The sequence below is a fragment of the Lygodium microphyllum genome, chromosome 1 (genome assembly GCF_053477565.2).
Source record: "Lygodium microphyllum isolate KBCC chromosome 1, Lygodium_microphyllum_v1.1.10, whole genome shotgun sequence".
NCBI classification, from domain to species: domain Eukaryota; kingdom Viridiplantae; phylum Streptophyta; class Polypodiopsida; order Schizaeales; family Lygodiaceae; genus Lygodium; species Lygodium microphyllum.
In genome coordinates, this window is record NC_141135.1 from 21,127,035 (window position 1) to 21,199,123 (window position 72,089).

A 72,089-nucleotide genomic window follows, 5' to 3' on the forward strand; every position below is an offset into this window, starting at 1 on the left:
CATGGGATCAAAAGATAGTTAACTTGCAACTATATACTCGCAGCAAAATGGTGTAGTAGAAAGGAAAAATAGGGTACTGATGGAATCGGTAAGAGCTATGCTAAATGAGAAGAGTTTGCCAAATGGTTATTGGGCTAAAGCTGTAGTGACTGTTGTCTATATGCTAAGTACACCCCCTATAGCAGGGATTCATGATGTAACTCCATATGAGAGGTTGTATGGTCATAAATCTGATATTTCACAGTTGAAGGTATTTGACAACATTGCATATGTGCATGTTCCTGATGAAAAGAGGAAGAAATTGGATCCTAAATCTTTCAAGAGTATGTTCCTTGGTTATGCACAAGACGAAAAGCTTACAAGTGTTATGTACCATCTACACATGAGACATTGATTAGCAGATATATTTTTTTTATGAGATGGCATCATGGTATGGTAATCCTATTGGAGTGGCTACTGATGGATCAACCAACACTAGTAATACTAAAAATATGCCAACAATGAGTACATCTATGATTGATCTTACAAGTGATGGGTCACCTACAGTAAGTCCTTGGTCAGAATGCTTGTGGAGTCGTACTCCTACGTCCACTAACATAGATATGTCAATGAGGGGGAGATTGGATAAAAGAAAAGAAAAGAAACTTAAGGATGTGATAGGTCCCCTTACAGCAGGTTATAGGCCATCTAACAACGACAATTTGGATAGTGAGTTGGATATTCCGTCTGTTATTACGCCTAGAGCAAGGCAGAGTCATTATGTACTGCCTCATGAGAGGCAAGCTCAGAGTGAGCCACAGTTGCGGAGATCTGAGAGAGTCGGAAAACCAATTGACAAGTTTGTATATAGTGGTTATTTAGCCTGCCATTATGCATATATGGCTAGTGTGACAGGTTACAAAGAACCTACAAAGTTTGATGATGCAGTTACAGATGATAATTGGTGTGCTACCATGGATGAGTATGCAGCCCTGGCTAAAAATGACACATAAGAATTGGTTGACTTGCCTGAATGCAAAGTCCCCATTGGGTGCAAATGGTTGTGTGCAAGTCAGATGGTTCGTTAGAATGCTATAAGGCCAAGTTGGTTGCAAAAGGGTATGCGTAGCAGTATGACCTTGACTATGAGGAGACTTTTAGTACCATGGCTAAAATGGCAACAATCAAAACTGTCATTGCTAGAAATTATGGCAAATGGACATCAAGAATGCTTTCTTGAATGGTGATTTGATTGAGGAAAAATATATGGAGCAACCTGAAGGCTATGTTCACCCGGACTTTCCTACACATGTGTGTAAGCTGAAAAAGGCATTATATGGGCTGAAATTGGCATCTAGAGTATGGAATGCTCAGATTAGCACTTATTTACAGTAACATGGATTTAGATTTGTTGATGTAGATCACAGCCTGTTCATGAAGAAGACAGATCATGGATATGTGTTTCTAGTGGTTTATATAGATGACCTTATCATCACTGAAGATGATGAAGAGGGCATTGCTGAAATTAAATCATGTTTACAGGCTAAATTCAGAATCAAAGACCTTGGTGAGCTGAAGTATTTTCTTTAGATTGAGGTAGTCTCTACGCCTCAAGGTATATGGGTGCTACAGAAGTAGTATGCTCTTGACATGTTACATAAGTATGGTATGGTTGAATGCAAGCCTATGGAGACATCTCTTGATCAGAATGTCAAGCTGCAGATTGATATTGGAAATGACATAGAGAATGCGACCATGTATCGACAGATGGTATGCAGCTTGATATAGTTGACTATTACCTTGACTATTACCCATCCTGACTTATGTTATTTAGTGGGGCTGATTAGTCAATTCATGTAGAAGCCTCACCAACCACATTTAGATGCAATCAAGAGGATCATGAGATATGTAAAGGGTACTATAGATTATGGGCTGTTTTATGCATATAGAAAATCCCTTGACTTGACAGGGTTTACTGATGCTGATTGGGCTAGTTGTGCCTATGACAGGAGGTCAACCAGTGGTTATGCATTTGGATTGGGCAGTAGTATGATCAATTGGCAGAGTAAGAAACAACTTATTGTTGTATTGTTAAGTATAGAAGTTGAGTATAGAGGAGCTGCCTTAGTGGCTTGCGAAGCAGTCTGGTTGATGAAACTACTGAAAGACTTGGGAATACAACTAGAAAGCATAGTGAGATTGTATTGTGATAACCTCAGCAATGTTGTGTTGGCTAGCAATCCTGTCAACCATGCCAGGTCCAAACATATTGAGGTTCACTACCATTTTATCAGAGAAATGGTTCTTAAAAGGAAGATTGACTTGATTCATGTGAAGAGTGAAGACCAGGTAGCATATATATTTACCAAGTCTCTTGGTAAAGAAAATTTCATATACTTTAGATAGCCACATAGAGCATATCAAATGGTTTGAGCTTGAGGGGGAGTGTTAGAATATCAAAGTCCCACTAATCTTCACTCAGTCTATCTTTATGTGTGTAACCACAACATTAGCCGGATACAGTTGTACGTGTGTGTGGCATTCAATAAGTTGGTGTAGTCAATGACTTAACCACAGTTAGTCTTGGTTATTGTGTGTAAGTCTCTTTTAGTGAGTATGATGGGAGAATAACAGATGAAATAGAACAATGAGTTGAGGCTCAACTTTTGCTCCACTCTGTCTCTCTCCCTCTCTTTCAATAAGTTCAAGGCTAAGTCTAGGGGTGTTTTTTGTAGTATCTTTAGGCCCAAATCATTAATTAAATTAGATAAAAGAGATGAAGAAAATTCACTACTACTATATTTCCCTATTTTGGAGAGAAAAGACACTTCAAAGATCACTCCTAGAACCCTTCTTCAAGTCCTTTTTTCATAAGATTTAATGAATTCCCCTTCTATCCTATCTTGGGATCTTCCTTGTAAGCATAAGAAGAATACATCTCTCCTTTCCAACCACTCCGAATTTTTTTTCCGAGCATGTTGTCCATGATTGGATTTCACAAAAAAAAGTCTCACTTTTCTCATTCTTACCCTTTGTATGCTCATTATATGTGGATAATTTTCCCTTGTCTCATGAGCAATGGACATTATCTTGAGCACTCACTTAGTCTTGACACTTTTGGTTCTAACTATTTACAACCTTTACAAAGTACATGGTCACCAACTTGGTAGGTATATCATATGTAAACTCTATTTAACACTTAGCCAGTCTTTTATGTATAACAAACTATCACTCATACTCCTGTATAGTCTTGAAGACATTATGAACTTTCATTTTTCCTACTTAACATTAGTCAATCATGACACATAAATGAAATCATAGTATTTCTATATCATTTTTAATTTTTTATTGAATTAAAAAGTTGTGTGACAGCATTCAAAAATGAAGTCTGGAATGGCATGTTGTGCTTTGCATCTATACACTACTTTGAAGTCAAATTCTTGGACCAAAAGGATCCATCTAGTCAATCTTCTTGGTACATTTTATTGCTTGATGAAGTAGACCAAAGCAGAGTGATCCACATGAAAAAAAAGGAATGCTAGAATTTCTTAACTAAATAGATCATTCCAAGGCATTCTCTTTCAATGACACAATAAGTTTTCCAAGTAGATGAGAGCCATCTACTGGCATAAAAATTGGGTCAGAACCATGCATTGGTATCTTATTACATGATTACACTACCTATTACAGTATCTGAGGCATCCACAAAGACATGGAATAGTTTTGTCCAATTTGATGGGATCATAATTGATGCCTTTGAAAGTAATAGCCAGAGGCGTTGGGATGTTAGGTCTGTTGCATCATTGAAGGCGAAGGCTACTTTAGATATGTAAGCCAGTTGATTCAAAGGGATAGGTATATGGACTAGGAGGTATAGATGTCTTCATACTAGTGGACTTGTCCAAGAAACCATAGTACATCAGATGGGAAATTGGGGATTTAGGCCTATATAATGGCAGCCACCATGTGGGGGTCTACCACAATGCCATCTCCAAAAATAACATGGCCCAATAGGAAACACCTTTTACAGTAAAAACACATTTCATGGGGTTAAGATTAAGAATTACTTCATGGCATTTAGTGAAACAAAGTCAAATATAATACAAGTGTAGAAGAAGTGTGTCAAAGACACTAAAGTCATCTAGAAATACCCTCACGAAGTCTATTAGGTAGGACCGAATTTTTTTTTTGCATGACTCATTGAAAGGAAGTGGGAGCTTCTTCAAACCAAACCACATTACTCTACATACAAATAGTGCAACATGACTTCTTCATAATAATGAAAAATAACATTGCCACAACTGAACTGAATAAAGATAAATATGGAGAAAATATAGAAGAGGAGAAATCAATATAATATTTGATCAAGTCTATACAGTAGGAACAATGAAGTATCACAACGTGCATTCCAATATGGAGCTCGAATCTCCCGACCACCCCCAAGCTCATATCATATACATGATAAGGATTCCCAATCTCACTCTCACTCATAATATCATTCACAATCTCATTTAGAATCACAATCAATCACAATCACAATCTTGAACTTTTGGAAGAAGAAGAAGAAGAAGGATTTCCTTGATCAGATATATTCTACATGAATCCGTGAATTGCTTGAGAGCCATAGTATCTAGCATACATGTCTTCTTGAATAATATATTCCTCAAGAAAAGCTTGTTCCAATTTGTGACATATCAAATTAGATGTATATATAATAATCTTAATGGTACTTTCAATCTCAATTTTTATAATCAAACTCAATAATCATAGGAGAAATAATCACACGTAACTCAAAAAGAAACGAAGTAAGGGCAGGAACTCCCTATATCTATGTAGTCTCAACTATCTTGATGAAGTCTCCAACTTGTTTCTATCATAACTTGGTACTAAAAACTCATAATATGGATGTATAGGCACTAAAATAGACCAGAATAGGTGATAGTCACAAGGCTATGTAGACAAAATTGCAAAATTAGAACTTTTTGTAAGAGAAAATGATGAATTTAGATAAAGTATTGTAAATAAAATATTTTTTATTTTTAATGAATCATGCATACTATTTTAGGATTTTTATGCATTTTATTATATAAATATAATATTATCTATTAAAAATATCATTTATAGCTACTATAGCTATGTTTAATCTTTGAAGACTATGGAGTTGAACAAATCTATGTGCTAACAAGTTTATGGATAAGTATTTTGATTGTTATCGTATTTATTTATGATATTATAATCAATTAAATAATATAGTATACATAATTTTTCACATAAAAAGATATAAAGTTAATAAGTTTAATAGTTTTACAAAGAAGATCATCACATGTGATCCCTCTGCAAAAGCTTTATTCTCAAATCTTAGCTACCTAACATGCATTAGGAAAGACAAATGGCATCCAATCCATTTTCAAAAACCTTGTTTCTAAACCTTGTTTATGATCTTCAAATGAAATTCAGACTCATTAAGCTAAAATATCAAAGAAAAAGAAGTAAAAAACTTTTCTTTTACATTGCCTCCATGTTTGTTGTCATATCTTGGATGTGGTTATATATCTTGATCATCACTTACATGGATATTCATATTTAAATCCATATATATCTTCATCCTATGATATAGAGTACATTTACGATATTATATTATTGATAATGATTGAATACTTATTTTGAGAGACATTAAGATGATTGAGCCTCTTTGGAAGGATCCAGATCATATAAGTGTATTGCAAAAGATACAACTCTAGATGAGAATGAGGATGAGAATCTAAATGAGAAAAAAAAAATAGCCATGATTATTTCTAACTAGATATACTTACATATAATCTCCCAATAAGAGTGAAATTAATTCAAAGTGAATATGGTTGGACTCAACTCTATTATGAAAAATATTCTTCAAGAAATAAAAATGATTAACCTAAAGATTTTGACAATCACTTTATAAAGACTAAATGTAAATAACCATGAAGAGGATGTATAGCTATCCAAAAGACTCTTTGTGAAACTTTATGAAGATGATGCAGGCTGCTGACTTTGGACCAAGAGAGTTGATTGTAGATTTTTATTTATTGCCAATGTTTCTGCGGTTTCTTATGCTCTTGTAGGTTTTGAATCTAGTACAAAAATGTGTTGTAGATCCCTCATCACTACTAATTCCTTTGACATCCATGCTTCCACCTAATGGTAGGTGACTCTCTCCTATTCTATCCATGAGATTTTTATAGGATTTTCTACTAGTCCTTTTGGCTTACATAACTCTTTGATTTCCACCACATTTACTAAAGGCAAGGGATTTTGATCTTAATTCTGCCAGTTTTCGGCATCATATTTTTGGGCTTCCAGACTATCAAATCTCCAATCTTCTTTTTTCATGCAAAAGAAGCATTGTTTATTTGAGGGATAATAATACACTCCTCTACCTTCTTGATTGCTGAACTTTGTTTGCAGGGCTGCAGAGTGGACTTCTCCATTGAGAATTTGTCCTGATTGAGGAATGGAGTACCCTCAAGAGATAGTGTGTACTGCCATTGCTTGTGCTTGGGCTACTGTGAAAGCACATACTAGATGTCTTGTGGCAGACCTTGAGAGCATGTGTGCATGTAGACCTATGCATGTGAGAAAGATCGACATGCTTTCCATGTGTAATCATGTCTAAGTCCAGGTTGTGGTCGCCAGGTGCAATTGGTTTATATAAACTCTACGAGACAATAGAATCCTAGCATACTTAGACGTGACATAGTGATATGCTAACATTGCATGTATATTGGTCATAGCATATCGAAAAAGAGCTTATTCAAATAGGTAATCATGGGTCACTTCTTGATAGAAAAGGAAATAGTCATATATTTAATAGCTTAGTTGATATAGTTCATACAAAGCATCATGGTCTCTCTAGGAGACAACAATGAGAAATGTTAAGACTCAGACAACAATGAGACACACAAGAGGCATCCAAATACTTAAAATTTATCTCTTCTTGCAGAAGAGAGCTCTCAACATCAGATAGCTTCAGAGTAGTGGTTGAAGCACATAAGGCAGTGTGGAATATATCCCAAGACTCATTAAGAGCTCCAAGAAAGAACAAAAGAGTGGCATCCTCTTTGAAATCAATGCCCTACAAAACCAAGTTCTTAAGAATAGCATGAAATTGGCTCAGATGAGCTAATATGGTCACATTCTCTTTCATGCAAAGATCCATAAGCTATTTCAGCCAATACATTTAACTTACATGATTTTTCTTGTCATAGAGGTTCTTGATCGTATCCCAAAGTTGCCAAGCACTTTGTGCTTCCTCAACCACATTTTAATGCACATGTTTACTGAGAGACAAGATGAGGGTGGAGTTGCATAACTCATCAAGCTCCATCCATTCGTCATTTGTAATAGTTTCAGGCTGCTCTCCACTCTACCTTAGTGGCTTTATCTATGATTTTTGCACCAATACCTACCAAACTTGGCTCTTTCAATAGGCATAATTTGTACCATCAATCTTAGTGATGTGGAACGTAGCACTGTCACTGGAAGATGATGCCATACTGCAAGCTAAAACAATACAGATAATTCAAAATTTCTTCTTGTAAACGGCAAAAAATGACATAAAAACCACCAAAACCAAGGCAAAATGGCAAGAAACGAGTATTTAATGATGGTTCCCAGTAAGTACCATCAAAAGTACATTAAATCAAGATGATTCATAATGAAAAATACATCACAATTTGGAGATATATGCTTGCTGTAATAATTTGCAATAGTGTACAATGAGAGCTATAAATAGACAAAAAACAATATTCCAAGTCAACCACTAACTGTCAATGCAACACCAGCATCAAGCAGGCATCAACAACCATGTAATAGTCAAACTGACATGAGCCAACACCCAAGCATGTCAGAAAAAGTCCATCAGTAAAGTGAGTATACCTCCCAATCAACGCAAAAAAATGTACATACCACTGCCAAGACCTGACACAAGTCGGTGTCTACTTAGTGAATACAAGGTTAAATTAGCCCAAGTACATCTACATGGACCAAAACATATCAACCATACATCATCTACAAGGAGATCTCAATCTCAAGTATCCAAAAGCTCAATACGCATAACCTACATTGCTCAATGTCTGATAAGCGTACAAAGACACTCCCACTAGCAGATAAGCCATAAGTGTCAAGAAAATAAGCTCAAACAAAGCATCTAAGAGCACTAGCGAGAGAATATCCAAGATCATACATCAATAAGACATCTAGAGCATATGAGCAGTCAAGTATCCAATGATAGCATCCAATGTCAATCTCTGACGCTAAAGCAAGACCAAAATAACCTCTAGAATATCCAAAGTCAAGCCCGAACGAAGCTCCGGTAGCCTTCATGTCCAAACAATGTAATTAGCATGTGTAGATAATATAAGCATCAAGCATGTACCAATGGGTCATACATAGAGCATAGGTATAACCTTTGTCACAAAGCATGCTAGTGTAGACCAATGTCAAGTAAATGCCAACCAATATGGAGCTCAAATAAGGCTCAAAATACATTGACAAACCATCCAAAGCATATGCTAACCTTCATTTGAATCCCAATAGTCATATGAAACACTTGAGACGCACCCGCGTGACCAATAGGCAAAGCATAAAGTGACTAAATAAGATTTAGTCTTGGAGTGTATAGTAGTGATTTATTATGTAAAATTGAGTATTTTAGGCCACTAAATCAGCTACAAATGATGACCAATTAATAGGCATACATTCTCCTAACATTTGGGGACCATTTAGGACCAATCGAGAATCAAATGTCAATGCTAACCAAGCTATATCATCAAATGTCAGTGGAACACTATTTATAACAGCATGTAGACTATTATGATAGTTCACAAATAGTGCTAAATCAGACCCAAATCAATAATAATGCTCAATGCTTCAACGTCAAGCTCTAACTATTCTTTTAGGCATCAAATGAGACCTATCCAAGCGCCCAATGGCTGGAGTAGCTATAGAAGATCAATGTCAAGCTGAGGAAGATACTCGTACAAGTCATGTGATTGCACAAAATGATCTAGGCCCTATGGAAGGGCTGGGCAAGGTCAAGGCAATGTTGGGGGGTAGTCAAGGATCCCCAAGAGCTCCCTCTTGAAGGGCAAAGTCACTGATAGAGTCTAGGCATCACAAGAAGTAAGAGCACATGGCTGCCCTACTTCACAAAATCTATGAAATGAAGTGAAATAACAAAAGAGAGCTCCAATACCTTTGGAATAATGCCCTAAGGATTCCCAAATGGGCCGGGTAGGTTTCGAGAAGCCGGGGAGTGATCGGAGCTCAAAGGAGTCGGATATGGCTGCCAAGAGTGAGAACCAATGGTGTAGGGATTCGAATGAATACTAAAGGAGTCATGAACCAAGATCGAATTCTCAATCAACCATGCTCTGATACCAGTTGAAAGGTGAGAAGGATCTAAGCTTGCACGAGAAAGCCATGGTGGGATAGCAAGTGCAAGAGAGAGAGACACTCACAATGTGGGAACTCCAACAGTAACAATGTGTCACTAGCCTTCCCTTTATTCATATGTCACTAAAAGAATAAAGAATAAAGTGACAGTGATGGGTGCCCACCACCTGCAGTGTGCAAGCACGGATATTGCCAATGTAGTAATACACGGGCGGCTAGGTGCACTACAACAGAAACGAGGCATAGACGCGCATGTTAGACGCGCAAAGTCGGGCGAGTCTATCATAGCGTCTATAAGTGTGTGTAAACGTGCGTGTAAATAGACGCAAATTTTGCGTCTATATATCCACGCAAATAGACGCTAATATAGACGCGCCAGTAGACGCACAATTATTTAACCACCTAAAATTGCAATTCATATAATTAAAAAATCAAAATTAATAATTATTTAACCACTTGAAATTGATTCTTGAGCATCCACGTGTGCGCATGATAAAAACCATAGAATTAAGAATACACATTGAATCATTGAATTAAAAAAATAGAGTTAATAATTACTTTTTCATTGCTCTCTAATGAATGGCAGTTCCTCCAATTGACAAGCCTGATATAAGTAATTAGCAGCAAGCGACAGAAACCTTACAATTAGTAGCAAGCATTGCAATATGTATCTCGTAATTTCTCTACGTACTTGAAGATGATAAAAGATACTTCCTTTTTATTATAGAAAATTCAATTTAGCTTTAAACTTGACTATTGATTCTTGAGTATGCACGTGTGCGCATGATAAAAACCATAGAATTAGGAATACACATTGAATCAATAAGCAAATTAAGTATGTTACAGTGAATGATCCATATTCTCATCTTCAATGAGATCAGCCCTTGCTAAACTATCTACTTCTAGGTCTACGTTACCAAGAGGTAACGAAACAAATAAGTCTATCCCACTATCAGATGTGTTGCTATATTGCTCAATAACTTCATCAATATCATCGACAATCACATTATTGTCTTCTTCTGCATTTCCTTGAACATCCTCGCGAGGTTCATCTTGTACTATATCACGCATATCATCCATTATGGTGTCATCATGCACATCATCATTAATTGTTGGATTGTCATCTGCTATCTCCATGTCGGTAATATTACCATATATTGATTTTGAACGATTAGATATGGGGATGACATACCACCATCGGTTATTGTTTACCATTGGATGATACACAACCTGTATTTGAAAAACAAAAGCAAAATTAAACTTAAGTACTTATTATATTGTGTATATGTATCACATGTATACATATAAAAAAATTAGCCTTTGCATATATACCTGCTCGCATTGTTGAGGTAGTACTAATGTGTCATTCTTGTTTTGGTGAAATTTTGTAGAGTCAATGATTGCAAAACCACTTGGATGACGTCTGATTGTGCAATGCTTACTATTTGTTACCACTTCTTTAAACCACTTCACATCCAGTACATATATAAAGAATCGTCTGAAGTCAAGCTTCAAAATATCTTGGATCAAGCCACAATAACCTTCCATGGTACCTTTGGCATCCTCGAAGTGAGCAAGGACACCACAATCTTGGGTATTTCTCTTTTCATCTATACGTTGAGTTCGAACATGTTTACCCTCACACCAAAGTGCATTGAATAATGTGCACTAGTAGTAAAAAATAAAAGATCAAACATGTCAATTATTTATATAAAATAAAACTTATAGAAACAAATTAATTGATAGTATGTCTCACCTTTGATAAGCAACCTCGTGCGTATTCCCACTCTTCTTGAGATATATTAATTTCCTCCTCTTTTTCCATTCTCTCCATTTCCTCATGTAACCAATCTATATCAATATGACGTGGGAGCGCATTTAGATGATCTGGAAATAAGACATTACGTCCATATCTAGTGCGAAATTCTTATCTTTCGCTTTTTCTTCTTGCCCTTGCTTCATTATATAGTGTCACCCATTTGCTCATTACATCACTATTGAGCACACAAAAACTATTTAACTTACGAAGTTCTTCTTTTGTTAGTACTTTACTCATTCCTTTTCCTTGAGGTACTATAGAGGTCATCCTCAAGTCTTCATCATCTTTCCATAGTCGTGGTTGAGAGGGATCCACTTCAGCAAGATATTCAGAGATATAAACAAGGGATGATTGCACTAACCAACCCTCACCCATGCTTCCCTCAAGCCGTGCTTTTTGCCTCACAAAATTTTTCAAGGTTTTCATGAAGCACTCAAGAAAAAACATCCACCTTACATGAACTACCCCACAAAGTGCGATCTCGTCAATCAAATGTACGAGTAAATGTAATTGAGTAGTTAAAATGGATCGAGGAAAAATTTCCTCCACCAAACAAACCACCTCAACAGATAATACTCGAGCATCTTGCAATGTGTTTGGATCAATTTCCTTCGAGCTCACGTATCTGTCAAGATGTATGATGTGCATGTTTATTTTTGTGTAGAAATTCAAAGATATATAATGAAAAAATACAATGTATACACACCTCACAAGCTCTCCCATCTTGTAAATGATATCACGTACATCTTTGGATACACAATGGGATATGCTAGTAGGAAGTACGAACTGAATGTAAACAATATTCATAGATCAAATGATTAGTTGAGGAAAAAGTCATCACACCCCAAAGTTTACACATAGTTACTCCACTAATTACTATATTCATGGTTAGAGATACCCTTACTTGAATCATTTTGTGCCAATCGTGGGACTTCAAACCAGATAGTTGCTCCACACCTCTTTTCTTTTTCTTTATGAAGGCTCCCTTGAGACATCTCATACATCCTGTGGGTGTTTGAAAGCTATATATTTATTCCTTCACTATTTTTTCCTCGTTCTTTGACAACATCCAAGGTGCATGGGGTAGCTCAATCTTTCCTTTGGGTCCAATGTGTGGCTAGGCTCGTCTCATGCGACCAATGTTACATAAATCCTCCCTTACATTAACTGAATCACGAGCCCCTATCAAGTGATCCCATAATGTAGATACAACATTTTTGAATATGTGCATGGGGTCCAACAGGTGATTGATCTTGAGTTTAGTCAAGTACGGAAGACGAAAAAATATAGAGAACCTAACAAACAAACAATATATTATGTAAACAATTCATCATGCTAAATACTTTAAAGTCAATCAAGAGAAATGCACTTCTTACCGACTCATGCTGAGTGGAGGGTGGCTGTCGGCATTAATCCATCTCTCCTTCCAATCTCGAATGGTTAGAGATTGTGAAGTCATTCCATTAGTAGGGAGAACATATTTGGGATGGTCAATAGGAAGAAATCGATGATGATTGTCGTAGATAACCTTCTTTAAACGTGCCGGCCTAGAGGAAACTAGAGAGGGATCGCAAATAGGACATGCATGATATCTTGACGTGGTTAAACCTGAAAAAACAAGTGAATTAATAAAATGCAATTGATTCAAGTCTTGAATTTCAAATATAGAGTTATATACATGTATCTGAACACTCTCCGTATCCTGGAAAGTCGTGCATGGTCCACAACAACATGGCCTTCAATGTGAAATCTCTAGAGGATGCAGATGCACTTGTATCTTGCACCTCGATACCTTCCCATAACATTTCTAACTCTTCAATCAAAGGCTCTAAGTAAATCTCCATGTTTTTTACCTTGTGCTTTCCAGGAATCAGAAGGGACAACATTACATGTCCCTTTTTAATTGCCATGGATGGAGGAATATATAGTTCACCAATATCACTGGCCATACACTGTATGATGTGCTTTTGATGCCAAATGGATTGATTCCATCTATACCTAAACCAAATCTCAAATTTCTTGGCTCTTCTTTGAAAACGGGCCACAAATTATCTATATGTTGCCATGCCGGTGTGTCTGCAGGGATCCTCCATTTTCCATCACTTGAACGATGACTAGCATGCCATGACATGAGCTTTCCAATAGACTTACACTTGAACATAAGTTTTATGCGTGGAACAATCGGAAAATGTCGCAAAACCTTACGAGGCACATCCATTGACTTCATCTCCACTTGGTATCTTGATTCGCCACAAACAGGACACTCTTGTGCGAACTCATGAATTCCACGAAATAAGACACAATCATTGACACATGCATGGATCTTGACATAATCGAGGCCTCCCAGAGATGTCAAGTAATGTCTTGCTTGCTCTCTCTTAGTTGGCAATTTGTTTCCTTTTGGAAGCATTTGTGATAATAACCTACATATATTTTTAAAAGTGAGTTAAAAAACCACCAACATATATTTCTGTCTGATTTCAAAATAGAACAATTAATATTATGATTCATAAGCCAAACTGAATTGATACCTACTTCAATAACGCATCCAAATTGACATTACATCCATAAATTGTTTGCAAGTTAATTATCTCGAGGGACGCACAAAGAACGGAGTACGTACAACCTTCATACAACGGATTAGATGATGCTACATATAGTGGATCATCTGGCTTCGTAGAGTGACCTTCTCCCTGAACCAGTTGCGAAAATAGATGGTGTACCATGTTGTCCAAAATCTCATCCTCTATGGCTTGATGGGGAATTTCATGAGGGCTACTATAAGGTCGTCACTCTCTACTCTTCTTGAAGACTCTACCTCCTCGTGTCGATGTTTTGTAGCCTCTCGACGCCCGAGAGGGAGCATATGAGGATGTGGCACCGCATCCTGCTCAACCCCACAAAAGGGAGTTTCATGTACGTTGATATATAATTCCCGTAACATAGACTAGCAATCTTAGTGGTAAAAAAAAACAATGAATACCGGTGATTTTTCTCGGTCCCATTCTCCATACAAGCTGAGGTGTGACATTGCAATTCGATGTGCTCGAAAAATACACCCTCGACAACGATCACACATGCATTTAATTTTTCGTCGTAGCCATGCATCTCAATTATGAAGACGCAATGTTTCATCCTCACTTGAGGATGTGCTCATTGACTCATCAGCTTGCACCGCACTAGGTGATGATGACGTCGACATGATTAAACCTAATTCATGACAACATCAAAATATTTGTCATTCTTATGTTTACATAAGATCTGGACTTTTAAATACACAAAAATCATCATAAATACATTAAAACTTATGATAAGAATTCACTATCAAAACTTATTTTAAAAATAAAAAATTATGATAAAGCCTAAATGCGCGCCTATATCCACGTTTACCTACCCGTCTATATTGGCATCTATTTTCGCGTCTATGTTCGCATCTATACTCGCGTCTACCTGAACAATAGACGTGCATATACACACAAACAGACGCACATGTCAAAATTCAAAGCATACTTAAATCATTTCTTTTCAAATTGCGCCTTTCCTTTCCTGCATTTTTTGCGGTTCTGAAGATTGAGTTTAGCCGACATGCAGTCTCTTCATGTCTCATCTAGTCTCTTCATGCCTCACCTCCTCATGACTCACCTCTTCTTTCATTTCAAACACACAAGAAGGGAAAAAGGAAAGCCAAGGAGAGGAAGAAAGAGAGAACAAGAGAGAGGAGAACAAGAAGAAGCAGCAAGCAAGCAAGCAAGCAAGCAAGCATCAAGGGAGGGTAACTTACCAAGGAGAGGAAGAAGGAGAAGGAAGAAGCGCCACCACCCGCCACACCAAACACCCAAGGTGAGTCTCTCTCTCTCTCTCTCTCTCTCTCTCTCTCTCTCTCTCTCTTTTTTCTCTTCCTCTCTCTGCTCTGTCTGTGTATCTATAATTTGTGATTCCATTATGTATTGCATTTTGTAAATCATCAATGGCGGTCGTCGGGCTAAAATCAGCCGACCGAGCGCGTCTGATAGCGCGTCTACATTTCAGTGTAGGTGCAGATATAGACACGAAAAATGTTTCCTCTCATAGCGTCTGAGGGCGCATCTTAGAGCGCGTGTGCTAGCGTGTGTGCTCTGCAGTGTACACGTGATGATACACGCGCTGGGTTGACCTGCAGTCTACATGCGATTATACACGCGCATTGACCTGGAATGTGCGTCTGACAACGCGTCTTTGCTGCATTTTAGATGCGAAGATAGACGCGTTGGACAGAAGGTTCACTTTGGAGCGCGTCTGAGGGCACGTCTAACCTGCAATTTAGATGCGGGGATACACGCGCCAGGTCTCCCAGTTCTGATAGTAAACAATATATTTTTGCAATAATGAATGTGACCAATCTCATGCTTGTGTTTATCAGTTTTCTTGTTTATGAGACGGGCTAAAGCAGTCTCCTCGCCTCTGGTTCCAGCGGTTCAACTCTTTTATGCTCCAACACGGGTACACTTGTCTCCTTTCAGAGCTTAATATTTACATCTATCACACTAACAATTCCTTTTTAATTGTCACGCTTTATGTGGATGACATACCAGTTATAGGTTCTAGCTTGTCAATTATTGATCATGCAAAATAAGAACTTGCATCTGCCTTTGCAATCACTAATCTTGGACCCCTCACATACTTCTTAGGTCTTCATGTTATACGTGATCGCAAGGCTGGCACTTTGTATTTGCATCAGTCTGTATTTGCATCAGTCTAAGTATGTGGACTCCCTAAAAAGATTTTGGTTTTCAAGACATCAAGCCTTCATCTACTCCTTTGCCCATCACATGTAAATTAACTGTCAATGACTGTCCAACCACTTCTCGTGATAAAGGTTTCATGTCTCAATTTCCTTATCGCCCTCTTATAGGTAAATTTCATTATTTAGTGTCTGGCACATGCATTGATCTTTGTCAGAGTATCAATTATTTATCTCGTTTCATGCATAATCCTTGTCTATCTCATTGGAAAGAACTTAAGCGTAATGTTCGCTATCTACAATACACCCGTAATTATGGCATAATGTACTCCCGATCTCAATCGGTGGATCCTCTCACCGCTCTTCTTGGGTGGTCGAATTCCGATTGGGGAGGGGGGGGGAAGTTGATACTCGATGGCCTACTGCTGGGTTTACCTTTGTTTTGCTAGGAGCTGTTACATGGCAATCACGAAAGCAAACTACTGTGACACTCTCATTGGCTGAAGCAGAATATGTAGCGGTAGCTCTTGCCACTAAAGAAGGATTGTGGATTCAAATGCTCCTTGAAGAATTGAAGCTGATCCCAAGACCCCAACTCAAGATTATGTGTGATAATCAATCATGCATATATTTAGCAAGCAACCCAAAGCATTCGGAGAAGACAAAACATGTCGACCTTAAATATCATTTCATCCGAGAAATTATTGAAGATAAGAAGCTAGTGTTGGAATTTTCTCCAACATCAATCATGTGGGCTGACTTCTTAACAAAGCCATTGAATTCAGAAAAATTTGAAGAATGTTGCAAACATCTTGGCTTAGTTCGCATCGTCAATGATGCTCGTGTTAAAGGGCCATGACGAAATCAAGACTAACACAAGCAATTGATGCGATTCAATTAATCGTGTGTATCATGATTAAATTAGTTATTTAAGTGAAACGTCAAGCGGCAACCAAACATGCACCGTATCATTATATACAAATATACAGTTTGACAATAAAAAAGTTAGTTCGTGCCTCTATGTGTATTCTCGTGAGAGAGAGCCTGGGTATGATTTACTACAGCTAGCTACCTCCAGCACAGTAAAAGTAAGAAGGAAGTTCCTTTCTATATACATTTGCATGTCTGCCCAACCTAAAGGAAAAAGAGGGGTCAATCACAGCTCTTAGGTGAGAAGAGGAGGGACGTCCTCCACGACATGCTCCTCAGCCTCCAAGAACTTTCCCACAACTTGCAACAGCGCACCATCCTCGCCCCCATCTTGCTCGGCTTGCTCACGCCGGCCAAGGCGGCGGCGGCCACCACGTTTCTCTCGACCAGGAAATATGATCTGATCATCCTTGCACCCCCGCACCAGCTCGTCGAAGGTATCCTCATCCACGCGCAAGGCATTTTACCAGCAGCTGCTTGGGTATGCCACGATAGACCGACTTCCTTCCAGACGGGGTGTCGGAGGTGATGATGTTGATCCACTCCAACCCCTCATCGCCAGCCACCTTGATGGCCGGCTGGAACTGTGGGATGGCCACCACCGATCCTTCTTGCACCTCCTCATTGAAAGCTGTCTCGCCATCACCTGTCGATACCTTTGACAAAATAACACTAACACAAGCAATTGATATTAGTTAATTATTATTTTGTAAAATATAAATTGGAAAACTGTTTGACGAAACGTCAATTGACAACTCAAAGGGCGCTGACCCACCATGTACAAATATGCTTTCAGTAATGCAATTGATTGATTCGTTGCCTCTGTGTGAGTAATCTTGAGCGAGAGAGCCTGTGTTGTGATTCCTACATGGTATCAATACCCAGGTTGTGAAATACACACAAGCATCGCGTGGTCGTTTGCTTTCGTGACTGATCACCATGGTGCAAGTAACGTCATCAACGCGAACTTACAAGATCGACAAGCTCAACAACAAAAATTACCACCCTTGGCACATGACAATGGAGATGATTCTTCAAAAACAGGACCTCCTTGATATTGTCGATGGCAGTGCCCCCTGTCCAGATCGGACTGATCCACAATTAGTCAATGATGCTAAATTGTGGAATGATCGCAATTTGACTATGCGCCTCGAACTTCTTCTCCACATGGACGATGCCCAAAAACAGTCTGTACGCACGCAAACTACAGCAAACTCCATTTGGACACAATTGTGTGAAACCTACGAACCAAAATTTGTTGGTAGTTAGGTACACAATCTTAAAACATTAATCAATATTTCTATGCAAGAAGATCAACCAATCGAAAAGTTTTTACAATCTTAGAGATTAAAAATGGATGATGTCCTCCTTTCGGGATTAGATCTTCCACTTCGTGTCCAAGCCATCCTTCTTCTTGCAGCTCTCCCACCATCGTGGCAATCTTTTACCTCTACCCAATCAAATCAAGTTAATCTGTTAGTTCCCACTTTAATTCCATTATTTTTACAAGAACATTCTATGCGACAAGCAAATCAACACTCACACTCCTCATCCTCTACATTAGCTATGTACGTTCAATCCAAAGGCAAATACCATAGAAATATTTGCCATATTTCAAAAATAAATAGTTATCCTCTGCGAAGAAATTTTTTATCTCACCACTCAAAACCCAATTTCAGTGTTACTACACCCTACTGCCGCATTTGCAATAGGGCTGGACATATGTCTAAAGACTGTTGGCGTCGTTCTAAGGGCCGCACAAATAGGCCTAAAGCACAAGCCAATTATGCTTCAATATCTAACTCCTCTAGTCATGAATCGGAGGATCAAAACTCAACAAGCCCATCGCAGTCTGACTACTCGGACGATGATGATGCTTTGTTAGCCTTTATGGCCTATAATGATGTTCAAATCATCACACCTCACACATGGATCCTTGACACCGGGGCTACAAATCATCTAACAACTAATAAAGAATATTTAAATGAATATAGGGAATTGAATACACCCATAAACATTTGTTTCGGCAATAATGATAACTGCAAAGAACCTTATTTTAGTTAGTAAAATTACCAATGCCGACATCTACTTAGAGTTCAATCACACACATTGTCTGATTAATCATATTCTTCCAAATGGAACACTTTACACTATTCCTTGTCCTAAATTTGGACGCCTTTATCTTTTAGGTAGAAGTCACCCCTGCCATGAATCCTATAGTGCCACAGACATTGATCCCACTAATTATACTACCCTTTTGTGGCACTACCGACTTCGGCATTTAAATCTTGCTACTATGAAACATATACATAACCATAACAGAACAAGCTTTCAAGATCTTACTTTCGTTCATGAAACACAACGGAACAAGCTTCAAGATCATGTTGTATGTGCCTGTTTTGTTGGTTACGGAGAACCCTTTGGTATCAAAGGATATCGCATGTATGATACTCGAAAAAGAAGGTTCTTCTATGCACGTACTCTGGTCTTTGATGAGGACTCTCTTCTCAGTACCTCTGCAAACAAACAGGAAAATCCATCAAATGTCTCATGCCGAGATGCGATAATAGACACAACCTACCGTCCTCACCTCATTGAGTCGTCTGACTCAGGTCATACCTCGCAGGTGGCATCTCCTTCCCGATCAGCAATCACGTGGCCCATCCACATTCCCGGTGCTGCCAGAATGGCCTTACCTAATGCCATCCCAGTAGCAGCACCTCTAGTCCCGCAAACTCTTCCCCTTCCGCCGCCCCAATCGGCGGTTCCGAATACACTCAATCCAGTCCCAACGACCCTCAAACGAGCTGTCGGCTTTGGGTGCTCCACACGCAGCCGTCGGCGTACAAGCCTGACGCGCCTTGACTATGGCGACGAGCGTCCATCCCGTCCTCTCCGACCTCCCTTTAAACTCTCGGGTTTAACTGGCCGGAGCTAACGACGTGGCACCCCGCATGCCACGACAATTAGCTTACCCATTCCTCACTTGCCACGTAACTCCACATTACCCTCCACTTATCAACATGATCTGTTTGATCCATCCTCTCCCATGGATCACGCGTGTCAGCCTCCTTCAGGCTCAACTGAGCCCACGCGTTCTCTACCTACCAACCACGTGTCTGATGTCGCTGGTTCTTCACCTTCAAAAGTACCATCGTCTCCAACAACTTCTTTCCCTTCTTCTGCATCAAAACCACCTCTACAAGCCTCCCCAACCCTGCGCACTCGCTCTCTCCCAGATCTTTACTCTGATGTCCGCCATCTAAGCACTCTTTGTGCCTCCTTCGATCCTGACCAAGAAGATTCCTGCTTCATGTCTGATGACCCACTTGATTCTCTTCTTGGCGACGCCACTTCTGACGTCCCACTAGAGGCCGACCCTATTGATGTTGACATTGCCCTCCGTGGTCCTGAGGCCAACCACTGGCAATCTGCCATGGATTCAGAAATCTAGTCTCTTCATCAGAATGGGACCTGGATGTTGGTTCCGTGTCCTGTTGACCAAAAACCCATATCGTGCAAATGGATTCTTCGCCGTAAACTCAATCCCGATGGATCCATTCTTTTTTACTTGTTGCATTATATGTGGATGACATTCCTGTTATAGGTTCTAGTCAGTCAGTCATTAATTCTGCCAAACAAGAGCTTGCCTCCTCCTTTGCAATTACTGATCTTGGACCCCTCACATATTTTTTGGGTCTTCACGTCCTTCGTGATCGCACAGCTGGCACCCTGTATCTCCATTAGTCTAAATATGTTGCTGCCCTATTGAAAGATTTTGGCTTTCAGGACATTAAACCAATGACAACACCTTTGCGCACTTCTTGCAAACTTTCCGCCAATGACTGTCCATCTTCTTCACGAGATAAGGGCTTCATGTCACAATTTCCTTATCGCCCTCTTATAGGAAAATTTCGCTACTTAGTGTCTGGTACACGCATTGATCTGTGTCACAGCATTAATTAGCTATCTCGTTTTATGCATAATCCAGGCATGTCTCATTGGAAAGCACTCAAACGTAATGTTCGTTATCTTCAACACACCCGTAATTATGGTTTAATGTATTCTTGCTCTCAATTGACGAATCCACTTACCGCTCTTCTTGGGTGTTCGGATTCCGATTTGGGGGGGGGGGAGAACTTGATACTCAACGGTCTACTGCTGGGTTACTTTTGTTTTGGTAGGAGGTGCCGTAACATGGCAATCATGGAAGCAAATAGCTGTTACCCTATCGTCGGCAGAAGCAGAATATGTAGCGATTGCCCTCGCAACCAAAGAAGGATTGAGGATTCAAATGCTACTTGAGGAATTAAAGCTAATTCCCAAACCGCAACTCAAGATCATGTGTGACAATCAGTCGTGCATATATTTGGCAAGCAACCCAAAGTATTCAGAGAAGACAAAGCATGTCGACCTTAAGTATCATTTCATTCGAGAAATGATTGAAGACAAGAAGCTAGTGTTGGAATATACTCCAACATCAACTATGTGGGCTGACTTCCTAACAAATCCGCTGAATGCGGAAAAATTTGAAGAATGCTGTAAACATCTTGGTCTAGTTCGAATTGTCAATGGTGCTCGTGTTAAAGGGCCGTGACGAAATAACACTAACATAAGCAATTGACATTAGTTAACTATTATTTTGTAAAATATAAATTGGAAAACGGTTTGATGAAACGTCAACCGACAACTCAAAGGGCGCTGACCCACCATGTACAAATATGCTTTCAGTAATGCAATTGATTGATTCGTTGCCTCTGTGTGAGTAACCTTGAGCGAGAGAGCCTGTGTTGTGATTCCTACAACCTCAATCCTACCATTACCCCTAGTTATGTAGATAATTTGGTGCGCATTGCAGAAAAAGCCTGGAACAAATATGGCATTCTGCAGGAAACAATCATCACAACAAACAATTGATTAGTACAATCGGCATTAATCACAGAAGGAGCGATTTCATGAACCAAGATTTACTGATTACAAAAGTGAACATTTCCTAATTGCAAACCGCATTAATCACAACAATCAAAATTTGATAATTACAACCCAAATCAAGAGTTTATCATCTCAACAATTAACAATTTGGTTGATCATTACAACACAAAACCATGCTAATGTTTGTCATCATGAACTGAACCAAGCTTACCGACTTCAGACAAGTCTTTGCGACGCTGAATCCCACTGCACTCAATGCTGGTAATTTGTGTCGACACACAAGCCGGGCCACACCTCCATCTCTCACATAGATGTCAGGCTCTTGTGCTTGTGTGTCGTACTTAATCTCTTCGAAGTAATGGAAGCTAGTTCGGCCACCAGACACTTGTATGGCACCGTTCTCATTGTCATTGTCCCCATTGCGACGGGGAGACTCACAACGCAGACTTCCTCAGCGTCGTCACGTGGACGCCAAACCTCTTCATCGAAAGTGATCTTGCGTTCTACCCTGATAATTGCAGCATCACTCTGGCGCTCTAGGATTGAGCGCACTGTGCCCTCGTCAACACCCCAAGCACTAGCCAGGGTTTCTTGTCTGAAGCCATGGAGAATGGACCCGAATCTCCCCTGTCTGGCACCAGCAAGGCCAAATTGCTGCAAACAGAGAGTCAAGAGAATAAATACAAGAGAATGAATAACAGAGGAAATCGAAAACGTATACCATGCAAAAATTAGACCGAGAATTGCTTATCATGTACTTGGCAGTGCTGACCAGAGAGAGAGAGATTCAGTATTACCTGTACTGTCTGTCCTGGTCTTGTTCCAAAGGCCGTATCCGCAGCACACAGCACCCGATGACGCCTTTTGCCATCGTTGTACCACCAATAGACGGTACCTTCGGGCAAGGGAATCACATCATCCTTATTGACTCGGCGGATGAGCATGCGGCGACGGTACTCAGGATTAAGGTGGCCGTGGTAGTGGAAGGTATGCAGCATATGTTCATATATAGTGGCTGTGTAATTCTCTGATTTGTCATAGAATATCATGCATGCATATATAGTAGCTGTGTAATGGTCTGATTTGTTATAGAATATCATGCATGCGATGATTTTTCTGATTGTGCAGGCGAGGGATGGGTGGAGCGAACTGCCATCGCCCTTACCTGGCTTATCTGGGTCATCGGATGGCGCGCACACTGTTTCTTTTTCCTTTCAGGTTTCACCTCGTTGAGAGGCTTGTAATTTCTTCGAGAGAGATTGTTTTTCTAATATAAGAACCTATTTGGGCAGTAGTTTACAGTGTTCCATTGGGTTGTCTCCCTTTCGAAGGACTTACACTCTCCAATTATTTGCACAGTTACACCCAATCTACTTTTGAAGCGAATATATATTTTTTAATGCCTTTGGGATGTGGTGCTTAGGGTTTGAACTCACACACCCCCATAACTCAATCCACATCCAAACCGCTACGTCACAACCCCATTGGCACTTTGAAGTCCAAGTGTATATTTATGTTCCCACGTCTATCAAGTGAACCATGTAAACCTTCACATCTTAGGTGATAGGGGCATCATCGTGAGGAAGGGCTCCTGGAGGATTTTGAATCATGGATGCATATGCTAACATTTTCCTTTGTAATGGGAGTGCAAAGGTTTCATTGATGGACATCATTGTATACAACATGCCTTTCCCTACACATTGTGGAGGAGCATTGTTGTAAGAAGCCTAGCAATAGCATTGTGTGTCTTGAGGATTGTGAAGATAAGTAGATGTTCAAAGAAGATGACACAAGATAGAGCTTAATTGTAGTTCAAATAAAATCTTATTCCATTGTTTAAGGAGCATAAGTTTGAAAAGAAGTTTGATGGTTTGTGTATCAACATTCATGTCCATGAACTCTACAAGCAAGCATGTAGAATCAATGAATACTCAATAGCTAGGGGTTGTTATGATCACTATAAAGCCACCAAAACACTCTAAGCTCATTGTTTGGTCTAGCACTATATTGCATGCAGATACAGTTAGTGGACCATATCATTTCAAGTGGTTATAGTTTTTCTTTCTCATGTTTTTTTATGATGATGATATTAGTACTACCTCAGATATTTTACCAGGTATGCCAAATCCTCATTCATTATTAACGATGAAATGTCTTGTGCATGGTCACAAAAAGATTGTTTTACATGATGATGGAAGCACACATTATTTTATTTTTAAAAAGCTGGTAAAAGATTTAAATTTACATACTATTCCAACTCATTATCGTATAAAAGTTGCATTCTTAAGTACGAGATACAATGGTACACAAGAAGTTCATGATTTAGAAAATTAAAATTGGCGATTATGTTGAGCACATAAATTTCTTGGTTGTGCCTTTGTAAGCTAGTGACATTATTTTAGGAATGCCTTAGCGTCACAAATATAATCTAGATATAGATTATTCCACACATTCAATGAAAATTCATTCTAACGAAAAAAAATCACATTACATGGAACACACATCTTTGATAATTTTCCATTGCTTAGTCACACACAAGCTAAACGTGCATTGAGAAAAGGTAGCAAATCATATTTAGTATGGGTGAATGAAATTGAAGCTAAGGAAAATCAGATGCATCCTAGGCACACACAAATTTTTTACAATTTAAAGATTGTTTTGCTACTGATTTACCCCCTGGTTTACCACCTACATGTCTTGAAGATCATAAAATAGATTTAATTCCAAGTTCTCAACCACCATGTAAAGCACCTTATAGACACAATCAAATTGAATAGAAAGAAATCCAAGCCCAAGTTGAAGAATTGTTAACTTAAGGACTCATTAGGCCCAATAATTTCCCTTTTGGTGCACTTGTCCTATTAGTAAAGAAGAAAAATAATACCCATAGGATGTGCATTGACTATCTTGCCCTAAACAAGATCAATGTTAAGAATATATATGCAATCCCTAGGGTAGACAACCTCATGGATAAACTACAAGGAGCCACTATTTTTAGCAAGATAGATATCAAATCTGGATATTATCAAGTATGATTGGATACACCTGATATTTTAAAAACGGCATTTTGAACTCCGTTTGGTCATTATAAATTTCTTGTTATGCATTTTGGTTTGACTAATGCTCCAGCCGCATTCAATCGTATGATGAATTGAATATTTTTGAAGTTTCATCATTGTGTAATTGTTTTCTTTGATGACATATTAGTTTTTAGTAAAAATGAAAATGGGCATTATGAAAATTTATCTTTGGTTTTCAAATTTTTGAAAGAGAATCAATTATACGCTAACCCTAAAAAGAGTGAATTTTTCCAAATCCACATTAAATACTTAGGACATATTGTCTCATCTGATGGTATTCATGTTGATCCTAAAAAGATAGAAACAATTTTGAATTGGCCAATCCCTAAAAATGTACATGAGTTATGTTCTTTTTTAGTTCTTGCTAGCTTTTACAAAAAAATTGTGAAAAAATTTTCATTACTTGCATTGTCTTTAAAAAAATTAATAAAGAAATGTATTGTATATCATTTGTCTGATAATCAGCAAAAGTCTTTTGATTTATTGAAACATGCTTTAACACATGCACCTATTTTGCAACTACCTTATGCAAGATTCACATCCCATAGCCTATTCTAGTTGCAAATATAAACCCTCTGAACTGAAGTATTCTACCTATGATAAGGAATTGTTAGCTGTACTACAAGCTTTACGTCAATGGAAACACTATCTAATGGGATCTAAATTCATGATCAAAACTGACCAATAAAGTATCAAACATCTCCTTAGTTAGCTATGAATCTCTGACAACCATATTAAATGGGCTACTTTTATTCAAAGTTTTCATCCATTTATCCAATATCAACCAAGAAAAGAGAATGTTATTGCTGACGTATTGAGTAGAAGAACAAGTATCCATAATATTTCCATTATATCTTTTGATTGCCTTATTCCTATGAAAGATAGCTATGACCAAGAACCTAGTCTTTAAGTTGATTGGAATAAATTCATTGCTAATAATTGGATTCAAATTGATTCTTTGTCTTATTCTGATGGATTTATGTTTTATGAGAAAAGATTATGTGTCACTGTTCCATGTAGATCATTTGTGTTGCACGAAACTCATTGTCCCCCAAATCAAGACCATAGGGGTATTATTTCTACTTTACATACATTGTTTGAAGATTTTTACTGGCCACAAATTGAATTTGATGTTTTTAACTTTTGTATTTGAGAGTGTAATTTGTCAAAGAGTCAAGCGACACCATGGCAATATGGTTTGTTAATGCCTTTACCAATTCTTGAAAAAACCATGGGAACATATTTCAATGGATTTTATAATTGGTTTGCTTAACACATGAGCTAATCCTAATATGATTTGGACTATTGTAGATCGATTTAGCAAACAAGCATATTTTCTCCTATGCAAGAAAACATTAACTGCATCTCAAGTTGCACAATTGTTTTTGAAGACTATTTTCACTAACCATGGTTTGCCAAAAGTTATTATTTCTGATCGTGATTCTAGATTTTGTAATAAGTTTTGGATTACCTTTTTTGCTAATTTAGGTACTAAGATTGATTTCTCATCTGCATTTCATCATGAAACCGATGGGCAAATAGAAGCTACTAATAGTACAATATCAGATCTTTTGCATGCATATACAATTTCAAGACCACAAACATGGGATACACACCTATATTTATTTTAATTTGCATACAATAATACACCACATACAGCTACACATAAAGCACCTTCTAAAATCACTTATGGACATAGATTTCCTACACCTGTTACATCATTGTCAAACAAAGTTAAAGCTGCTGATGATATTTCAAAGTTGATGATGATGATGATAAAAGCTATGAGTTTCAAAGTTGATGATGATGTTTGGTTATGCATTGAAAAGCAAAGATTACAAAGTGTTGAGAAACACCCTGTTGTTAAGTTAGCCCCTAGATTTTATGGACATTTCAAAATCATTCACAAAATCAATGATAATACATTTAAATTAGAACTATCCCAACACTAGAAAATTCATAATACTTTTCATATCAGTTTGCTACAATCTTTTAGAGGCTAATTAACTGCTCACCCTGTCTATAAAACCCTCCTTTGATAGAAGAAGAAATTGAAATCCTTGAACTTGAAACTATTTTAGATATTGACTTTATGACTACTAGAGCTGGTCGTAGATACTCTAGATATTTTGTTAAGTTTAAAAATCATCGTGTTGAAGAGGCCCAATGGATGCACACTCGTGATCTAAGTGCTTACCCCCCTCACTGCTCGCTCCACATTGAGCTAACAGTAATTGAGGACAATTACTATTTCACCCTTGGGGTATGATGCCAGGGGACATATTCCATGATGGATTTTGTGAGACGACGGTAGATTCCGTGAGGTTTTGTGGTGGATTTCGTAAAACTATATTTATTTATCCGGGCTCGTACACAAGGTGGATTCCTTATGCAAGAAGTTGATGAGAACGCTTGCCCTTTTTGGGCATCATATTAATTTAATGTGCATATGGGTGATTCCATAGCAGGTGATTCTGCAAAATACATATTTAAATTATTGGGCGTTTATGAGTTTAGAGTGCACTCGTATTAAATTAAGGTCAGGATAGAGTTTCAACCTATTTATTTATTTTGTAGCTGAAGACTGCTAGGTATTCACTTTTGTTGGTTTAATTTTATTATTTTTTAACAATTGTGAATACTTCAGTTGATGTGTAAAGTAGGTAGCAGTGGTGTTGGAAAGCATCGAGCAATGGCGTGTATTCAAATTACCTAGAAGAAATTATCATTTTTGATGGGTGTGTGCCTTATCATTAAAGATGTGGCGTAAATATTTATTTGGGCACGCTTATTTATTAAAGCACTTGATAAATATTTATTATTTTGTATGCGCATAGGGACTCAGTTTAAATATTTCATTATTGGATATTGTATTTGAGCACAACCCGACTTTTGGGACGCCCAACCGCCTTATTCTTTATTTGGACAAAATCAAATACAAAAGCCAAAGCATGCTAATTGTAAATTGGGCTATTTTTTAGCTTGGAGATTAATAAATTTATAAATATATGCCTTGTGGAGTGCTCACACAAGGCGTGGGAGGAGATTTTACCCAATTTGTCTATTTTCTTCATGTCGTGCAAATCTTTCTTCTTGTTTTATGGGCTTTAGTAGAGTTATTTTGTTCTTAGGGACCTTCCAATGCTCACAACGTATGCATCCATTTGTGCACCAATGGGTGTATACATTTGGATCCATGTGTAGGCTTTTGTCATCACACAAAAAATTGCCAACCTCACGAGTCTTCAAGCAAGGAGATATGTGACTTCTCTTGTAGGTTTCATCTACACTTGCATTCATGTGTGCATCAATGACTACATTATTTTCCATGGTTTGCACCAAGATGCTTGACAGTGTCTAATTTGCAAAGAGGCAAGGTATAGAACATATGTAAAATGTTAAGATGTGCCTCACAAAATTTTGCACCATTTCCCATCATTTCTCATCTACAACACATGTTGAAGTGTAAGTCTACCCTGATCTCACCAATCAATTTGTAGTGAGTGGAGAATTCCTATTGATACACCAACATGGAAACATATAGAGGACATGTGGCCAATCTTCAAGGAAGAACCTAGAGACTTGAGTCTTGGGTTGGGAATGGATGGTATAAACCCATTTGGGATTGAAAGCACATCTTACAATGTATGGATGGCACTACAAGGGAATGGGGCAATAGCGACGGCCATTTGCAACGCAAAAAAGTGGCGTCGCTAAAAATATCACTATTTGAGTTACTATTAGCATCGCTAATTCTAATTGCAATGCATATAGCGATGTTAAGAGTGACACACATAGAGATTCTAATAGAGATCCTGATTGCGATGCTAATAGCAATGCTGGTCTGAGATAAAAGTTTCAAAAATTGGAGCATCACATTTACCGAATAAACATTTGCGAGAAAGAATGAAAGAGAGAGCGAGAGAGCTTAAATCTTTGAGAAGGATAGGGAGAGGGACAGGAAGAGGGAGAGAGAGATGGCGGAAGGTCATCATCACTCTCTCTCCCGCTCGCTATACATGAAGGAGAGAGAGAAGTGTGCAAGGGAGAAGGGAGGGAAGATGTGAAGAGGAGGTACAAAGGGTTTCACCTTCAGGCCTTTGAAGTAGGTACATTGCCTCTTCTTGCTTTATTTTTTGAAGTAGAACATTCCTGATTGTTCCGACATGGTCTACATCTTTGCAGAAGAAAGTTTTTTCAAATTCCTTATAGATTTTCAGATATTCAGCACAGACCTGTGCAGACTGGTTGTTTACTGTAGTAAACATCAGGTGATTCCGAGGCACTGGTGGCTTTCATCATAACAATGCATATCCCCTTATTATCATGCATTTGAGCATGATATTGGAGTGTTAAATGCTCAGTTTTGGAGCTTCTTTGCAGGCTAGAAATAGTGAACTGGTTGCTGTCCTGAATTCAAAAACAATATACCTACAGGGTTGAAGTATCTATGATGCTTATTTGCTAGGGACAAATGCTTGGATCATACCGCTTGAGTGGTACATGCTTTTTGGGATATTGTGAGTACTGAAAGTCTAAATTTTGGACTAATTTTTTGTTGGCTATACCAAGGTATTGATGGGTTATTCTCTGTAGGAAGGATACCTATCATCTTTATTGACATATATGCAATATATTATGACTGGTTCGACATGTATCAACTCTTGCATAGAGTGGCAACTGAATGAGATGTTTTGGTGCTATTTTGAGGTCTGAATACTCTTGTTTAACAAAGAAAATACTATCGGTTATAGCAGTGGGCTGGCTATATTTGGTACTGCTACTTGCATACAATATAAACATTGATACTTGTATGGATATAGTTTGTTGCTGGGATGTTTTGCCACTACCATAGAATGTTTTGAACTGATTTGAGCTTGGTTTATGCTCAGTTGACTGTGTTTTTTCATTGTTGGAATAAAGTTTATAGCAAGTAGGTTGTCAGGAAAACTATACTGAATTCCAAGAAACTATCCTGAATAGTAGGAAACTAGTCTTGAACTATAGGAAAATGAGTCAAATACTTATAGGTTATATACATCACTGAATACCTACACTGCAACTATGGCAAAAGCTCAAGGCGCTGACAATATCACTCAAATTGTGGGAGAAAAGTTGGACTTTATGGAAGTTCTGTATGAAGATTTTTTTGGTTGACAGAGGTTATTGGGACTTATGTACAGGTGATGAGGTTGAACCTGAAATGCATGAAAGGAATCTAACAAATGATCAGAAAAGGGCTCATAAGCTATGGACTAAGAGAGCATGCAAGGTGTTACATTAGTTTTCCTTATGTATATCAAATGCTATCGTTATACAGATTACTAGATGCACTTCTCCAAAGGATGCATGGGACATACTCATGAAGAATTATGGAAATGTAACACATGCAAGAAAGATTCAACTAAAGCCACAGTTCAATAACATGTCTAGGAATGGTAGAAGCATTCAGGCTTACACTATAGAGATAAAGAACATAGCAGATCAGCTTGCCACCATTGGATCTTCAGTGTCTTAGGATGATATGATTGTAGTGACATTGAATGGACTTGGAAAAGAGTATAAAGCAATTGATATATCTATTTCTGTGAGAGCTAAATCCCTTGATAGGGATGAGCTGATTGCTTTGTTGCTGCATGATGAAGTTAAGCTTGGGCTTAATACAGGTTTTAGTACATCTCAAATTAGAGACATGGTTCTTTACTCTAGCCAACATGGCAGAGGTGGCAAAGGCCGTGGCTCTTTTCGAGGTTGAGGAGACACTCGAAATACTTATGAATAGTATCAACAGAATGCCTGGCATGGCACAAATACACAGGGCTAGCATGGATATGTTGGCTATAGAGACAGGGGGAGTGTAATGTGCCCGACCCTCAAATTGTAGGACGCGTCTTAGCAGCCCATCGAGAGATCAATCTAGAAGACGCTGCCCGGAACTCCTAGGGAATGACACGGGATTTGCCAACTAGGGTCTCTCGAGTCTGTCTCGCAACGGAACTTATCCGGCCATTCCCACTAGGATCAACCTAAAGTTTGGGTTCCTAGTAGTCAAGTCTTCCTAACAGCCTTCTAGCATCGATCGATAGCCGCTCCACTTTGCGTAGATACAACTGGACCCAAGCAAACTCATACCACACTTGGTTCAAAGAGAATGGGAAACGAGAGGGATGTATCGCTCGACCTCTCTGCCCGTAGGGCATAGTCCCATTCCGATCCCCTAAAACGGTATGAATCAGGGTTCTAACCAACATTGTCTAAGGTCATCATTCGTATTTTCCTAATATTCCTCGTGAACATTTCCTTTGAGGAAATCTCTCGGCTAACTGAGACCACCCTGCCGTAGGATGGACCCGATGGTCACATCCACCACACTTCCCTCGGGGGTTGTTTTAGTTATCTAATTACCTACCACGTTATGTTTGACACATAAAAGAAGCTTCCTTAATTAACTCGTTAATCACAAGTTCATTTACGTAATTTAGGACACTGACACGAAAACAAGATAAAACAAGATCAAACACTTTCTTAACTTATTAAGTGTTCCTTTTTGCCTCCGTAGAAAAATCCTTACGTACCCCAGAAATAAAAACCCGAAGGTTTATCCTACCAAGATTCCGCCTTGTAACTGGTATCAAGGCCTCGAGATCCCATCTCAAGTCACGTAGAACACATGTGTAGGGTTCGGAGGCATTGGAATTTACGGCCAGAGCCCCCTGGCACCCAAGCCTCCTCCTACACCAAGTAATTTCCATGGAGAGACCTCTCGTGGTGGGTTCGGTCCACATTCCCGGCGTAGTTTCATAACCCCCTTGGTTAGGGTTTGGCGGTTCGCGGGGGGTAGCTAGCTCCATCCTTCCTTAATCATCCCTTTAGGAAATCAACCACAGCTGAAGCAACCAGCTTAATAACATTTACTAGGGAAAACATCCCTTTTGATTCCATGACAATCAGTCATCTCAGACCCGGCCATACAATTATCAATCACAAACAACTTGGATTAGCATTCAAAACCACATCAAGCAATCACCTTGCTTATGATCCACCTATCCTTAGTAAGATTCCCTCCTCTTACCAACACAACCAGTCGACATTTACTTGGAGATACCCTTTTCAAACAACGAAGCATAACTTGAGTTAACAATCCATCTTACTCGCACTTGGGATTCTTAATGCACTAACACAATCCGCGATCTTTAACTCTTTTCACATTTAGTCAATGATTAATTAACCCTAATGTGCAGGTACTTGTATGGCCTAAGTTTCCCTGCATCAGTGCAAATGCATCCTGTGAATAGAAACTATCATTTCATGTGTTTAGTCTAATCACAGATGCAAATCGTGATTTTTATTGGTTAATTTAAGCATTTCTCTATGCGAAGGTCTATCATTTTATATAAAAATTTATGAAAACCGTATCATTTCATGTGCCATGCAGAATCCATTCTATTTGTCCACTTGACTCTCATGCAATCATCCTGTATTTGCAATATTTTGTGCAACAATATTTCATGTACTAGGCCAGTCAATATTTAATGCAAATCAGGCACTTGACTTTTCATAATCATGCACTTTAAGTATGGAAGAAAACCATGAACAATAAGCAATAAGAATAGCGGGAGGGTTAGAGGACACCATTTTCGAGGGGATTTCTTGATGGCCGCGAACGAGTCTTCGTTTTTGGCCTTCTTATTTCTCTTCGAGTTCTCTTCTTTCTCACCTTCTTCTTCTTCTTCTCCTCTCTCTCCCTCTTCTTCTCCTTCTACTTCTCCTTCTCTTCTCCCTCTTCTTCTCCTTCTCCTTCTCCTCTCTCTCCCTCTTCTTCTCCTTCTTCTTCTCTCTTCTCCCTCTTCTTCTCCCTCTTCTCCTCTCTTCTCCCTCTTCTTCTCCTTCTCTCTCTCCCTCTTCTTCTCCTTCTTCCTATTCTTCTTGCTGGGCATCGTCGTTTGATGTGTTGACTACCCTAGTGGGGCATGTGGCTTCTTCTCCTTCTCTCTCTCCCTCTTCTTCTCCTTCTTCCTATTCTTCTTGCTGGGCATCGTCGTTTGATGTGTTGACTACCCTAGTGGGGCATGTGGCAACACCCGCATGTGCACCTCTCGTTCTTCGCTTAGAGGCCATCATGAACTCTCCCTTGGACATCTTAATAATCTATGAATAGGCGGAGATCTCCTTCTTCGCGGGAAATAGACCTTGAGAAACACAATTTGTGAAAAACCCAAAAACTATGGGTGAACTTTGTGTAGGGGAGCTTCAATAGAAGATTCTTTGGTCCTTAGCTTCTTCTCTCCTCTGTCTACTGATTTGAACGGCATCCTTCTCCTTTTTTTATCACAGCAGCAGGGTGGGTGTGAGAAGAAGATGATGATGATGGCGGTGATGATAGCGTGGCAGGGCAGGGTTTTGACTAGGAAGGCGGCGTTACGAAAGGGCAGGAGGGTGGCACACTAGACTCCTCGGTGAGGGGGGGTCTGTACCATCGAGGGAGGAGGGGACGATGTCCCATGAGGGGGGGGAGGGTCACCTTATATGGCAAAGGGGGAGGTGGTAAGGGGGGAAGGAGTCGGCGCTCCCCGCCATCTAGGGGGGCTGCATGCCCCCCGTCACACACACTTCACTCCCTCTCTCTCTCCCGGATGTGCTTTCGGCGGGGAGAGAGCGAGGGATTAGAAAATTTAAAAAATTTAAGAAATTTTGAAGGGGAGGTGTTCTCATGGGGGGGGGAAAGTACAAGGGTCACGGGGGGGGAGCATTAGAAGGAGATCACCCCATGGTAGAGGTGGTGGATTTGCTTCATGGAAGTCAAATGATCATTCAAACATAGATAAGGACTGTCATTACTATGGCAGATATGGAAACATTTCAAAGGATTGTTACAAGAAGTAGGGAGATATGAAGGCAAAGGGAAAACAACATGGACACTATGCATCTTCTAGCGGTGTTCATGATGAGTATGTTGACAGATTGTTTGCCATGTAGCATGTGTCTATGAATGCATCTAGGCAAAATAGAGATGAGAGATGGTACATTAATTCAGGGGCTTCAAACCATATGACACCCCATGGAGAATGGTTTGATGAGATGGGTGTAGGTTCACATGTTTATGTGTGTACTGGGGATGACACCAAACATGACATTCAACACACATGAATTGTTCAATTGTTAATGCATGATGGCAAGAAAAAGAGACTGCATGATGTACTACATGTAGCTACAATAACCAAGAATCTTTTGTCAGTTGGATAGATGGCAGAACAAAATCTGCAGGTGAGATTTATTAGGGATGGATGCTTTGTTGAAGAATATGGTATTGACTACAAATTGATTGCTAGAGGCCAAAGAGATGGAATAATGTTTACTCTTGATGCGTCAATTCTAGAATTGAAAGTAGCCATGTTTGCACATGATGATGGTGCTATACAGGATGTTGAGATATGGTAAAGCATATTGGCGATATGAATGTACAAAAGCTGAAATCTATGCAGTAGAAGGAGATTGTGTTTGGATTGCCTAAGTTCAAGTATCATGACTTTGGACATGCATGTGATGCATGTCAGTTTGGAAAGCAAGCACGGTTTCCATTTATGAGACATGTACAGAATAGCTCACGACCCTTGGAGTTGGTACATTCAGATGTATGGGGTCCGTCTCATAATGCTTCATTTGGTGGTGCTCGTTACTATGTATCCTTCATTGATGATTTCAACAGGTATACTTGGCTTTACATACTGAAACATAAGGATGATGTATTTGATGCATTCAAGGACTTCAAAAAGCATGCTGAAAATGAGCTCAGCTATAAAATTTCATATCTTAGATCAGATGGAGGTTGAGAATTTGTGTCTAATTAATTTGACAGATACCTTTCTAAACATGGGATTAGAAGATAGTTAACTTGCAGCTATACACCACAACAAAATGGTATAAGAGAAATGAAAAATAGGGTACTGATGGAATCGGCAAGAGCTATGCTGAATGAGAAGAGTTTGCCAAATGGTTATTGGACTGAAGCAGTAGTGACTATTGTCTATGTGCTAAATAGAACTCCTAGAGCAGGGATTCATGATGTAACTCCATATGAGAGGTTGTATGGTCATAAACCTGACATTTCACACTTGAAGGTATTTGGCAGCATTGCATATGTGCATGTTCCTAATGAAAAGAGGAAGAAATTGGATTCTAAAGTTGTCAAGAGTATGTTCCCTGGTTATGCAAAAGACTGGAAAGCTTATAAGTGTCTACACATGAGACATTGATTAGTAGAGATGTTGTTTTTTATGAGTTGGCATCGTGGTATGGTAATCCTATTGAAGTGGCTGCTGATGGATCAGTCAGCACTAGTAATGCTGAAAGTACACCTACAGTGAGTACATCTATGAGTGGTCCTACAGGTGATGGGTCACCTATAGTAAGTCCTTGGTTAGGACGCTTACGGAGTCGTACTCGTACGTCCATTGACACGGATGTGTCAGTGAGGGGGAGATTGGATAAAGGAAAATAAAAGATGCTTGAGGATGTGACATGTCCACTTACAATAGGTTATGAGTCATCTAACAGCATCAATTTGGATAGTGAGTTGGGCATTCCGTCTATTATGATGCCTGGAGCAAGGCAAAGTCGTTCTATGCCGCCGACTCTATGCCGCCATAGTTATAGAGATCTGAGAGAGTCAGAAAACCAGTTGACAGGTTTACATATACTGGTTATTCAGCTTGCCATTATGCATATATGGCTAGTGTGACAGGTTACAAAGAACCTACAAAGTTTGATGATGCAGTTACATATGATAATTGGTGTGCTGCCATGGATGAGGAGTATGCAACCCTAGCTAACAATGAAACATGGGAATTGGTTGAGTTATCTGAAGGCAAAGTCCCCATTGGCTGCAAATCACATGTATGCCAGCTGAAAAAGACTTTATATGGGCTAAAATAGGCACCTACAGCATGGAATGCTCGGATTAGCAGTTATTTACAGCAATATGGATTTAGATTGGGTGATGTAGATCACAGTCTGTTCACGAAGAAGACAGATCATGGATATGTGTTTCTAGTGGTTTATGTAGATGATCTTATAATCATTGAAGATGATGAAGAGGGCATTGTTGAAATTAAATCGTGTTTACAGGCTAAATTCAGAGTCAAAGACCTTGGTGAACTAAATTATTTTCTTGGAATTAAGGTAGTCTCTACGCCTCAAGGTATATGGCTGCTACATAAGCAGTATACTCATGACATGTTACAGAAGCATGGTATGGCTGAATGCAAGCCTATGGAGACACTGCTTGATCAGAATGTCAAGCTACAAATTGATATTGGGAGTGACATAGAGAATGTAACCATATATCGATAGATGGTGGGCAACTTGATATACTTGACTATTACCCATCGTGACTTATGTTATGTAGTGGGGCTGATTAGTCAGTTTATGTAGACGTCTTGCAAACCACATTTAGATGCAGTCAGGAGGATCATTAGTTATGTAAAAGGTACTATAGATTATGGGTTGTTTTATGCATATGAAAAATCTCTTGACTTGAGAGGGTTTACTTATGTTGATTGGGCTAGTTGTGCCTATGACAGGAGGTCAACTAGTGGTTATGAATTTGGATTGGGCAGCAGTATGATCATGGTAGAGTAAAAAATAGCCTACTGTTGCATTGTCTAGTATAGAAGCCGAGTATAGAGGAGCTGCCTTAGCAGCTTGCGAAGTAGTTTGGTTGATGAAACTATTGAAAGACTTGAGAATACAGCTGGAAAGTAGAGTGAGACTACATTGTGATAACCTTAGTAGTGTTATGTTGGCTAGCAATCCTGTCTACCATGCTACGTCCAAACATATTGAGGTTCACTACCATTTCATGAGAGAAATGGTTCTTACAAGGAAGATTAACTTTATTCATGTGAAGACTGAAGACCAAGTAGCATACATATTTACCAAGTCTCTTGGTAAAGAAAAGTTTATATACTTCAAATAGCTACTTGGAGTTTACGATATGGTTTGAGCTTGAGGGGGAGTGTTAGAATATCAAGCTCTCGTTACTCTTCAGTCCGTCTATCTTTATGTGTGTGATTGACATTAGCTAGATATAGTTGTACATGTGTGTGACATTCAATAAGTCGGTGTAGTTAGTGACTTAACCACAGTTAGTCTTGGTTAGTCATACCTATATGTGTAAGCCTCTTTCAGTGAGTATGATGGAAAAATAATGAAAGAAGAAAAACAATGAGCTAAGGCTCATCTTTTGCTCCAGTTTGTCTCTCTCCCTCTCTTACAACATCTTTGGGGTAAGTGCATTCTGTCTTCTCTCTTTTCTTTACTTCTCTCTTTCTTTTTGTTGATGAAGAGATGTATAGACAGAAGAAGGGAGAGAGATCAACGCAAGGGAAAGAGAGAGAGAGAGAGGCTACCACTATCACTGCCATTGCCACACCACATCCACGAAAAGACAAGGGAAAACTACAAAGGAGAAGGAGGGGACTCGTGAAGGAGAAAAAGAAGGAGAGAAGCACGAAAGAACTATTCTTCAAGCTTTAAGGTAAGTGCCTTCTCTCTTCTCTCTTTTTTTTCCTCCTTTCTTTAGTTCTCTCTTTCTTTTTGTTGATGAAGAGATGCATACAGAGAAGAAGGGGGAGAGAGAGAGAGAGAGAGAGAGAGAGAGAGAAAGAGAGAGAGGCCACCACCAACGCCATTTCCATCGCCATCCACAAAAAGAGAGGGGACAACTGTACCCAAAGGAGAAGGAGGGAAACCGTAAAGGAGAAGAAAAAGAAGGAGAGAATCGTAAAAGGATTCTCCTTCAAGCTTTGAGGTAAGTGCAGTCTCTCTTCTCTCTTTTCTGACCACAGTTGACTAGCCGGCTACTATTGGATCTCGGTTTCAAAGGATGATATGATTGCAGTGACATTGAATGGGTTAGGCAAGGAGTATAAGGCGTTTGATATGTCCATTTTTGTGAGAGAAGAACCCCCTGATTAGGATGAGTTACTTGCATTGTTGCTATAGTATGCTCATGATATGTTGCTAAAATATGGCATGAGGGAGTGTAAAGCCATGGAAACACCATTGGATCAGAATGTCAAACTTCTAGTTGATGTTGGGAGACTAAGATCGAGAATGTCGCTATGTACAAACATATGGTGAGCAGTCTCATTTACCTTATTATTAACCATCGTGAATTGAGTTATGCAATGGGGTTGATTAGCCAATTTATGCAAAAACCTTGTAAGCCACACTTAGATGCAATCAGAAGGATTATGTGTTACATGAAGGGTACTCATGATTATGGGCTTTTTTATGAGCATGGAAAATCGTTCAACTTGACAAGTTATACAAATGCTGATTGGGCTGGTTCTGTCTATGATAGGAGGTCAACCAATGGTTATGCTTTCAATTTGGGTAGCAATATGATCAATTGGAGCAGTAAGAAGCAACATACCGTTGCTTTATCTAGTACAGAGGCAGAATATAGGGGTGCATCCTTAGCAGCATGCGAAGCAATTTGGCTTATGAAACTGCTGCATGATTTGGGTGTCAAATTGGATAGCAAAGTCACATTGCATTGTGACAATGTCAATAGTGTGATGCTAGCTAGCAATCCCGTCTATCATGCTAGATCCAAACATATAGAGGTTTATTACCATTTGATCAGGGAAATGGTACTTGTACGATAGATTGATCTACTTCATGTGAAGACAGAAGACTAGGTAGCAGATATCTTTACCAAATCACTTGGTAAAGAGAAATTTGTTCATTTTAGGGAGCTGCTTGGAGTATAGCAGCTAGTTTGAGCTTGAGAGGGAGTGTTGAGACTTCAAGCTCAACTCATGTACACTGACTTAGACCTAGTTCTTTATAGTCATTCAATATGTGTGTGAGATACATGGAATAATGAATAATATGGGTATTCACTGCTCCCTGTTGCCTCATCTCTCCTCCCTATCTTTTGAAAAAGAATACAAACCTGAAGGACTCCAAGAAGAGGAAGAAATGATGGAGTATTATGTGAAGGGAGAAGGATGGAGAATGGATATCTGTTCAAAGGTAGAATGTATTATGATGGAGTTAGGATACAAGAAAGAAGACAAATATATGTGAGTATGTCAGAAGGATGAAGCCTTGCACCACATGTTACAACTCAAGAAATGGAGTTTGAGAAGGGGGAGGATGAGTGTGATTCTTTTGATCTTGAAACACCTCCATCCATTGAGATTGAGGGTGAGGCCAAAAAGAAGAGATAGAAGATGACTTAGGTGTAGGTAAAAACAAAAAGGAAGAAGTAGAGCTCAAAGACACTACTACTCCCTATGTAAGTGTTTTTGGCTCCAATGCCATGGTATAACTCTTACAAATGTCCAAATGCTCCCCCAAAAAGACTTGAACAAGTTTAAAATAAGCTAGAGTGAGCAGAAGATCAATGGGACTTATTCATACCTCAAGGTCCTGACTACAATGAAAGCTTGAAGTGAAGCTCTTCTTCTTGGGCCTAAGTAAGTGATAAAAAAGCTCATTGAGTAAAACTTTTTTGAATTGATTATATCTAGATTTTGCAATCACAAGGTACTCTTCTTCTTCTCGGGCTTAAGCAAGTGATGAAAAAGCTCCTAGTGTAATACCTTTTTGAATTGATTATATCTAGCTTTTGCATTCACAGAATTCCTTTTTCTAAAAAAAATATAATGTAAAATTTTTAGACATTAGGTGTAGGTGACATTGGAAAATGAATTATACAAGAATACTTAGTGCATATAGCTAGAAGGGTGGCATGCCCTACCACCTAAACTTTTTTCCCTCTGTAGCCATCGCTATTTGCATCGAATTTACTCTGCAACCATTGCTATCAACGCCTCTATTTGTATCGCTATTTCTACTACTATTAGCGTCACTATCCTAATTAGTGACACAAATAGCGACGCTAATCACAATGGAAATAGCGACACGAATAGAGATGCTAATAGCGATGAAAATAGCGACTCAAATAGTGATGAATTTATCACGTCACTAATAGTGATGATGGGGGAAATTTTTTCCATGAATAATTCCATCCCTTTAAACGTTACTATTGGGTCTATATGTTATAGTGTGATAGTATTGTTATACTACAATCTTCCACCCCTAATGGCAATTTTAAGAAGGGCATGTTATGCTATCTCTACTAATTCCAAGGAAGAATATAGTCAAGAATATGGATGTATATCTAGATCCCTTGATAGAATATTTTGAGACACTTTGGAGAGGTATTGACGTGCATGATGTATCTCAACCTTTGTATATGCAAAACTTCACATTGAGAGGCATCCTAAATAATGTGGACCATGAATGACTTCCTAGGGTATGGTGATTGTTCAAGTATGAAACTCCTAAACCAACTTCTATATATGTATATTATTTTGTTTTTAGGGAATAGTACCTTTTCTTTCTACAAGAATGTGATTCATGTCTCTCTACCTCTCCGGCTACCATGCATGTCCCATGTGGTGGTCCATCATTCATAACCAACTTCTCCAAAGAAGTTTATTTATGACAACTATCATAGATTTCTCCCTTTTGATCATCCTAACCATGAGGCACCATTGACTAGGATTTCACAACAATGATGATCTATCATAGATTGGAAGGATTTATGGAAACACATGGAACATCCACCTCCTCATGGGATGAGTCAATAGGCCTTTAAGCTTAATTTTTTACAGCCCTGAGCTTTATGCAATGCCTATTGAATATACATTGTGTATTTTCTTGATTAAGTACTCTATATTCTTTCAGCTACCTTATTAGAACCCAGTCAATGACCTTCTAGATCCCATGAATATATTCAAGAATGTGGAATCTATCATATGGGAGTACTTGATTGGGATTCAAGATTCTGAGCATCTAACAGAGAATCTACATAGTATTGGAAGGCAAACGCATACTTGGCCACAAAAGGCAGCAAATGGAAACACCACGGTATCACATGCTCCATGGATATTGACAAAGAAGGAGGAAAAGATTATGAAACAAGCTATAACAAAGCTTCATACACCCATGAGTTGCATGTCATGCTTGAAGAGGGCCTTCACAAAGGACCAAAAGAAGAGGTGTGAAGTAGTTATTTGGTTTGAAGTTCACCATTAGCATAAGATGCTATAGGTAAATGAGAGCTTGCAATCATACACATATTTTAGAGATATTGTATCCTATAGCAAAGTGATCACATGCATATGATTTTAGCAATTTAAACATTCTATTGAAATCTTGCATCACACTTCAAAGGTAGCATGGGAGACTATATTCAAGATGGTGGGATAGAAAATTTTTCATGGTTGTTTAATGAGAACAATGTTTCCCTTTCTTATGCTAATAAATTGTGGATGTTTCTTTCTTTCTAGGCACGTTATGTTGAGATTTATGAAATCACACTCCTAAAATAGCCTCTTTGTATGGAGCAATAGGGCAAAGGACATACAACAACCTAGAGGAAGTTGCATGAATCCCATAATAGGCACAATGAGAAAATGGGAACCATCCTACAACTATAAAATCATGAACTTGACATTGAGTTAAATTACGAATGATATTGTACTTTGTACTTTTAATCTCATCTCTCTTCTCAAGATTTTTTTAATGAGTCCAAGCTAATCATCTAGTTCTAGGTCCGTTTTTCTCAACATGGTATCAGAGCCATGGAGGAGCTAGATAGCTAGTGGGTGCATCTTACTTCTTTCCTCCATACTTTAAATCCTTCCTATTTCAATTTTTCTCCTTGTACATGCCATCAAAAATCCTATTTCCATCTCAATTTCTTTAAGCCATTCACACATCCATTGTCTTGTATGAGGTGAAGGACATCAAGGAAGGAGGTGCTGCTCGAGGTGCTACTCAAGAAACTTGGTTCGAGGTTCACATTGGAGATGCTAAGTAAGGGCGTAGCTTACTAACAAGTTAAGGACCTGCTTGTGAAAGAAGTTGGGGGATAACTTAGTCTAGTAAATAGAGGAGACAAGCAAGAGGTGAAGGCCCTCTCAAAAGTTAGAGGAAAAGATTGATCAAATCGATCACTTCTCAAAGAGGATAGGCTGGAAAATGAGAACCGTGGAGACATAGTTGTTTCTTTGAGGTCTTTTGATCATAACTATCGCTCAAAGCTTACAAACTCCAAGGTTCTTAGAAGGCTTTCTCAGAACCCAGAACCTACTCGTAAAAACCGTTTGAGAAAAAAGCCTATGTCCAACAACTAGAATCAAGTCGACTGAAGCTAAATCAGATTGAACAAGAGCTTGATTAGGCTAGACAACATGGAGTTTATGTTGGTGGATAAGCATCTATAGATGCGGGTAGATCCGTTGTCGAAGGGTTTTCGAAAGCAAAGTCGCAACCATAGAGGACCTTGACTAATTTTAGGATAGAAAATCAATCATACAAATAAGCAAGATCAGAGGATTTGTGTGCAGTAATAGATCCGCCAAGCTCCCAATGAGACCTCATCTATACAGCAATGATAGGACCAAAAGCAAGTTTTCAGCTAAGCATAGAATTCATCCTTCAACATAGGAACCTTTAGTATAAATCTAATTATCAACTACAAACAGAAATTTCAGCATTGTCCTTTCAGCAGCATCAACCAAAGGATCTATTGTAGCCAGAAAACCCCATTTGCAATTTGTTGAGACAATTGAATTCCTTCCTTGAATATAATATCTCATAACATCCCACCAATTAAGCTTACTGACGCAAACTTTCAACTATGTATGATGTGTGCAGGACCATGGAATGCTGTAAAGCCTCAACAACACTCCTTAATGTCTGAATAATGGCAAAACTCAAGATCGTCTGCACAATCTGAACATTGCTCACCAAGAAATCAAAAGACCTGTTCATCCACTCTCCACGAGAAGATATACCAACATCTATCTTCTATCATGCAGCATCTAACTTCTTGTAGTTCGCCACCTTGAAGCAGAAACATTAACGATTCAGTTTATCAAATTACAAATACATAATAGATAATAACATTGTTTCCAATTAGCTTCCATTCAGACTCGAACATCAATAATCGTGGTTTCGTTTCTTTGCATGGCTTCAAATCAATGGAGTCACTTTTGTTCCTTATTTACAGCTTATTCTCAATTGGAGCTTCAAACGATGAATCCAAGCGTCAAAATTTTATCATCGGCTCTACAAAAATAGAGAAGGAGAATTTACTGCCCTGATTCTAGTGTAACAGAAGCTGCGAGATTCTTCGGTCATAAGCAATCCATTGAAGTAGCATCGTTCTTCTTCTTCACCATCGTCGTCGACCTCCCCCTCTGTCCACAGTAGCATAAGGCTTTTTTTTTTAAATCTTTCATCCTCCCTAAACAAACACGGAGGCTCCCCCCCTTTGATCCTCTGATCTCCAGCACATTGTCCGCAGACGTCAAGAGTCTCTCTGTGTTTTCGTTGTTCTCTATTCTGTGACAAAATATCCCTCGGATGCTTTCCTCTCCAATTGCAATTTATGGTGGGGTTTCCATAGTATGTTGCGGCGCCCTAAACTCTGGATGCTGAAATATTTCAGCAGTAAACTCTGTTGGCTGAAAGTTTTTAGCCCTCTGTGTCTCTGTAAGCTGATCATAATCAATTAGAAACTCTGTTTGCTGAATTTCTTCAGCACTCAATACTTTTTGCTGAGTCACCTTAGCCTCTGACTCTATTTGTGACAAAAAATCTGCAATTTCATGAAACATGTCCAGGGATTGCACTGATACATTACTGTGACAACTCTGCATATCAGTGTTTGCATATTTTCCATCTCTATCATCGTATCTGCACAAATCATACTATCATACATCCCATCTATATGCTCATCATCCTCTAAAATACCTGCATTTTTCAAATTTTTCTCCTTCCTGCATATGTACTGTCTGGCAGCTCTAGGCAAATTAGAAGTCTTCTGATAACTCATCGAACTGTTTGCTGAAATTCCAACAAAATTGGAGGAGAAAACACTACTGCCAGGAGACGAGAACTCCAATCTCCTCTGCTCTGTACCACTGTCGTCTCGCAAAACAACGGTACCTAATGAAAACCTGAATCTCTCACAGTGGGCAAAGGTGCATCTCTAAGAGTATCCTTGTTTCTAACATGGTTCACACACACAGTCATAAACTGAAATGCTCTCATACCATCTTTACTGTGAATCCGTGCATAAGAAGATCCATCATCCATTACCTTTGTTTCCATGCGCATCTCTATGATGAATGGCTGTCCAAGAATTATGGGGTAAGAGCATGAATCCTGCACAAAGAAGTGGAAATCCTCCTCTACATCTCCAATAGAAACCCTGACATTGGGACAAGCATCATACAAATCACCTGCAGTGTTGTTGGCGGCTCTCATACGCCACCCATGCTCTACATCCATAGGCCATCTATTACTTTCATAAACTCCACGAACTATGAGATTAATCTCTGAACCATGATTCACCAAAGCAACATAAGGCACCTATTTCTCTCCAATTTTTACCATCGTTTCTGTAGTTGCCCTAGCCCAATGACTCCGCGAAAAGTGACTACGCAGTATCAAGACAGGCTCATCAGTTTCAGCATAATGGCTGAACCCTCTTCTCTATCTGTGGAAAAATAGAAGCATTCTCAACCATAACCTCATCCTCATCCTCATCCAACTCCCCAATCAAAACTCCCTGTGTATCAGTACTAGGCAATGCATGTCTTTTCCTCTTCAGGGCCTCTTGAAACTCTCTTTTCGAGATGCCCAAAACTTCAGAAATATTAAAAGTCACCTCACTGCCAAGTATCTTGTCATTCAAGATTTTCTTCATGTCCATAGATGTCTCAATATCAGACATCAATCTAAACCCTGGCTGCTTTCTCTCTCTAGGCTCTTGCCTCTTTTCTCTCTTTTGAGCATCTTCCATCTGTCGTTTTGGCCCAGATCTCAAAGACAGTCCTACAATAGGTGGAGTAACAAATTCACCCCCTCTAGTCTTTTTAGCTGCACTTGGATTTTCTTCATTCCTCTTACGCTTCTCCTCAACAAGTACATCTGCTCCCTGAGAGTTAGCCAAGTAGGCATAAATAGTGTACCTGTCAACCGGCGAATCCCAACCTGTCTCAGATCTGATGCTAGAGCCTGCACTAGTCAAAACAGTTTGCTGAATTTTTCTCTTGTTTGCCGTCTCCATAGCATAAGTCCATAATGCTGACTGATTCTCTGATCCTTTCTTACTCTGGGCTCCATATGCAGAAGCATCTCCTCTAGCTGCCACATAAGAAGTATGCGCAGCCATGTCATCCACTAACTTCTTCATTCCGACTTTCCCAAAGTTGGTAGCAAGCGGAGCTCGTGTTTCAGTCAACCAGATCTTACCATCTTGTCCCCAAAATACCAAATTCTTCCTCCTTGCATCCTGAAAAGATTCACAATCCCTGCAATGCTGATGGTTCGTACTATCACACCAAATACATCTTCGATCTCTCCTAGGTGCACTAGGAGCACTCCTAGGTACAGTAGGAGAACTAGAAGAAATAGTAGGTGCAGTCGAAGCAAACTGCTCTTTCAATTTTCCCACCAATTCTGCTTTAACTGACTCTAGTGTCAAATCCGTTATGCCTTTGATTATATCATCAAGAGAGGAAGGCACTGACGGAGCGGATGGTTTTGGAGCAGAAGGAGCCGACATCGGTCTTGGAGCAGGAGGAATAGGAGGAGTAGAAACAGTAGGCACTGGCATAGGCCAAGAAACTGGCTGAGGAAGAGAAGAAATAACAAGGATAGAAGTAGGCATAGGAGCAGAAGACAGCGTCGGTATCATAGATCCATTCTGTAGGCGGGTCTTCCATATCCTCCTCTTGGTCAAAGTCGAGACTGCATCCTGGGCATCTTGCCAATCCTTTTTAAGACCCATAGGCTTCGTGCGATCCTTAAGAAGCTCTCCCAATTCTTCTTGAAGAGCAGGATCTGCAGCTTGCAAGAAAAGCTCAACTTTCTCAACATCCAATGCTCTTTGTTCATCAAGCTGACTATACCTCTCTTCAAATTCTCGTATCAACTCTGAAGCAGCTAGACCTTTGTTTGGCATGTAGACCCACTCTCGGAATGACCGCCGTGTAGCCATCCCAAAGTCCTCAAGGAAATACTCTTCTTTTAGGGCCTTCTTAAAATCTTGCCAATGAGAAATTTGAATAAAAAGATCAGTCACTTTTTCCCTCAAGGCGGATGTGACAAGACGAAGGAAATATTTACTCATAAGTCTAGTTGGTACTCCAAAAAATCCCATCTTGATCTCATATGTCTTCAAGTAAGCTGAAACATTACGGCCATCAAATAGCTTCTTCTCATTCTCAATTGCTTCAATCGCCTTAGTCGCACTGATTGCATTCTCCTGCTCCGAATATAGTTGCCTTTGCTGAGACAACTATTATTGATGCAATTGCTGCTGCTGCTACATATACAATTGTGTCTGCTAGTTTTGAAGCTGCATATACATAGACATATTCTACAAAATCTGCTTTAAATAATCCGTTGAAGTACTTGAAGCAGTAGTCAATGATGGAGCTGAAGTAGAGGACGCAGCAGGAATCGTAGAAGAGGCTTAAATGGATGCTGAAGTATCTCCCATCCTAAAATGTATGCGACGCTTTCATGTCGGGTTCATCAAAGATGTCAAAGGGTTTTCGAAAGCAAAGTCACAACCACAGAGGACCTTGACTAATTTCAGGATAGAAGATCAATCATAAAAATAAGCAAGATGAGAGGATTTGTGTGCAGTAATAGATCCGCCAAGCTCCCAACGAGACCTCGTCTATACAGCAATGATAAGACCAAAAGCAAGTTTTCAGTTGAGCATAGAATTCATCCTTCAACATAGGAACCTTCAGTATAAATCTGATTATCAACTACAGACAGAAATTTCAGCATTCTCCTTTTAGCAACATCAACCAAAGGATCTATTGTAGCCAGAAAAACCCATTTGCAATTTGTTGAGACAATTGAATTCCTTCCTTGAATATAATATCTCATAACATCCCACCAATTAAGCTTACTGACGCAAACTTTCAACTATGTATGATGCGTACAGGACCATGGAATGCTATAAAGCCTCAACAACACTCCTTAATGTCTGAATAATGGCGAAACTCAAGATCGTCTGCACAATCTGAACATTGCTCATCAAGAAATCAGAAGACCTGTTCATCCACTCTCCAGGAGAAGATATGCCAACATCTATCTTCTGTCATGCATCACCTAACTTCTTGCAGTTCGCCACCTTGAAGCACCAACATTAACGATTCAGTTTATCAAATTACAAATACATAATAGATAATGACATTGTTTCCAATTAGCTTTCGTTCAGACTCGAACATCAACAATCCTGGTTTCGTTTCTTTGCATGGCTTCAAATCAATGGAGTCACTTTTCTTCCTTATTTACAGCTTATTCTCAATTGGAGCTTCAAACGATGAATCCAAGCGTCAAAATTTTATCATCGGCTCTGCAAAAACGGAGAAGGAGAATTTATTGCCCTGATTCCAGTGTAACAGAAGCTGCGAGATTCTTCGGTCATAAGCAATCCATTGAAGCAGCATCGTTCTTCTTCTCCACCATCGTCGTCGACCTCCCCCTCTGTCCACAGTAGCATAAGGATTTTTTTAAAAATCTTTCATCCTCCCTAAACAAACACGGAGGCTCCCCCCCTTCGATCCTCTGATCTCTAGCACATTGTCCGCAGACGTCAAGAGTCTGTTTGTGTTTTTGGTGTTCTCTATTCTGTGACAAAATATCCCTCGGATGCTTTCCTCTTCGATTGCAATTTATGGTGGGGTTGCCATAGTATGCTACGGCGTACTTGCGCTGGAACAGCAAGTAGCAAAGAATGATGGTGCCGATTAGCAGCAGGAGGAAAGGGATGGATATTCAGGCATCGTGGTAATAGATCCTCCTCCGTATGCAGCAATCGCCCCCTTTTCTCCCTCTCTCTGGGACTTGGAAGCTAATTTAGCATGTGTCTCAGTCCCCTACAAAGCCGCAAGGCACTGATTTGAACAGGGGTACTCGATCTGTGTGTGGCCACTAGTGCTTGATGCCGTTTACTAGCATGCACAAGTTGATGTACTTGGGCTTGTCCGGGCTCTTAGCACATCCAGACAGTATGCTCTTGATTAGAGATCACTGAAGGAGAATCTGGTGACATTTGAATTGCACTGATCTGCGCTACGGACTGCGGGAGGAGACTCCATGGCTGCAGAGGAGAAGGCAGTGGAAGAGGATGACGATGTGAGGTCGGTAGGCTCATCGATGGAAGAACTCTCTCCCATCGTCCCGATCAAAAGGTCAAAGAACTGGGGATCTCCCATCGGTTTTACTTCCCTCCTCAATTAGGATTACCTCCCCCTGTTCTTCCTGTCCTGAACTCCCCTTCCAAGTTGCAGAGCTCCTCTAATTGGCAAAAAATCTCCCCTTTTTCTTCCATAGCTCCTTGAGATCGTCTTCCTTCCACAAGAATCAAAGCAGGTTCCCCTTCATGTAAGCCCGAAGCATAGGTCGTAAGCTCTTCATTTGACTCAGAATTTTTTTCTCCTCCAGCTCCACACCTCCAATATGTATGATCCTATTATCCCCCATAAAATCCTCCTCGATCCCTCTGCTCTGCTTGCAATTCGTATCTTTTCTGCTCTGCTCTTCTCAATTAAGCCTCTTCCCCCCAAAAAGCCCCCATTTCAAAAATAGTCATTCATTTTCAAATAGCCATCCGTGGCTTTTTCATCCTTCCCCAGGCATTCAATCCTTCACAATAGGCTTTAGAAAAGCGTCCTCTAGAAAAGCATACAAGCCTTCATCTTAATGCTCTAACCCACATCACAAATCTAAGCCAAGACTGCTTTACCTTGGAACCTCGAGTAATTTGGTGCAAACAATTTTGTCACCATTCAATGCGATTTTCTTCAATGAACTTGAGTACTTGGAGAGTAGAAGACAATGAAACTTTGAATTATCCATCACTTTACTCCACCTCTTTTGGTTGCTTCAGCACGCAAGACTTCTCCTATTTCTAAAGTTCCATTGGCACCAGAAGCCTTAATCCCCTTTACAAACATGACAGCTTTCACAGTCAGACCTTCCACTTACATCTATTCCAAACAGTTCAGCACTTGTCTACGAAGCCCACATTCTACATATCGTAAAATAAGTATAGCCCATGAGACTGCATCTCAAGTTTCTAATCTATCAAAAACTCCTTGTTCTTCTACAAGCATGTCACATTTAGCGTACATGTCAACCAGAGCATTACGGATAAGTTCCTCTAGCAAAACCCCTCTTCACTATATTGTTGAGAATCTGTCAATCACACCTTGTGTATGCCCCTTTGTATGGAATAGCTAGGTTAGGAAGATGCAGTTTATTCTAGGAAGAGAGACAGAATCCCATATGCACAGTGGATGAAATGTGCCACCAAGCAATCCTATATAATGATGTACTTGACTATCACTTTCATATGATGATAATGCAATAGTACTTGTCTCTTCCATTCAAGTCTCTGTGTCATTGTCAGTCCTACACAAGATTGTGTTTATGAGTTCAAGTCTCAATCTTGAAACCTAATTCACTTGTGTAACAGTTGTCTTCTTTGTCAATGTCAACATGAGTAGTATCTTCATCTTCCATCCTCCATAGCTTCCGCCTTTGCCATGCTCTAGATCCCGCATTTCTAACATGGTATCAGAGCCCAGTTGGGCATGGCATTGCTTGTCTAGCCTCTCTCAGTCTCTCTTAACCTCAGGTCAGCTCAAGTCCAGCTCATGGTTCCATTTCTTACCTCTATCCTCACTGAAGCTTCCATGGCAGCCATAGCCAGCAGCACCCTGTCAACTTGAAGCTCCTGGATCTTTCTCCATAGGTCATGTCTGAACCTACTCTCTTCTATCCATTTGTTACTTGACTCCCAAGGCTTCTTTCTATCACTTAAGATCTTGACATTGGCCACTCCATAGCTCAGCATTGCTTAAACTGTCAATCTCTGCTCTGTGTCTGCCATAGCCAGACAGGACCTACCTTGCTTGGAGCTTCTATATCTTACTCTACAGGCCATCTTAGCCCACGATTCCTTCTGGAGAAACATCCCTCTACTCGTGGCGAAGCTCCCTGATACATCACAGTCGAACATTGGTCATCATCGAGCCCAGCATTGCGGAAATCGCGGAAGTCTGTACAAACTGCGCCTACTCACGGAATTCGAATCTGCGCGTGCAGTACGGGCCGCGATCTGGACGAGGAGGTTAGGGCTTTGGTAGAGCATCTCATGAGCTACATTTTCATAAAAAAAGTTTTGAAAATGGTCAACCACAGCTCCCACAATCTGTAAAAAACCAGGGCTGCCTCAGAAACCCTAAAAGTCAGCCATAGCCAAAACCTTGAAAGCTTCATTTTTTTTCAATTTCTCACTCCTCCAAGCTCACTGAAGGCCCTGCCACTCTGATCCACTGTGTCACTGAAGTTCCCAGCAAGATTTGCATTCCAAGCTAGCAAGCAGAAGATTCAAAGTGAAGGTCAAGTTCAACGAGACGACATCAACAAGCATCAAGAATCAAACTACATAGTGTGTTTTCACACTAATATTACTTGTGTCTCTTGACACACTGCAATCTGCCCTTCCACTGATAAATCTGAGAATCTGGAGTTGATTTGCTGCTCATCCTTGGTCATGGAAATGACGAACAAAAAGATCGCTATGTGGATACACTCCATGAAGAGCAACATGACTTGTGTTGTTTATCTACACTACATAGAAGATGTGCCTATTCTACTTGCAGGGAAGATTCAAGCCTTGATTCAAGTTTCATCCTTGTGTTTATTTGAAGAACTAGAAGACATGCCTATTGCTTTGGGGAAAATAAGAAATTCTTTGCTTGAGGGGGACAACTGGAAGAGCAAACTCAAAAATGCTACAAGCAAAGTCCATCAAGAAGACCATAAGATCAAAGAGCAAAGGAAGAAGGACAATAAGAAGATCAGCCATGAAGACCAAAAGACCACATCATTCAAAGCTGAAGAACCAAAGAAGAAAGATAAGAAGATTTTCCATGATGCTGACAAAGAAATAGCATATGCTGAAAAAGACCACAAGGGCTTATCGGTCCTTGTCTCTCATTTTCTGTTTTAAAAGCATTGTACCTGCCTTAATGTTCCTTCATAAGCTTTGTAAACTCCTCATGTAAGCCTTGTACTACAGCCTCTGTACACTTTGTGAGGCCCCTGTTACAGCCTCTGGATGTCCACCATGTTTATGGTACCCACACTTAGCCTTTTCTGCGACAGCCTCTGGTGTTTTGCCATGTTTGTGGTATGCCCACACTTTGCAGGTACTGCTCTCACTAAAGCCTCTACACACTTTGTACTTTCAGGTTGTGATTGAGGAGGGGTGTTGAGAATCTGTCAATCACACCTTGTGTATGCCCCTTTGTATGGAATAGCTAGGTTAGGAAGATGCAGTTTATTCTAGGAAGAGAGACAGAATCCCATATGCACAGTGGATGAAATGTGCCACCAAGCAATCCTATATAATGATGTACTTGACTATCACTTTCATATGATGATAATGCAATAGTACTTGTCTCTTCCATTCAAGTCTCTGTGTCATTGTCAGTCCTACACAAGATTGTGTTTATGAGTTCAAGTCTCAATCTTGAAACCTAATTCACTTGTGTAACAGTTGTCTTCTTTGTCAATGTCAACATGAGTAGTATCTTCATCTTCCATCCTCCATAGCTTCCGCCTTTGCCATGCTCTAGATCCCGCATTTCTAACATATATTACCCACGCAGAATAAAAATGCAAACATAACGACTAAGTATGTACAAAGTATCAAATCCCACACACAGTTTTTGGGTGGATTTCACACCTCGGATGCGCAGCAGTACGACACCGTGAATTCAGAGCTGTTGCATTCAATATGGATTGTGCGAGGTGGGTAGAAGAGCAAAAGATGCAACTCTCAGAGCTAAGATTTGGACTGATGGCACATGTGAGTGACACCGACTTGCACTTCCTCGTTGATAATAATATGACTCACTATGCTAAGCTATTCCACCTCAAGGGGGTAGTTCTCATAGAGGTATTTTATACCATGTCTGGTATGTGGAAGACTCCTCTAGAGAGATGCTTCATGTGGATGGGAGGTTTTTGCCCATCTGAGCTTTTGAAGATTTTGATTCCTCAACTAGAGCCACTCACTGAACAACAACTTTTGGCTGTGTGCAATTTCCACTCCTCACAATAGAAACCTCCACCCCTTCGCGAGAAGCTGCGATCAAAGCTCCATGTAACCATTGCATAGATATAAACTGCGGCATCTCCTCCATGCCCTTAGGATAGCGAATCAATCAATGGGGGATGCTGCATCGAAATTCCAATTATGCTTCTTCTCAATCTCTCCTGGCCTGCTCGTACCTAGCAAGCCACTTCTCCTTGGATTCATGATGCAACATACAAAAACGATTCACTTTCTCCTCCACTGTAGGATCCATCCTTTTTTTCACCCCATTTCCAAGCACTACATCTCCGGTCAGTCTATCATCGTCCTTCAGCAGACCATAGCATACTATTGTCTAAATCCACCATTGGTAGACACTATGAAATATACATTAACACCTCCCACAGCATCCAGCCTTTAGCCATGCTACCTTCTGGCCGAGCTTGTTGTCACACAAAGCCTATCATGGTTTTCATGAAGCAATCCAAGAACAATATTCATCGTGTATAGAGGACGGGTCCCGCAATCTCCACTTAATCTACAAGATGCACTAGGACGTGAGTTTGTATCATGAGCATGCTGGTGGGCAAGTACTTCTCAAAGAGATAGACTGTCTCTACTGCTCCCCGCCTTGCAAATTCAATAGAGGATGTCTTGATCTCCTTCTGTGAGATCCATTGCACTAAATTCAACAACTTGTAATTTGCCTCACATATTTCTAGAGTAACGAATCCTGTGATCTGATTGGTAGTATAAATTGCCACAAGTGAAGAAGCATTACAAACACTGACTAGACACTAAATAGCAAAATATACAGGCTACTTACAATCAAAGCCAGTACAATTCTGACATATCTTATGCCAATCATTGGATTTTAGCTGTGATAGTTGCTCATCTTTAGAGACAGCGGATATGAGGGAATGCATCATACTTATCAGGGTGCAGAATTAATAATTTACTTTACAATGCGCTATTCTTTAGTGGATAGGATCCAACGAGCACGATGTAGTTGCAAGTGACCATTAGTGCTTGATTGTAGCCAAAGCGCCTCCATCTTGCCTACCTCCTTCTCAAATCCATTCGTGCCCCTACAATGTCTCTCTTTCCTATGATGTGGTCCCATAATAAGCTACTGACATTCTTGAAAATATGCATGGGATTCAAAAAATGGTTGATCTCTAAGTGGGTCCAATATGGCAACTAAGAACCGCTGCATTCTGTTTGGATGTGACTTCATGTGGATCATTTTCAACTGGTACCAGCTTTGGGAATTTAGTCGTACTGGAGGTCATCCAAGAAAACCTTCCCTCAGTTCATGACCCTCCGAAAAGAAAGCGGCATGTCCTTGATATATCATATTCTTCATGGTTCATAACCTTTGAGAGTTTAACTATGGCCTACACAATGGATATGCATGATAACTTGAGGTAACCAGACATGTCCCAACACCTCTATTTAGTCAACACAAACTTAAAGGAGCTATGTTAGAATGAGAATAGAAGCCTACTTATGTGAGCACTCGGTGACTCCCGAAAAGTCATGCATGGTCCATATGAGAATGTCTCATATATTGTCAGACCATTGACCATTGTGCTTGCTCATATCTTCCATATCAATCCCCTCCTTCCACAAAATCTTGAGCTCATCAACTAATGGACAGAGATAGACATCCATATTTGTGACTTTGTAGCACCCAAAAAGGAGCAAGCTAAGGATGAGGTGTCCTTTATTTGTAGAAATTCATGACGGGATGTTGTTGTTAACAAGGACTATAGGTCACACATTGTAAGAAGTTGAGCAAAGACTAAATGGGTTCACACCATTCATAGTAAGACCAAGCTGAAGATTCCTTGGCTCTCATACAAAGCCTGGAAAGGTAGAGTCAATGTGGCTCCATGCATGTGAATTTGTTGATATTCGTTGGACTCTATTTGTGGATCTATTCTATGCATGCCACGTTATCAAGCTCGCCATGCCCGACATATGAAACAAGTGACATATACGTTGTATAAGTGGAAAGCATCTAAGAACTTTTTGAGGGATGGTTTGCCCCTGCAAGTCTTGTCGATACCTGTGAGCACCACACTTTGGACATGTCTCCATAGTCTTGTAGTCTCCTCGAAATAACACGCAATCGTTGACACATGCATGGATGTTGTTGTAGTCCATGCTAAGCTTTCGTAATACTAGTCACGCATCATCACGAGACTTAGGCATCGTATTTTCAAGTGGTAATATATGATACTTTAGCAACCTTAAAAAAATCATAAAACAACTTGAAAAAGCACAATAAGTGTTTTTTATAATGGAGTCAAAAATATCAACGCAGCGTATGTAGAATGTACCTGAACAACTTGGTCACACTCGTATCACTCCACCTGTATTTTGTTAGCTATATATAGTCTATCTATATATAGCGCTCAGCTATATATAGTCTATCTATATATAGCGGGGGATGTTAGCTATATATAATCTGTCTATATATAGCACCCAGCTATATATAGTCTGTCTATATATAGCGTCCCAGGTCTCCTCTATATATACCTATCATGTGTGCTCAGTTAACACATTTATGGGGTTCCACTTTCGGTGTCTCGTATCTCTCTTCTCCTCTCTCTTCCTCTGTTCCTCGTCTCCCTCGCGCACTATTCAACATGGTATCAGAGCTGCTTACATCCGATGAGAAAGAATCGTCTGATGACGAGGAGCTGGACTGGACAATAGGGCCAATTGGTAGCAATTGAGGGCTAAGCGAGCTTCCTCTCTCTGTGCCAGATGTCCGACCAAAAATACCCGACCTGATGATGCCTCAACCTACCTAGACCGAGTGTGCTGTGCTCTGATAAACTGCTCCAATGATCCAAAGTGCAGTTTTCCAGCCTCCCAAGCCTCAGGCTCTGAGCCGTACTCAGCCGAGTCGAGCCCAGCCTAGAGCTGATGTGGATTTGAGGGATCGAGACAGAGGACAAGCTTGTAACAAGTTTTAAGCCGGACATGAGCTTCTAAGACTATTCGCTTGCATTTGTATGTAAAGAACTGCAAACCTAAGCTTCTGGCAGGAAGCGTTTCGTTGATGGCTTATCGTTTCTTAATGAGTAGCTAGTCAACTAGCTCAGCAGAGATATATACTGCTTTTTTCATGTGTTGATTGTTTCCAAATTCATCTCTTTTCGGAGCAGCAATACAGGAGTTGCTGTCGTTGCAGCCTATTCTGGGCAGATGATCGTCTCGAAGGCTTGTGATCTTTTGCCTACTCCAGACTGTATCGATTTGCCGCTATGGGAGGTTCAAACGTTTGTTTGTGCGTAAACCTTGATCTGGCACGTCGATAGCCTTCACTATTAAAGATTCGGCCTCTGGGCTTACTTGATTGGTTACCTTGACTGCCATCGCCTCGAGCCTCGGCTCCATCAAGCTGGGCCGCAAGAGGGTCTCCGGCATCACGGCCATGCTCATGATCTTCAGCTCCATTGCCTCGAGCCTCTCCTTCGGACACCGGTCACGGGTAGTTATTGGGACGCTGTGCTTCTTCCGCTTCTGGCTGGGATTCGGCATCGGCGGGGACTACCCCTCTCGGTGACCATCATGTCAGAGTACGCCAACACACAGACGAGAGGAGCCTTCGTCGGGCAGTCTTCGCCAACCACGGGTTTGGCATCATTCGAGACCGATGCTATACCTCTGTATAACATCTATGTATCACCAATAACGTAAGGTAAGAGAAGTCAAATCTTTCCCCTAGGGGTGCGCTCACGGGGTGTATCTCCCGACAATAAAAGAAGAAAATACATTTTTTGTGTCGAGAGGGATCTCTTTGTTTTTAATCCCCCTTGAGGTGCCGTTCCTGCTTCTGTGCGTCTGCTTTTACGTTTCTAGTTCTGAAATTCTTGTCATGATAAGATGCCTGAGAACACTCGAGAACCTAACCATGCACACCACAGAATTTAACTACCTAATCGCCTACTGTAAACATTATTTATTACACACACATTAAGATGCATGTTTGTTTTTGGAACAGTTGCATGGTAACTTTCCCAGCCAAGATAGATATCTGTTGCAGGTGACAATTTTAAAATTTGTTTGGATGCTTATAAGCAAGCAGTTCTTGTGTGCAGAGACTGTTCCAACAACGTTTGACGACTTCCATTGTAATGGATGCTATGAAATGCATTTTGTCATGGGTGGCTGCTATGTCATTTTGAAATGTTTACTTGTTTGACATGGATGTTGGAACTATTTTTGGTTCTATCTATAGAGTGAACATGTGTAAAACATGGCTTTCCTTGTGGAGGCTATAGCAAAGTACTTGAATGACACAAATGAGGTAACCTGGATGTGGAAAGGGCCTGCCGCTTGTATGCTCCAATCTGATTGATCCTATCCCTAGTTATAGAGCAAAATAATATACTTACAAACATCAACATTACTTTTGGATGTTGATATTGCCATGCTTCATGATGATCGTCCTCGTTTGTTATTCCATTGATGAGCGTCTATATTTGTTAACCCCAACACGAAGAGAGCGAAAGAAAGTGGAAAAGACGCAGGGCAAGGGCGGAAAAAAGGTAGTCTGACGGAAGGAAAAAAAAGGAGAAAAGGCCAAAAGCGCAAGGACAACCTTAAAAGGCCAAGGCAAACACGAAAAGGGAAAGGCGCATAAAAAGTGCACCCTAAAATCTTGTAAAAGAGTGCCGGGCTCTCACCCGTGCAATTTGTAAATATAGAAGGGTAGTGAAAAGGAAACAAGGAAGATAAAAGGACAATGGAAAACAGGGCCTAGGCTATGACCGGCCATGTAAAAAAGGGAAAAAGGGTATGACCGCCCAAAAGGAAAGTAGGGTTTTGTATATAAAGTTGAAAAGTGAATGAAGAGCTCATTCTTTGGTGTGGCAAAACTAGTCTTCTTCTTCCTCTCTTCTTCTCTCCTTCTTGCTTGTGTATGCTCTTGAGAGAGGGAGTGTGAGAGTGTGAGGGAGTGAGTGTGTGTGAGAGTGAGGGATCAAGAGGGTGAAGCTCTTCACCATCTCCTCTCCCCTACTTCTCTTCTCTTCTCTTCTCTTCTCTTGCGCACGCGGCTATGGAGGAAGGAGCTTGGAGATGGAGGAGGCTTGAGGATGCTTGAGCTAGCATCGAGAATCGTGGAGCTATCGGAGTGTGAGAGAGAGGAGGGTACTCGATCGAGCATCAAGGTAAGTTCACTGCATTTGTAGGATCGACGGCGCGTCGGCTAGGTGAGAGATAGCTATGAGAGCTCGCTTGGAACGCTTGAAACAATAAGTGGTCCGTGGGTCTTGGCGGTTGAGCAAAAGCTCCCACATTTTGGTTCCGTTGCCGAGACCAACGGATTCAAGCTCGAGCACTCGCGCGCCTCATATCGAGCAGCATCGAAGTGGGGTATTCACCCTAAAACGGAGCTTGAGATAGGTAGGAAGTTCGGTGTTTTTGATCTTCAGAACAGGTAAGTATTTTGGAATAATCTGGTTATTAATGACTGGAAAACATGGAGAAATTAGTTCAGTGTTTTGCTTTCGATTCAGGATGTGTTTAGGATAGATTAGCAGTAGGAAATCACACACGAAGAGGCAGAGGGCTGCTGCTGTGAAACAGGGAAAAACCACAGGAAACGAAAGGAAAAAAATGGAGTAAATGCAAAGGTAACGGCATAGAAAACGCCAGGGAAGGAATCTGTAGTGTGCAGGGCAGAACTAGCAGGGTATAAACTCTGGGAGGACAAGAGGACCCCATTTCCAACCAACGGAGAGCGAGAGAGATAGAGAGTGAGAGAGTGAGCGACTCCCAGGTAACCGATCTCCTCCGCACCACTTCAACTCCGTCGCTGGTTAATCGCATGACCAATAGGATAAAACATCTAGTGAAAATCGAGCAACTCTGTGTGCGCAACTCATCGGACCGATGGAATCGGACGTCCGACCCAGTGTCCGATTCTCAGACTCGGACCACTCGGACAACCGTCCGATCGGAACGACCCGTCCGATCACTAGGCTCGGACTAACTAGTCCAATCGAACGTGCCACGTGGCACTCGGACCAACCGTCTGATTTTTAAAATCGGATGCTCGGACCAACTTGTCCGACTCAAACACTCGAACCACTCGGACGCTCTGACTCGGACCCACCCTGTTCGATCGGACGAAGTAATACACGTCACTAGTCGGACCACTTGTCCGGTCCGATTCCCAGGATCGGACCCATCCATAATCGGACCACTCAGAATCGGATCACCCGGTCCGATCGGACCGCCCAGAATCGGACCCGCTTGGCCGATTCCTTAAACACTGCCCGTCCGATTCTTGAGAATCAGACACGCGGACCTTAAGACTACCACTCAACCCTGACATACCTGGTCCGATTCCCACAATCGGACCACTGGTAAATCGGACCACTGGTAAATCGGACGTCCAATTCCCAGAGTCAAACCAAAACAAAACCTGACCCATCGAGGGACACATTGGGGCACTCCCCCAGCGACCCACCCCCATGTGAGCGACAAGAAGCAGCATAGGACCATGGGACCCGTAGAGCGGCCAGGACTAGAGTAGCAAAGCCTGTCAGGCCCAAAACGAGCAAGAGTGGGTGAGACGTCAGGGAATCACTCGCAGCACCTGGGTTGAATTTCCGCACTTGAAGAACACTTGGGAAAGCCGAAAGCCTGATTGAGCACAAGTACACGAGGAACAACACACTCACGAGTGACCATAAGTTGAGCACTGCATTCAAAAATTAAAAAGAACTCACTCAGATAAATCGCCCAAAAAACCCACCAATAGGAGAAGACCCAAGGTGTAGGCAAACGTGTGGAGCGCAAGGTAGGATCAAGTTAGGAGCGACAACGACAAGGATCTGACTTACGACCAGGCGCAAGAATCCAACCATGATAGAGGGAGGCTCAGATCATCGGTTTACAGGGGAGCTAGATGCTAGCGCATTTCCAGAAGCCATACAACAAATGGTGAGCAGTTACGATGCGCATGCCAGGTATGAACACCGTGGCAGGACGGTAGAGGCAATCATTGCAGACCTAGAGGAGGAGAGGAGGCTAGCCCGCAAGGCATTGCAGGGCATAGCTGAGTACAACATGGACCAACAAGCGAGGAGCCTAAGGCAGAGCATGGAGCTGCATGAGGTGCAGCGAGTGCTGAACTTGGCTGGCCGAAACCGGACAGACCAGGAAAGAGCACTAGAGGAAGAACTGACGCTGGGCAAGCTCCTCATGAAACAGCTGCTCGATAACACCACGGTGGAACAGAATGCCACTGCGCTAGCAACCTCGCTGCTTGCAGGGCTAGGGGAAAACCAGGGCTCAAAGAGCCAAGCCAAAATACCTATTGTCGCCAAGCAACTCGACAAGTACCAGCCACCGGACGACCCGTACAGCTTTGTCGAGCAGTTTGAGCAAGTCTGCGAAGCCAATGGCCTCAACGACCAGGCCCAACATTCGCAAGCATTCGGACTTTGCTTAAGTGATAAAGGTAGGACATGGTATACGAGCCTAGATGCTATAGAACGAGCCAACTTCAATAACCTCAAGGATCTTTTTGTCAAGAGGTTTGTCGAACCCGGATACTCTGACAACCTGCTAGTGCGCCTGATGAACATCAAGCAGAAGGAGAGGGAGGGCATCTGCGACTATGTGACCCATGTGAGAAGCCTCCTTAAGAGAATCCCCTTAGGCGAATGACCGACTGACAGGGCAGTGTCAACTGTATTCATCAGCGGGATTCGGGATGAATAATTGTACAAGGCACTAGCAGGAAACTCGAGCTTGCAAGGGAACGTGGTGGCTAGGGTTTTTGAGGAAGCCATTAGGGTTGACGACCAGCTGAAATAGCGGAGCTCCAGGAGCTCAAACCTGGAAGAAATCAACCCATGGAGTTTAGAGCGAACGCCAACCTCTAGCGAGCGATCCAACGCATCGTCCCAAGATAAGGGGAAGGCCACCGAGACGGGGACCACGGCTTGGCCGAGGTCAAGATGGAACTGGCCAAAATACAAGACATATTGAGGCGACCTACGCGTCCGCACGTCCAGTGCGTGTACTGTGGAGGAAACCACCTGCCAGCAGAATGTCAGGACCCTAGGTCAAGACCCTGCGCTAACTGTGGAAGGTTCGGCCACGATGCCGCACACTGTAGACTACCACGAAGACTACCATATATGCAACCCTATGGCCAGCTCTACCCGGCTAACAAGCCACAGCCATTCTTCGAAAGGGGAGCCCCGCTAGCCCTACCAGCGCCTAACGGCATGAAGCCAGGGGTCCCTAGGCTGGACATAAATCCTACCGGTATTCCTAGACCGCCTGGTCCCTATGTGACCCACCCACTGAGCGATGCTCCCTTGCACTACGTAGAGGAGCCCAGTGACGAAGAAACCTACATATACCCTTACGTCTCGCATGAGACAAGGGCAATGCAGTCCTCATGGATTACCGACCGATGCCGGTGATGGCATTAGGACAAGGACGGGGTAGAGGCCTGGGAGGGTAGCCACAGGATCCGGTCACTTGTTGGACGTGTGGACATCCCGGTCACGTCTCATCACGCTGCCCAGAAAGAGAGCAACAAAGTAGGGACAAAGCTAACCAAAGGTGCGCAGAGTGCAGAATCACCCATCTTTTCATAGACTGCCCAAAACGGAATCTGTCTTTTGGTTCAGCTAATTTGCTGTCCATCCCGCTCGGACTGTTTGGTGTTGAAAATCCCGATGTGGAGGCCACACCTATCCCCCTACGAGTGATGACCCGAGCACAAACAAAGCAGGCCGGTGTCTCTCTGCCAGGACCTAGCAATCTCGACGCGACCTCAGTAGGAAAGAAGAGCCGTAGGCAGAAAAAGAAGAGATCAGAGGCTAAGGTTGCACTAAAAACTGACAGCGTTACGACCTTACCCTAGGGAAAGAAAGTCTCAGACGCAGAGGCAGAGACTTCAGCCCCTAAAACTGCCCAAAAGGAAAGCGCTAAGGTAGGGGAATACCCACACCCCAAGCGGCAATTGGAAGCCATAGAAAAGGTGAAGGAATGGGTGAGGGAGGCTCAACAGCACCTCAAGGATGTCGAACCCATCATGGAGGATGAGATTGATGATCTCTCCAGCATGAGTGCGCCGCTATCACTATCCCAACCTAAGTCTGCCGAGGCTGCTACGCCACAGGCAGTGCCCTCAAGGCCAAGCCTAGACATAACAGACCCGCAGGACAGCCGTGGCCATTGGCCCGGACAGTCTGAACGAAGGGAAGGACAAGTGTTTAGCAATCTCCTAACCACACTAGTGACCACCCCTGTAACGGTTGGTCTGGGAGAGCTGCTCAGGCAGCACTTTGCCCTATGGCAGGACCTCAAACATTGGGTCGAGAGACCACACGAGCAAGCTCCGGCAGATGCTCAAGACCAGGATGCGAAAACGCACTTACCAAGTTTGACGCTACACTCCGGCCCTAAATCCTTGCACATCAACGCCTTCTGGTAGGGCTCGGAGATGCACGCAGTCCTGCCAGTCCTAGCCCTGGGAGATGCAACGAGAAAGGGAATTGTAGACACAGGAGCTGGGGTTAGTGTGCTTAACCACGCAGTGTTACAGAAGTGGGGAAACCCGCCTGTCGAAGCTGCTCGGTTTAACGTCATGCTAGCAAATGGTATGCGAGTGAAACCATTCGGGGTCTTGAAGAATTGGCCAGTGAAGATTGCAGGATTCCAGTTCTCTGTCGACTTTATCGTCATGAAGGGAGTGGACTATGATATCTTATTGGGTCGACCCTGAATGCGCAATGCTAGAGTTATCGAAGACTGGGGTAACAGCCTGATCTTCCAGGGCAACCGAACTAACGCCGTGAGGATAGAGATGGACACTTGGAAGACCTCGCCAGTCGACCTAGACGCCATCTCTACTCTACTCAAGGGAAACACCCAGGACAAGGAACCCTATGGGTCCTTAACTAAGTATATCCCTTGCCCAGAGGACGAGCGGGATTGGATGCATGTTCTCGCTACACTCGACCTGCCGTTCTCAGATCATGAGGCGTACGAGCAGGCTATCAAAATAGTTGGTAAGCCAAGAGAAACACTGCCTACACCTATCTACATGATGGCAGCAAGCCTCCATGAAGGGCCTAAGCCTCTGTCGCTTTCCAAGTGCCTACCAACAGGAGAGAACTCCAGCGAATACTGGGGCACTTAACGGAACGACTGGCACGCAATGCAGCCGCCAATCTCAAGCCTCTCCAAGACCTCTTGGAAGAACCCGAGTGGAAGTGGACCAGGGTACACGAACTGAACCTCAGGTACAACTGGGCGTTGGTCCCCGACCAACAAGACGAGGCAGAGCAGGCCTTGGGGGACGATGAGTAGTCTAGCCAGGCAGATTCCGGTGACGAATACGAAGATTGCCAACCCTTCGATGAAGGAAGTGAGGGTGAGATGGACACCATAGAATATGACACCAAAGGGCGAGAGATTAAGCAAATCCGAGTAGATGCTAAGCCGCAGACGAGACCGGCCCTTAGAATGGACCAAGGAGTCATGTGTGCGAAATGCGATCGTGCTTGGTTGGAACAGATGGGAGCTGTGGATTTTAAGCAAGCCGGCCTGACCCAACCAGGAATGGCAGCAATGCTTAGAACCGAATCGCCATCCGAACTGCGGCCACCAGGGGAGACCACCTCCTCTAGTGGAAATGGAAAATTCGACTCTGAATCTGAAGTTACTTCAGATGATGACCCAGAAATCCCTAGGCCACCCATGACCAGACGCACCAAGGGAGACTTACCCATCCACCTGAGGCACAGACGGTTACGACAGAATGAAGCTAAGTGTCCCAACGATGCACGATCAGAGGAACAAAGGAAGCCACAAGACCTCCCTAAGCACTTTTCGAAATTCAAAAGAGGGGACTGGGTGGTGGTTCTGCTAAGTGCCAAGCGCCAAGGGCAAACCCGCGAACCAATTGAAGGGCCAGCCAAGGTCAAGGAGGTAAACCTAGCCCTGGAAGGGGAAGTACCCCGACCAGTGTTCATTGCCGAGGACTTGACCACGGAAGAAGAATCCAGCCTTGTCACTCTTTTGCGGGAGTACCGGGACGTATTTGCTTGGTCTTTAGATGAGCTACGAGGGGTAGATCTGAGTGTTGTGACTCACAACATACCCATGACAACGGATGCAATGCCGATCAAGCAGCGACCATACCCCATGAATCCAAAGCATGCCCATGCTGTCAAGGAGGAACTTGACAAGCTGATGAGAGCCGGATTCATTTACGAAATTGAGCACACGGACTGGGTGTCACCCATAGTCATTGTGATGAAGAAAAACGGCAAGATTCGAGTGTGCGTCAATTACAAGAAAGTAAACACCGCGACAAAGAGAGACAACTACCCCTTACCGTACACCGAGCACATGCTTGAGAGGGTGGCAGGTAAGGAAGCCTATAGTTTTCTGGATGGCTTCTCGGGGTATAATCAGGTGCAAGTGCACCCTACGGATAGGCACAAGACCGCCTTCGCCACTGAGTGGGGCGTCTTTGCATACGTAGTCATGCCATTCGGGCTAACCAATGCCCCCGCCACCTTTCAACGCCTCATGTGCACCATATTCAAGGACATGCCTCGCAAGGAATTAGAGGTCTTCCTCGATGACCTGTGTGTCCATTCGACTTGGACCCAACATCTCGAAAAACTCCACTATCGAAGGGTTTCGAAATCAATGTCGCAACTACAGAAGTTCTTGAGAAATTCCAAGACGGAAGATTAAGCGAAGCAAATAATCAAGACAAATATGATGCCAAATAACGATTGTATTACTGCCAAGTTTTCACTGTGAGCATAGAGTGATACCATAATAAATCCACATGTGATCCATACAATTGACCCATGCCATGTATACAACCTCTTTTTAGAGTCCAAGCTTATGAGAAGCAAGATTTCAAATGCTCACAATTGACAACAGTTTCAGCCTGTTTCACTCTGAGTTGCATCTATGCTGCCTACACACATTTCTATTGGGTCTTAATGAATTCTTCTACACCTCTTGGAAGTCTCTTTATAAAGAGGTCTTTAGGGAAGACTTCAGTGACCTTCTTCAGACCTTTTTAGCCTTTCTGAAAAAAAGAAAGAGAGAGAGAGAGAGAGAGAGAACCTCCAGTTCATTACTTTTATGAGCTTTACTTACAGCCACAGGGAACCTTCTGTGGGCTTCTACCCTTACTGTGTGCTTCTGAGAACATCAGCTCATGAGTCATATCATATCACACTCAGCTGGCCTTTTCTGATCCAAAAACTCAAGAGAAACACATTATGTACACAAGAATTTTGCCAAGATAAGCCATCCTGAGGTAACTTGTATCAGTTTATGGAGCATACTCACATGGGGCAACACGATGTGAAGTCGGTAAGCTCATCAATGGAAGAACTCACTCCCCTCTTTCCTCATCCAAAAGTCGAAGAACAGGCAAAATTCCCCATCGGTTTTTCTTCTCTCTTCCATCAGGATTACCTTCCCACAATATGCTTTTCTTGTCCTGAACTTCACCTCTTTCAAGTTGCAGAGATTCCCCTTGTTGTCTCCCACAAAAAAAACATGGGATTGCAATCATAAGCTTGGTCTCTGATAGAAATAACACATCTCTCAAAGGAAGCCCATTCAGACTTAGAAGTTGCGGAGAAGCTGTTCGCCTTCTTGAGAATTCTAGGCTGGCAACTGGACCTCGACGCAGTGAAGCATGACAACGCATCTCAATATGGACAGGTTGATGATGTCGCAGCAGTGCCGGAAGAGGTGTTGTAATACGGCTCCCACAACTGGTGGTACGACATCAAAAAGGGGGAAGTGCTATTGCATTATGAGGTTGACTGCACATCCAGAAAACCTCACATGCGGCATGTGGCTGGTAGATGGCGTGTGATGCTACAGTGTGGCACATAGTAGTGTTATTAGTGATAGCATGGAGGCATTGTCAGAGGCGTCGATGCTAGTATATGTTTCCTTGTAGGTGGTGGTCCTCTCTACAACGCCAAGAGAGTAGCGATGGTGGTGATGGGTGGCGATAATTGTCTACCTACGGATTCTATTATGTTGACTCTTGTATCACCAGGATTCGAGCTCTCGACATGATGACGGCTTCCTTCTCAAGCTTTCGAAGAACACTGTCCTAATTTCCCTCTGAAGCCACGCAACGCTTGTTTTTTTTTCCCTCCCTAATTACCTTTTGAATCCGGTAATTAGCCTCCTCCTTCCGTGCTTTTTTCTTCAGTTCCTCCCCAAATTGGCTTCCCTCCCAGAACCATAAAAGCACCCCTGGTCCCAATCGAAGAATGCCGAGGAAAAGTAGCCCCTTTTTCCCTCGATAACAGATCCAATATTTTTGCCTTGATTAGAGCATGCTTCCGGCAAAGGAATGCAACACGTGGAGCAATGCCATTTGAAATGCACTGCCTGACTGAAACCAATCAATGGTAACACTGGGCTTGGCCCTAACATATTGACTGTAATAGTTCTGATAATAATTTATAAGTTCCATTCTATCATTCTCGCTGATCCTTAGCGTGGCAGTTATTGCATCATCCTATTCTAACTTGCAATTTAAAGCTGTCTTATATTTCATGACCCTTCTTCCCCTCTTCCCCAACACAGATATAGGCATAATGGTAGGCACTTCAACTCCAATTGTTGATCCCACACCCATCTGCTAGCTTGTAGCCAACCCGCGAAATGCATTTCCATCATTCAATTTGGGATGGTGTCCATAAAGGTAAGCCAAAGAGATAGCCATTGCACTCCATGATACGACATTTCGAAACGGTAAGCCAATAAACATACTCTCTGCTTCTTGGTCCCATGTACTCCATACATACTCACAAGGCCATTACCAACAAAGACATCTGAAGTATAACCCCTCATACAAGCATCATGATGCAATGTCTGACCAATTTCCAGAAACCCAAGTAGAGACAATTGTTCCTTCGAAATAATAGGTTCTGCATCTGTAAGTGCACCACAAGCTTGAAGGGCAGTCATGTATGTCAACTCATCACGAATTATTTCTTCCTCTTGCTTCAAACCCCTCTTCACTATATTACCCATATAAAATAAAAGAGCAAACATAACGACTAAGTATGTACAAAGTATCAAATCACACACACAACTTTTGGGTGGTTTTCACACCTCGAATGTGCAGCAATACGACATCCACCCCCTCTAATCCTGTGCATCCTCCAGATGGGCCAACTACCCATGATCGTTATCATCAAGATCCACAAACATATCAATCTCTTCATTATGCATTTCCGGTATATCAACAAGATTATATGTCATATCATCTGTCTCTTCCATTGGAGTTTCTTCTCGTTGCTCTTCTCTTGAAAATTCTTCCAATGCATAATCTTCATCATCTCTTTTCTTGAAAATCTTGATTCTTTTTCCAGCAATAGGCACTTTAAGCAATGTCCCATCCAATTCTGTCAACTCGTATATTGCATTATCAAAGACATGTCTGACTATGTACGGCCCAAACCATCTTTTCACCATCTTCCGAAGTGCAGTATGCTGATTTTCAAGGCTGCTATCAAAGACCAATACCCAATCTCCCTCTTTTATTGTTCTAGGCCACAAGCGATGCCTGCTATCAAACCTGTCCTTATTCCTTAGTCTAGAAACCTTCAACCTGTCAATAGCTAGCTGAATATCCTCTGGTCTCCTCTCCAACTGTCGAATCCGAAGACCGAAGAGCTCCTCTCTCGTCAAATCCTCCTGCCAAGGTAAAACTGACCAAGTCAAAGCACAAGTCTCAATCGGCATAACAGGTTTCTGTCCATACATCAACTCTACAGGCATATATCCTGTGGTAACACTATGAGTCGTACGATCAGCCCACAAAGCAAATGGTAGAAGTCTCGGCCATTCTCCAATCCGTCCTCTGCATGCTTTGGCTAATGCTTTCACTATCGGCGGATATTTCTTCCAATAAGAACTTACACACTGCACTAGTGGTCTTTGTTCTCAAAGATCTGCCCTCAACATGATTGGTAAGATCCTCTCTAGCCAAAACAATGTATCTCATCTGCCATAGACCCATAGGCATGGTAACCAAATCAACTACCCACTTATAATGAATGCATAGCGGATAGGTCGAATGAAGCTCATCTCGATGACGCACTACTGAATACATCTGACAGTCTCTGCAAGTCTCAACAAAGTGAGAAACATCTCTATACATGCCTTTCCACCAATATTTCTCCTTAATTTTCTCATAAGTAGCCCACACTCCTCTATGACCAGCCCAAGGACTCTCATGAAACTCCCTCATCACCTGTAACTGTGTCTCTCTATCGCAGACAACCCGCAAAGGTAATCTGCCTCTTTTCTTCGGATGCTTCCAAAGAAATCCGTCCTCGAGAAAATAACCATAGGCTTTCCTTCTGATCTTCTTGAACTCTTCATCTGTCCATTCATCTCTTTTGCTTAGTGTACTAAGGTACCTGCCAATCTGCAACCAATCTCCAACATAGAGTTCTTCTATGAAAGCCACAATATCATAGACATGACAAACATGATCAACCATAGTGGCTGAAATTTTTGCATCACACTCTTCTGCAAGTGGAGTCTCCTCATCATCATATCTAGCTCTAGAAAACATATCTGCCACTGGATTATCCTTCCCTGCTATGTGTTTAAATTCCGGATTTAATGACTTTATGTATGCAATCCATCTCAGCATAGCTATATCCGGAGTAGAGCAAACCGTGATCATACCAATCAATGGCAAGCAATCTGTCTCTACCACAACTGAAGCTCCAATAAAGTACTCCTTGTCACATTTGAGAGCCGTGACAATCCCCAGTAGCTCCCTCTTGATTTGCGGATATCTCCTCTGTCTCTCGTTTAGGACTTTCGCCCCAAACCGAATAGCATACCTATTTCCATCTACATCATTTTGACCCACAGCCCAACCTATGCCAATTGGACTAGTGTCAACTGTCAATACAATAGGCCTGCCACAATTATAATCCGCTTTCCTGAGAGTAGGAGCATTCTGCAATAACTTCTTCAATTTCCGCATGGCTCTAGTGTGGCTCTCATCCCAATAGAATTTCTGTCCCTTTTGAAGCAGCTGATACAAACAATCTGCTATGTGTGCAAAATGAGGTATCCAAATCATATAAAACACACAAGCTCCAAGAATCTCCATACCTCTGAAGTGGTAGAACAATACTCCACAATTTTGCCTATAGCATTCACCTTATCAGGTGAGGGTTTCCTGCCATAATATCCACACATATGTCCAACAATGACAACCTCATTCACTCCAAAAATAGATTTTTGCCCTGAAAGTGTCAAGTTCACTTCTTCTAACCTGGCCAAAATCTTCTCACATGCTGAAATATGATCAGCCACAAAGTATCTGCATCCCTGCTCATTTAGACTCTCATTCTTCTCTTCTTCTGCACACCCCTTAATGGGCACATCATCCAAGAAAGGCATAGTAAGTTGAGGTATGTATTCACGAAGGACCTTATGCATGGCATTCATCATATGCGCAACAGAATTAGTGGCACCTTGAGGCAAGGTACACATCCTGACAAGCCCAATAGGAGTTCTCATGGTGGTTATGTCCCTGCTTTCCAAAGCCAGCTGAAACTGATCATATCCTGAATACAAATCACCTAAAGAATAGATGGCACGTCCAGCAAATGCTTCTGCAAACTCATCCACAACTGGACCTATACCAACATTCCTGATAGTAACTTTGTTCACTGGCTGCATGTCCTGAATAAATCGGAGAGTACCATTCTTCTTTGGAACTGTAAACCACTGTTTGAGTATGGTGCAGATGAAGGCTCAAGAATTTCCATTCTAATTTTCTCATTCAATAAATCAATCAGCTTTGGCAGGTGTGCTTTAGGCACTGGAATAGGTCGAAGATTCCATGGAATATGAGGAATAGTAAAAATGACCATAGGAGCAACAATATCAGGATTCACACATCCAATCTCATGCGGAAAAAAAGCAAATCCCCTTCCATGTCGCTCAAGCATCTCCTGAAAGCATTGCTTCTCTATGGGTAGCAAGAAATCACCATTTCCAATTTTCAATTCAGCAAGAGTTTCTGTTGAAAATTTATGACCAATATGCTCCGGATTCCTCAAAATTTGTTGTTTAGCAGCCCTCTCTATTTGCTGATCACTGTCAGGTGGAAGCAGTATAGCTACCGGCTTCACCTTCTTATCCACAGTTTTGTATTTTGTGTCAACCCTGGCTTCATTATGCTCTTCTGCATTACATAAATCTTGCTGTAAATCAGCAATTCTGCACTCCAATGGGCTGAATATCCTCAGCCCTCTGCTCTATGGACTGCATAGAAACAGCCCTAAACTCTGGATGCTGAAATATTTCAGCAGTAAACTCTGTTGGCTGAAGTTTTCAGCCCTCTGTGTCTCTGAAAGCTAATCATAACCAGTTGGAAACTCTGTTTGCTGAATTTCTTTAGCACTCAACACTCTTTGCTGAGTTACCTCAGCCTCTGACTCAATCTATGACACAAAATCTGCAATTTCATGAAACATGTCCAGGGACTGCACTAATACATTACTATGACAACTCTGCATATCAGTTTTCAGCATATCTTTCATCTCTTCCATTGTATCTGCACAAATCATACTGTCATACATCCCATCTATGTGCTCATCATCCTCCAAAATTCTTGCATTTTTCAAAATTTTCTCCTTCCTGCATATATACTGCCTGGCAGCTCTAGGCAACCTAGAAGTCTTCTGATAGCTCATCGAACTGTTTGCTGAAATCCCAACAAAACCGGAGGAGAAAACACTACTGCCAGGAGGCGAGAACTCCAATCTCCTCTGCTCTGTACCACCGTCATCTCGCGAAACGGCGGTACCTAATGAAAACCCGAATCCCTCACAGTGGGCAAAGGTGCATCTCTGAGAGTATCCCTGTTTCTAACATGGTTCACACACACAGTCATAAACTGAACTGCTCTCATACCATCTTTACTGCGAATCCGTGCATAAGCAGATCCATCATCCATGACCTTTGTTTCCATGGGCATCTCTGTGATGAATGGCTGTCCAAGAATTATAGGATAAGAGCATGAATCCTGCACAAAGAAATGAAAATCCTCCTCTACATCACCAATAGAAACCCTGACACTAGGACAGGTAGCATACAAATCACCTGCAGTGTTATTGGCAGCTCTCATATGCCACCCATGCTCTACATCCATAGGCCATCTGTTACTCTCATAAACTCCACGAACTATGAGATTATTCTTTGAACCATGATCCACCAATGCAACATAAGGCACCTGTTTCTCTCCAATCTTTACCATCGTCTCTGTAGTTGCCCTAGCCCAATGGCTCCGCAAAAAGTGACTATGCGGTATCAAGACAGGCTCATCAATTTCAGCATAATGCATAGGGTGAACCCTCTTCTCTTCCTGCGGAAAAACAGAAGCATTTTCAACCATAACCTCATTCTCATCCTCACCAACTCCCCAATCAAAACTCCCTGTGTATCAGTGGTAGACAATGCATGTCTTTTCCTCTTCAAAACCTCCTGAAACTGATCTTGAAACTCTCTTTTCGAGATGCCCAATATCTCAGAAATAGTGAAAGTCACCTCACTGCCAAGTATCTTTTCATTAAAGATTTTCTTCATGTCTGTAGATGTCTCAATATCGGACATCAATCTAAACCCTGGCTGCTTTCTCTCTCTAGGCTCTTGCCTCTTTTCTCTCTTTTGAGCATCTTCCATTTGTTGATCTGACCCTGATCGTGAAGACGGAGTAGGTGGAGTAACAAACTCACACCCTCTAGTCTTCTTAGCTGCACTTGGATTTTCATCATCCCTCTTACGCTTCTCCTCAACAAGTACATCTGCACCCTGAGACTTAGCCAAATAAGCATAAATAGAGTACCTGTTAACAGGCGAGTCCCAACCTGTCTCTGATCTGATGCTAGAGCCTGCACTAGTCAAAACAGTTTGCTGAATTTTCCCCTTGTTTGTAGTCTCCATAGCATAAGTCCATAGCGCTGACTGAGTCTCTGATCCCTTCTCAATCTGGACTCCATATGCAGAAGCATCACCTCTAGCTGTCACATAAGAAGTACGCGCAGCCATGTCATCCACTAACTTCTTCATTCCACCTTTACCAAAGTTGGTAGCAAGTGGAGCTCCTGTCTCAGTCAACCAAATCTTACCATCTTGCCCCCAATATACCAAATTCTTCCTCCTTGCATCCTGGAAAGATTCACAATCCCTGCAATGCTAATGGTCCGTACTATCACACCAAATACATCTCCGATCTCTCCTAGGTGCACTAGGAACACTCCTAGGTGCAGTAGGAGCACTAGAAGAAGTAGTAGACACAGTCGAAGCAAACTGCTCTTTCAACTTTCCCACCAACTCGGCTTTGACTGACTCCAGTGTCAAATTTGTTATGCCTTTGATTATGTCATCAAGAGAGGTAGGCACCGATGGAGTGAATGGTTTTGGAGCAGAAGGTGTAGGCATCGGTCGTGGAACACGAGGAATAGGTGGAGTGGAAATAGTAGGCACTGGCATAGGCCAAGAAATTGGCTGAGGAGGAGAAGAAATAACAGGGATAGAAGTAGGCATAGGAGTAGATGATGGTGTAGGTGTCATGGAACCATTCTGTAGGCGAGTCTTCCATATCCTCCTCTTGGTCAAAGTCGAGACTACATCCTGAGCATCCTGCCAATCCGTTTTAAGACCCATAGGCTTCGTGCGATCCTCAAGAAGCTCACCCAATTCTTCTTGAATAGCAGGATCTGCAGCTTGCAAGAAAAGCTCAACTTTTTCAACATCCAATGCTCTTTGTTCAATGGCATCAAGCTGACTATACCTCTCCTCAAATTCTCGAATCAACTCTGAAGCAGCTAGACCTTTGTTTGGCATGTAGACCCACTCTCGGAATGACCGCCAAGTAGCCAT

General features: G+C 41.3%; 1 pseudogene; it reads left to right on the top strand.

The window, feature by feature from the left end:
* The first annotated feature begins 22,412 nt into the window (after positions 1-22,412).
* LOC148040903 (transcription factor TGA2.2-like) lies at positions 22,413-52,142 on the top strand (annotated as a pseudogene).
* Positions 52,143-72,089: the final 19,947 nt, after the last annotated feature.